Below are 72,089 nucleotides of genomic sequence, written 5' to 3' on the forward strand. Positions count from 1 at the left end.
GAAAAGAAAAGAAACTGCAGTTTGCAAAATTTTAGCATTTCCTGGGCAGTTGTGTGCCTGGTTTCAGGAAAACCTGAGTTAAAAATCTGGCTTCATAAAATTACTAGGCATATGACCCTAGACAAGCCACTTAAGTTGTCTACCTTGGTTTACTCATCAGTAGTGTCTATATCCCATGGTTGTCGAGGCAATAAAATGAGATTTATACATCACTTTGCAAACCGTAAAGTCATACAAAAGTTAGTTTTTGTGGTGGTGGTTGTTGTTACCTAAAGAGACACAATCAGGTGGCTAGAATTATATACAGAAACTCACTATCCTTTAAAATCTACCAGAAGACAAATCCTCATTGAAAACTGCAAAGCATCTTTTACAATTTAACAAGTAGATTGCAGTGCAATCAGAAATTTTTTACAGAAAGAGCTATTGTCCACAACCACCTGTATTGATCCAGAAAGATTTAAGAACAATGTGGGGTTTTTTCCAATTAAATTTCTTTTTTTTAATTAAGAAAAATTTAGTTCACCTCCCTTCTACCCCACCCCTACCAAGGGAACAGGACAGCATAGTTATGAAAAACAAATTCCCACATTGACCATGCCCCAAAATGTGTGTCTCGTTTTAACTGTTTATCCACTGCCTCTTTGCCAGGAGGTGGGCTATGTTCCTCATAATCAGTCCTCTGGAAATATGGATGACGGTTGTATTGATTCCGGTTCTTAAGTCTTTGAGAAGTGTTCTTTTTTATAATGCTATTGCTACTGTATAAAGTGAATAGCAATGTTTCTAAAATGTGTTGCTATGTTGAATATCCTTAATTTCCAAATAATGTAGAATGAAAAGTTTTCAAAATAGATACCCAATAGAAGAAATTAAGACCATGTGGGATCAGGACAAGGCACCTGTCATCACTTCCACCCTTTGTCAGTTGCTAAGGTTAACTCAAAGATTCTTTCAGTGAGTCTTCAAAAGATGAGCTTTCAACTCAATTGTCTTATTCAGTTAGAAAACAACAAAAGCCATTTTATCCACTTGCACAATCCAGAGATCAGAAAATGTAAAAGAACAATAGCAAGTTATTTACTTGTTTTCAGATAATTTCTGTCTGAAATCCATCAAAAAATAAGAAGGATAAGATTAGAAAAAAAATAATAATATGCTTTGTATTACACTTAAAGGTTTGCATACATATGTTATCTCATTTGATTATTTAAACTCGTGGGAAATAGATCCTATTTTCAGTCTATTTTGTGACTTTGTATATTCTTTTTTTTTAGGTACAAGGGAATACTTAATTTACATAAAGTGTCAATAATACTCCTCCTATTCAGCAGCAAATATTCACTGAAAGTTTCCTAAGGTGTTTGGCAGTATTTTGAGTTCTACTGGTATACAAGACATTAAGACATCCCTTGCCATCAAAGAGATGACCACTTATTAGAGAAATGGCCTACGTGAATGAAATTGTGAAAAGAGATAAAATTCTATGGTTTTATCTATGATAAATGATAAATCAGCATAACTGAGTGGAGGATGACAGAATATAATTGTAAGGATAATAGGGTGCTGATGTATACCAGGCTTAACTCAAGCTCATCTAGTAGTTTCGGTTTGGCACTAGAACGAAACTAGATGCCCATGGATCATCTAACAATTAAGAAGAAAGGGGTTTATTTAGTCACAGAAATGAAAGGATAGCCAGAAAAGATAAAGCATTGGTTCATGTAGATGTGGCCCCTCATCTATGGAACACATATGGTCAGCAGGGTACAATGGCTTGCCTAGCACTGGGACATCTATTTGTCAAGGAGAAAATGATGATCTGCTCTCTTTTGTGTCAGGGCAATGGCCAAAGACTCAGTCCCCTGGACCAGTCAAGGCTAAGGGGTAGTTTTTTTTCTTTTGAATGGGGAGGACAGGGGCAGGGCAGGGAGACTATATTATCCAGCATGGAAGACACACTGGTAGATATTGCTTCTACCATGAAGGGGTATAGACTAAAAGTGCAAAAGGAATTCAAAAAACATAGGTGCCCAGGTTATTGTAGCACTGTTCCTATGATTGCATTTCTGCATACTTCCCTAGTTATCATCCCTGAAATTCAATCTCTGCCACTATCACTACTGCCTCTGTTACCCTTATTCCCAAATAATCCTTGAAAGGAGCCCAAGTCTATTTGTAATCTATGGCACATGTGGAAGGTGAGAGATTTTTCTTCTCCCTCTTCATATTTTTCATATGGCTTCAGGGAGCTTTTTAAAGAGAGAACAAACCTTTCATAGCATGTCTGCCTTACTGTTGATCAGCAAGGTGTCAGGGAGACCCAGCCAATGAGAGTCAGCCAAACAATTAAATCAGGAACTGCCCAGGCATTCCATTCTGTGTCAACAACCCAGGGCCCACCCTGGAGATTCTTAGCATTTCAATCTGCAAGCGTAACATCTCAACAGGGCTCTTCTCTCTTTCCTTCTCTCTCTCTCTCTCTCTCTCTCTCTCTCTCTCTCTCTCTCTCTCTCTCTCTCTCTCTCTCTCTCTCTCTCTCTCTCTCTCTCTTTCTATCTCATGTAAGCTTCCATCTCTATGACCTGGGGACAAGGGGACTGTCACCATAAAAGAATGTCACCAGCATTGCTCAGGAGTCAGAGGTGCATTACTTACACACACTTCCTTTGTTCTTTCTTTTGGCTCTGACCTCCAACAGGCATTCCAGAGAGTACTGATTGGTCCCCTGGCATGCTGCCTAGTATGTGTTCAGGAGAGGCAGATAGAATTGTATATCCTTCAGTGTATTTTTTACCTCCTCACTGGTAACTATGAAGTAAGTTTCAAAAAAATACATACTACAGCTTCCCAGTGGCATCCATCATCTTTCATCCCTTCCATTTTCTAAATAACATCAACAGTAGTAGCTAGCACTAATATAGCACTTTAAGGTTGGTGAAAATTTTTATACCATATCACAATAACCCTGTAAGGTGGGTTCTATTGTTATCACCATTATATAAATAAGGAAATTGAGGCTAAGAGGTTCAGTGACTTACCCAGTGTCACACAGCTATTAAGCATCTGAGGTAAGATGAATGAAAGCATAACAGCTAAGTTAGACTACCTGATGTAAGTGGAGAGTTACCTTATTGACACATCCCTAATGCACCTCCCTTCTCACAAGATCTTCCACAGTTATTTATCATTCCTAGATCATGAAGGTTTGGTTCATGGTGTGGTCTGTCTCCTGGAGTGTTCTATGACTCTCTGTGGATGTGAACAGGTCACATGCCCTCTGCCCTCTGCTGCAATGCAATCTGCTTTCCTCTTTCCATGTGGTTTTGGCTATCTGGGGCTTCTCCGAGTCGTCCATTATTCAAAGATTTCCTATGACTATCTGCATAGAAACAGGAGGGAACTTGGGAATTCCCTACCTCATTAAGGCTTTAAGCAATTAGTCAAATTTCTAAATCATTTGATGCAGCAGAATCTTGGGCAAAGCTTCTCTGGCTCTGTTTCCTCATCTGTAAAATGAAAAGACTAGGCAAAATAGCCCCTAAGGTTCTGATCTCACCTAAAAGAAGGCTCCTATTCTTGAAGCAATCTCACCTGATAACAGAGTCATTATTATTAGATACATCAGCTGCAACCAAGATCATTACATTCTCTCCTTTGAAACATATATCTGTCACAGCTTGACTAGGGATAATTGACAATGACTCAGTCTCCTCAGTTATGGAGACTTGTATCTCAGTATCACTCTAGCATCTTTTTTGATCCCCCTCATATTTTTTTTATTCTTAAACATCTACGTATACACGTGCACACACACACACACACACATCTTTCTTCTTCAAGCAAATCCACAATAGTCCTTCAGGTGTCTCCTTCATGAGGCCCCAGAAATTTTTCTGAAACTCAAGTCCTCCAAATGGAGGCATTTATATATTCATAGAACCCAGGAGTATTAGAGCTGGAAAAGTACCTTACAGTGTCTTTATATACTCCAATCTGCTCATTATACAAATGGGTGAAATGAAACCCACTGAAATTAAGTGCTTTATTCCAAAGTTACACAGTGAGAAAAGTGACAAAATTGAGGTTCAAAACTGGTTCCCACCATTTTCTGACTCCTTCCGGTTTCCAGATAATTCACTGGCATTGTCAGTTTGTCTGAGGTTGTGTAGGATTATGCAGGGAACTCTGGATTTGGGCTCAGACGTCTTAGGTCTGAGACTGGTTCCAATATTTACGAACTATATGACTTGGGAAAATTATTTAAGCTCTGATGGTGACTTGATTTCCTCATCTGTTAAATATAGATAAAAGTACCTGCTTTGGCAAGGTTATATCTATATTATTTATACCTATCTATATCTAGATAGATATACACATATCTACGTATGTATATATGTGTATATGTATGTATATCTCCATGTTATTGTTACTAGTATTTCATTTGCATGGACATTTTGATCCCTGGGAACATTGAAGAACCAGGTAGCTACACCACGCTCCCTCACAGACACCATATCCTTACAATGTCTTTGTGAAGAAAAGCAGAAAAGAAAGCATTTTGCATCTTCCTTTCCCCCATAATGTTCTTTCTTAAATTACTCCCAAAGTTATTTCCATTTGATCCAGATGGCCCATACATAAGCCAAAGTGATTGTTTTCTTTCTCATAAAAGGAGGAAAAGACATCCATTCAGCCTGTTTGAGACACTTTCAGCGAGTGAAACACTGAGGCTGCAGGTATACTATGTTTGCAGCTTTGCATATGGGCTGGTTCTTCATGAGGACTTGGGATCTGGCTACACTGGTGAATGAACAGAATCTGACCCAAAGAATCCTGGTAATAGAGACAGTTCAGGCAGCTGCGTATGTACAGAGCAAACTTCTTGTGATCCAAGAACATTGCACAACCCATGATTTCTCATTTGGAATTTTACTATTTTTTCCTCCTAGTTGGGCAAGGAAACAACATTCCAAACGTGGGCATCCCTATAACCTAAAAGTGATGTATTTCTGAACAAAAGAATTAGGAAGTGCAAATGTAAAGGCTGTAAGAGTAACATGAACTCATCCTCTATGGATAAATGGTATGTAGTCTTTTCCATGAGGAGACAGCCTATTAAATATAATACCTTAATACATCTGGGATGAGTCATGAGGGTGAGTTAATTGGCAAAAATCTTAGCCTTCACATTTCCTGATTTAATTTTTTTCTTTTGGTCTTGCAACCTGGAATCCATGACCCTAACAATTTTTCCATTTTGCCCGAAGAAAATACTTGGAAATTTCTTAGTCTTTCAAATCTCCCCTAGAGTCAGCACAAGGTTACTCCATACTTGGAACCTTGTCTCTGGCTTTCTCCAGGATTGATTAAGAGCAACTCAACAAAGGGATATTCAGGTTAAGAGCCTCATTCAAACTCTGCAGGAGACATTGATGCCCTCTTTGAAGGTACCTATGGGAGCAAAGTCACCATTTGCTTCTCTGTGGCATGAGGACCAAGATATCTCAATTCTCTCACTAATGGGTAAATCTATATAGATCTATCTATTTGTTTCTAATCTGCAAGGTAGAGAAATCAGATAGTTGCGTTTTTAATGTTTCTGGCATACATATGATGTCATAGTGAATGTGAGATAATATTTTCCCTCTTGGAACGTGTATTCTAAAACAGAAAGATATGGAGACTTGTTCTTGTTTATTTCCCAACAAAACTGATCAAGAAGTAGATTGTAATATTTACTTTTAGCTGAGATGGGTAGCCATTTGGATCTTTAGGTCACCATCATTCTCCCTGCAGTATCCTGACACTTCACACTTCATCAGTTATGTAAGGAACAGGTTCATAGGATTTGGACCTATTGGAAGAAACCTTAAAGATCTTTCTTCACAGACAAAGAAATTGAGTGCTAGGGAGGCTAAGTAACTTGTCCAAGGGACACAAGAGGTAGCAAGTAACCTAGCCTAGAGTAAGGAACAAAGATTACAGTTTTTGTGGTTGTTTTTTAACTTCTTTTACTTCAGATTCAATGATGTTTCCATGTTGTGTCTTTCCACTTCATTTCTAAGGTTTGCTGAAGAGGTAAAAAATTTAGATAATTCATGTCTGCATCCTTGTAATATTGTACGTACCTTATTCAATCAATGTACCAAGCAACATGCATTTATTAAGTATCTAGTATATACGATAATCCACTGTGAGATGTTCTGTGGCTACAAAGACAAAAATGTAGTAGCCTCTGACCTCCAAGAACTTGTTGTCTAGGGGATAGGATATAGGGAGGAAAGGAACATGTAAGTAGAAACAAAATACATATAAAATAAATTTAAGTTACATGTTTTCCAAATGATTCTTGGTCCTATTCTTAAAACTTCCAGGATTGGAGGCGATTCCATAATTTGATTTAAGCTTATTCTTATAGACCTGCCAATACCATCCCCTTCCAAAAAAAGGCAGTGGAAAAGAAGACTTTTTTTCACAGAGATGGAGGTCACGTGACAAAGCACCAATCTGACTACATCACTCCACTATTTGACAAAGTCAATCATTGTTGCTGAGTCATTTCAGTCATGTCCAACTCTTCATGATCCATTTGGGTTTTTTATAATCTTGTTTTGTTTTGAATTTTGACAAATATTCTTGAACAGTTTGCCATTTACTTCTCATTTTACATGAAGAACTGAGGCAGACAGTGTTAAGTGACTTGCCCAGGGTCACACAGCTGAGGCTGGGTTTGAACTCAGGTCCTCCTGACTCAAGGGCTGGTGCTTCTATCTACTACCTAGGTACCCAATAAGCTCTAGTGGCTCCACATTGCCTCTGGAATAAAATACAGATTCTTCTGTTTCATTTTTAAAGCCCCTCAGAACTGTCCCTTACATATTTTTCTAGTCCCACACATCACCCCACCCCACTCACTCTAGTCTGCAATCAAATTGGCCACCTCTTTTCTTTATATGTCATCCTATCAGCTGTCTCTTACCTTAGAGTTATCAGTCTTCATCTCTACTTCATAGGATCACTCACTTCCTTCAAGATGCAGCCCAAGGGTCAACTTTTTCACAAAGCCTTTCCTAATCCTCTCAATTGTTAGTACCCTCCTTTCCAAACCATCTTGCAATTAATTATTTTTAATTTAATCACTTTAGAGTTATTCTTCATATGCTTGCAGTTCTCTGCTAGGATACAAGCTTTGTGAATAAGGAGTGTTGCATTCATCGTTTTTGTGTCCCCGGTGCCTGACACATAGTAGACTCTTAGTAACTTCGTGCTGATTGATTGAATGAATCAAACTCCTAACGTAGACAACCTTTTGGGGTCCTTTCCCTCACACTGAGATCCCAGAAACATAGCCTTTTAAGAAAAAATTCCCATAACTTCCCTCAGAAGTAAATTATGAGTACAACCAAAATAACTTTACAAATAAGAGAATGCACAAGGATGCAAGTTACATTCAGTGATCAGCAATTACACGTATAGCAAAAAGGTGAGAAGTTTCACTTTGTTCAAGGGACAAGGTCTTAATCTTGAATGACTCTGCTCCTTCTCTTACACCTAGACTTCCACTGACCCAGGTCTCCTGGTTAACAAGAAATAGGCTTTTTCTCCTTTGTTCCACCCTGTTTCTAACATCTTGCACTCGCTAAACTCTCCATAAACCCCTTGATCATTGAAGCAGTGGGTTCTCTCACTGGTTCCTTCAGTTTTCCCCCTAAGGCCAGGCCAAACCATATGTCTAACCCGCTATCTCAGCTGCTACAGAAGTCTCTCCTAATCCACCACTTTCTGTCCCACTCTTCTCTCAGGACACTTGACTTTTCATTTTGTCTTCTGCTTGGTTGAACCTAGAGGGACCTTCAGTATAATTAATTTTAGTCCTTCGAGGTGAACATTTGCATATCTAAATCATCATTTACTTGACATTCCTGGAAGGGAGAGGGACTGGAAGTAGAATGGGGGGGGGGGAGGAGGAGCAATTCCTAGAGACACCATCCCCAGACATCTGACAGCAAGTTTTCCTGGTACACAATGCTGGTCTGTTCCAGAGGCCAGAATGGTTTTCATTTTACTCAGCGTTTGGCAAAGGGAGTTGTGAGGTGGTTATGGATTGGGTGACTCTCCCTCTGCTCAACTAGGCAAGGATGATTTATTTCACAGCTTCCTAGTTTTCCACAGAGAGAAGGGAGGTGAAGGGGCTAGGGCTGGGGGTGACATGAGTGGGAGGGGGAAAGGGGAATGGCAAGATTTATATCCAGATGGGAATGCAGAAACTAGGGTGGAGATTGCCTTCAGGACTCTCTACAATGGGGGCTATTCATCAAGATGACTGTGAAATGTTCAGGGTTAGAAAATATTCCATCTGCTTAATCATTGGTAAAGGTTGAGGTCCCAGAAAAGAAGGAGCTAATGCAGGAACTGACTCCCAGCTCATATGTCTCCATAGAAAGTCTCCTCATTATTTTATGAGCTTCTAACCTCACCTTTCTCTACCCTTTATTGTCTGTGAGAGTGAAGATTCAATTTCTTTCTCCTTGCGTCCCATGGGCTTAAGTAATAGTAGCCAAGTATCTTTCCATTTGCTGTATGGCAGATTAGGATTATACCACACTGCATTGTCAAAGGTTTAGGATCTGGAATTTAAAGACCTAGGTTTAAATCCCAGCTCATGGCAATGATCTCCTATGTGATCCTCTTTAGGTCTCATTTCCTTCACTTGTAAATTGAGGGGATTAGACTAGTTGATTTCTAAGGTGCCTTGTAGCTCTAGAACCTATGATCTCTATCATTCATGACATGTCTCAGTGAGAGTAATAAGGAATGAAATTGATCTTCCCCCATCTTATAGATGATGATACCAGGGCTAGAAGAAATAAAATGATTTTCAAAGTGTTGGTCACACAGAGAAGTAGTGTCAAAAAAAGAATAAAGATCCAGGTGCTAATAGTTTCCCTCCACCTGACACAGAGAGAGAGAGAGAGAGAGAGAGAGAGAGAGAACAATAACAAAAGAAGCTACTTCCACTTAATGGACTATTTGTTTTGCAGCCATGTGTCAGAGATGTATGAGGTAAGCTGAAGATGATCTTGACCAGCCATTTTTGACCAATTACTCACAAGAGCTCTTAGAAAATATCAGCTGGTATGTATCACCACCTCCTATCTTCACAAAATGAAGCTGATCCCTTTGCTTTAGGCTTCTTAGGCCCACTGTCATCTTTGCTCCCTAGCTCTCATGTCTTTTGAACATAAGGCTGTTGTGCTTAAGTGCTCATTTCTTGCTAGGCAGTGATCAATTCCAAGAAAAACCCATTCTTGTTGAGTTATTTTCTGAATGCTATGCAAACATGTCTAAATTATGTTGCAGCCAATTCCACCCTAAGATCTGTTTTTGACCTCACTTTAATTCAGGCAAGAGGAGAGAGACAGAGGCAGAGACAGAGACTGAGACAGAGAGACAGAGAGAGACACAGAGACACAGAGACAGAGACAGAAAGACAGAGAGAGAGACAGAAAGAGAGACAGAGACACAGAGAGAGTACTCTCTTGCCTTTGATTCACAATGCTAAGATTCCATCTCCCATCAGATGAAGGATTTTTTTTTCTAAATGGTCTGTACAATGAAAAGGCATCATCTCAGCCCCATCTGATATTTCTGAATGGTAAAAATAGAACTTTTATGCAGGACATTTCAGAGCCAAGCTGTCCAGTGCCCTGGACAAGGACAAACGGAATTAATCCAGGCAGGCTTTCACTACACCGTCACATATCTGCTGTGAGATGGATAACAGGCTGCCTTCAGGCAGCAAGACAGGACTGGCCCCTTTGAAAGGCCTCCCCTAGAGAGGGCCAGAGTTTGGCTACAACTAAACAAGAGAGCTTGGCTCTGTGGGTTCAGAAAATGCCAATTAGGACTCAGGCAACGACATGAATTTGATTCTTGTTTCTAACAACGATTTTCAGTACGAGTCACCAGACCTCTCCAAGCCTTCCTTTCTTCAACTGTTAAATGAATGAAAACAATCTGTAAGAGTGATTTTCAAATCTTGTTACACAACTCCTAGATTTCATATGGTATGTCTGGATGAGGCATGTGGGTGGATATGGAGGCATCATTTCCTCCTTCTCTTCCTCCTCTCATCCTCTTTCTCTTTCTCCTCATCAAAAATGTGTATAAAGCAATTGGTAGTGCAAGGTGTTTCTAAACTGACCTCAGAAATGGATGACTAAGACAGCTTAGAGGCTTATGGTCTTAGGAAGCTCTGTTACTTACAGGCAGAGACGTAAAGGTCATGTAAGCACCGGAAAAAAAATTGTGTTAGACGAGAATAATTGATGCAGTTCAAGTCCATGATCTGGCTAATTTCCACAAAGGAGCAAGCAGTAAATGAGGAGATTGTGCTTCTGTTGACACTTCTTCTCTCCCTCTAACGACCTATTTATTCCCCTGAAGGCTGCTTTATTCATCAAAGGCATTTCATCAGCTACACCTCTGACTCCTTTCTATTTCCAAGCATGGTAGCAGCTACATGGAAGTGCCTTAAAACCTCATAGAATAAATTTTAAAAGATATTACCAGCAACAAGAACCCCTTCAATAAGCCTAAGGATCAAAAGAGGAAATGCAAACACAGTTCCTCACTGCACCAGACTCCACAGGTATCTTTTGATTTTCAACTCTAGTTTGGGCTTACTTGAAGGAGGGAGAACTGCAGATGGATTTAAAAAGAGATGAACGCTATAGGCCAACTGGGCCAAAGCACCTGCCAGAAGATGGAGGGTGATGTATGTGGGGAAACAGGAAGGAAGCCCTATGAATCCCACAGTGAGGTACATAGTATAAATACAAGGAGTTATTTGTTACTGTTCTCTTGGGTGTATATTATCATTTCAAGCATGGGTACCCAGGCTCTTTTCCTTCCAGCTCAGGATATAAAACAGCTATTTTCAAGCAATGTTAGTAGCAAGCAGGGGTATTACACAAGCTGCTGACCTAGTGCCCACCCCACAGTCACAAGCAGATCCAATTTTGCAAAGTGCTATTTTTACAGCAACATAACATTTCCACATTGCACTCCCCCACCCCCACCCCCCACTGTAGACCCATGGAAATTGTGGACAAAATAGCCAGGTTCTGGCCTATGAAAATATTTTATCTCCTGAGTCCGGCTGTTGATGTCTCCTTCCTGTGGTTATACAGTACTGGTCAAGATGAATTGTGCTGGATATAGTGAGTCACTTTGAAACGAAGAAAAGGAGGCTGTGGAGGGGAGGGGTTTGAAGGGAAGAAAGCTTAAAGTTTGTTTTATTCTCTGATGTTTCCAGAAGATTATGGAAGCAGAGAAAAGGAATTTAAAGTGTGGTTCTTGTCATAAAGACATTGAGTGGAAAACCTATTGTGGGGATCTGCTTTTATCCTTTGCTCAGTCACTTCCAGAAAAGCATGGGTTTAATTTATAAACCCCAAGAAAGATGCCACTCCCTGTCAGCTGACCAGAACTAGCCTGAATTCTCCAAACCCAGATGGCCTTATTTTCCAGCCCTTCTGCTCTAAGTAACAGAGTTAGGAATACCTATTACCCACCAGGCTCTCTCCTTCATTCTCCAGAGGTAGGTCTGTCTATACTCCTCTATACATTGCTATTGATACAAAATTTAGCCTTACATGTGTGCATCTTTGGCTTATGTGGATGCACAAAAATATGCTGCCAATGGATAGCTCTGATCTTTTCTTTACCCTGCTCAAAAGCTATTTATGGCTCTCCATTGCCCATTAAACAAAATCCCAAATCCTCAGAATAACACTTGGGAATTCCTGAGTTCTGGCTCCAGTGAGAATGGCTGCCTGAGGCAATGAAAACAACACAAGGTCTGAAGTCAGAGGACTCATGGTGATATCTGGAGTCTGCCATTGGAGATGTTTGTGGCCTAGACCAACTTAGTTAAGCTCTCTTTTTCTTGGTTTCCTCATCTATAAAAATGAAAGGACAGGGCTAGATGGGAGGAAGCTAGAGTAGAAGAACAGATAAAATACTGGGCTTAAAATCAGAAAGGCCCAAGTTAAAATCCTGCCTCAGCCTCTTGTTAGCTGAATGACAAATGCTTATTCTCTGCCTCAGTTTCCTCATCTGTTGCTTGCTGTTTGGCCTTCTTGAAGAGGACAATGACGTTAAGGAGGTGATACCATGACATGCAAGTACATTGGATTGAAGTGTAAAATGGCTAAGCAAGGAACAGGGAAGGGAAGGGGCTCAGTAGACTTTCACTCCTTTGATCTTTCAGTTTATTTCCAGCTTGGAATTTATGGATCCTGCCTTCTCATTCCTCTGTTACTGTCCCACTATTCTAATACATATTGTCTAACATTATAATTAAACTTTAAGCTCATTCAGGATGGAAAATCTGTGTTATTTACCTCTATATCTTCCCTGATGCCTTGCCCATAATGGGTACTCAATCAATATTTGTCGAATTAATGATTGATCAACTCAAAGATCATTGAAGTTACAAGAAATCTCAAAAGTTACCATATATTTTTCAAGTGAATTTTACTTTTCACTTAAAAAAAAATCAGTTTTCTTTCTTTGCTATTCCCTTCATTGAGGCAAAAGAAAATCAGATTTCTTATGATATGTATAAACATATACAAATAAATATATAAATATATATACACATATATATGGGTATGTCTATGACTATGCATGTACATATGTACATATATATTCACAAAAAAGGTACATTTATCATACCTAAAATAACGTATTAAGTTTTACTCAATATTCTATTAATAGTTTATTGAAATATTTCATTATATACTCTAAACCCATCAACTCTTGGTCCAGAAGTGGATAGTATGCTTCATCATTGATCACTGGGTTAATCAAAGTTCTTAGTCTTTCAAAGGCATATTTTTTACAGTGTTATCGTTGTTCTATAAATTGTTCTCCTGATTCTGCCCCATTAACCATGTATCAGTTCATACAATTCTTCCTAGGTTTCTATGAAACCATTCCTCTCATCATTTCTTATGATATAATAGTAGTCCATTATAGTCATATACCACAATTTGTTCAACTATTCTCCATTTGATGGGCAACCCATTAATTTCCAATTCATTGCTATTATAAAAGGAGCATAGATAGATATAAATAAAGACTGATATCTACATATCCATATCTATCTGTATTTTCATGCCTCTGTTCCCATAATTCTATCCACTGTACCATCTAGGTACTCACATGAAATTACTAAAATAATTCCAAACAGTCTAGAGGCCTCACACAACACAAAATTCATCTATTAATAGAAACTTGAGAAAATCTCTTTCCTTGTGATCCTGGGCTCCAAGCATAAAGGTATACTGATGGAGACCATCCTCATCAGCCGATCTTGTCCTTGTTTGCCTGCTGGCTGGCACTTTTCCATTACTGCCACAGCTACCTATTTTGGGAAAACTAACCCAGTAGCAAGTATTCCCTGATGAGTCGTAAATCGCAGCTGGGAGCTTATCACATTTTTGGCAGAGCTCTTTGTTCAAGCCATGCTAGCAAGTCTTCTGAAGGTCAGGAAAAGGGAAATGGTAGAAAGGGTTGGGAGAACAAAGGCCAAACAGGGCATGAAAGATCTAGAGTGTTAGATCTCCATGTCTCTTTGCCACATGTTTTAAGGCAAATCTAGGGGTTGTGTTTTTGTTTTGCTTTGTGCTTTTTTTTCTTTCTTTTCCCCTAGTTGTCCCTGGGAGAAAATTTATGTGAGAAAACAGGAAGTTGGGAAATAATGAAGTAGCAAAAAGTATTTTATTGAGGGAGCATTGGCAGGACTGTATCATCTTGCCCCATCAGTATGCCTGGTCCATTTGCGTGATGGCTGTTTCATCACTTGGCTTCTCTTTTAGCCCTGTAAATTCACACTTTTTAACTTTTTACAGAACAGTTTATGAGCTGGGAGGCAGGATGTTAGAGGCTCTGTTGTCAGGATGGTGTGTTCATCCTTCGTTGCTGAAGAAGACCAAAGCTGTTGTCAGAAAGTGCATTGGGCAATGAACTGACCATTAGGTGTTTTTCTTTCCTTTGCTCTACGTGTCTAGTAAACCAAATTTCTAGACTGACTGAGAGGTCAGAAAGAGGTCCATAGGGACAACACATAGAAGCCTTGAAGGATGGGAATGAAGTCTTCATGAAAATCTGTGTCTCTGGCCTATTCAGGTTTCAGGGAGAAGGATGCTGCAAGATCCAAAAGAGGTGATCCTGGTAGTGCATTTGGTACTTTCTAAAGAATGCTCTATCTTTCTTCACCTACCTGGCCCTCAGTTTCCTTATGAAAGGATTAGATCACACAAAAATTAAAAATCTCTTACTGCGCTAACATGCTATAATTCTATGAGTTTTTTTGTGTTAAGATGTAAATAGGAAGCCTTTGTTTTTACTGATGTTTAAAATTTAAGAGTCCATTGAATTGACATGGGTACTGTATACCAATAGTGCCAAGCTCAAAGAAACGAGGTTAGTCAATCATACATTAGGATCCCTACAGGTCACATATTGACTTATAAAACCACATATTAAACATTATCTATGTTCTATTATATATTTTTATTTATTTAGTTGTAAATATCTCCCAACTATATTTTAATCTCGTTCATGGTACACTAGGAAGCATTGGTAGCTGCATGTTTGATGTCTCTGTTCTGACCTATAGTTCTACAGTTGATATGCCAGGATAGTAAGGGGGTAGAAATCACCATCTAGGTGAAAGTTCATATAGATGATGCTTGGGAGATGCAAAGATAGAATGAATGAATGAATGAATGAATGAATGAATGAATGAATGAATACAAAAGCATATATTCAATCCTTGTGATGTATCAGTCGTTGTGTTAAATGTTGAGTATAGTCCGTACTCCCAATTGCTTACAATTCCAATAGGGGAAAGGTAACACATTGGTTGGGGTCAAGGTCCAGTGTGTCCAACTGTGACTGAGCTCAGAAGTCTCTACCACGTCAGGCACAAATAGTCCATATGAACATTTGGAATGGAGAAGGCTCTAAATTTGTGCATCTCGCATATCTTTTGTGCTATGCAATTCTGCTTTGCTCATAGAGCACAGTGCCTATAATCAGGGCATGCTGGACAGTCCTGTGCCAAGGCACTAGGGCAGCTAGAGCTGGATGAGTAGGGGCCCCAGGAGCAGGATCTGAGTTCTAGTGTTGAGAATGCCAACCAATATCATTTGAAAATGGCTACAAGTGACAAGATAATCTGATTCTGGTTAAGATAAGGTGAAATCCTACCTCTCAGAGCCCTGGGCCCCAGGAGTGGGAATCTGAGCTCTAGTGATGAGAGGAGAGTCAGACTTCATGAAAAGGAACCATGAGAACCAGGAGGAAACAGGGACCGTAAGGAGAAAAAGAAGAAAGAAACAGTAACTGTTAGAAGAAGCCTGAGTTCTGGAAGAGGAGGAGTGAGATGGAAAAGTAGTCAATAAAGTGGGAAAAGGAAGAGAAGACAGGAGAACCTGGTCTAAGATTGAGAGACTCAAGGCTTAAAGGCAAGTGAAAACAAAATATTGCTGAGTACTTCAAGCAATCGTTGATGTTTTATTAGCAATAACATTAAACGTGAACAATTACAATTCATACTTTTTCATCTCCACAAATCAATTTCATTGCATAAAATAACCCTTTTATTCAGTCCTTTGCTGTAAGTTTTCGATCAGATTCTTGGTCCAGCCTTTCTTGTTAGCTGCTTTTATGACGGAGGTGACCTGGCTGAAATCAGAAGTCATCAGGTTGATGAGATCTCCCACCTTCACGCTGTTGGGAGTTCTACATTGTCCCACCCAATGCAGACAATTTCTTCTTCCAAAGCTGTGTGTTGATGCTAGGGATGTCTAGGATATCTAGGGATGCTAGAAGAGGTTCTCAAAGGCTTTGTCAGCAAAAACACAACGACAAGCAGGTCCTACCTACCTGGAAATGCTTCCTACAAGTTGAGCATACATAAAAAATAAATACTATAAAAACAGGAGGTAATCTCAGAGGGAAGGCAATAGCAATGAGAAAGAAGGAGAAAGACTGGAAGAGACTACTAGCATTAGGTTAGATTTCAGCAGAGTCTTGATAAAAGCTGGAAAAGCCAAAAGTTTGAGGTGAGAGCAGAGAACATTTCTATGAAGAACAATAAGGTCAGTTTAGACCACAGGGTGCATGGGACCTGTGCAGAACCATGCAAGAAGACTGGAAAGGTAAACTGTGGTCAGATAAAATGAAGGGATTTAAATGCTAAAGCAGGGAGTTAATGTTGGATATGGAGGTTATAGGGAATCATCAGAATTTATTAAGGAGAGTAATTTGGTCACCTTTGTGCTTTAGGAAAATCAGTTTGTAGGATTAAAAAAAAGTCCCCATCTCATTTTTTCTACATGAAACAAGGAAAATGTGTAATTGCCCCTTACTAAATTTAAAAAAAAAATTCTAGAGTTGTCTTCTTTCTCTTTATGTATATTGTACATACTTATAATCTGCACATTTTCTCCTCCCTTAAAATGAATCTTCCTTGAAAGCACGGGGAACACAGTTCCATGAGGACAGAGACCACAGCTTTTACTTCTCTGTACTTTCCCTAGTATCTACATAGATGGTTTGAACATAATAGGTTCTATAAATCACTTCACTTGGTGAGTTACTATCTTTCTGGGGAGCCAGTACTAGTTTTTACTAGTACCAATGAATATCCACTTCCATACTTTACCAGGTAAAATGGATGAATGAATCAACTTGAGACCTTGAGAGTCTTTGCTTTCCAAAATGTTGTTGGAGGTAGATGCCCTTCCACTGCCAGTGGAGGGGAGTTCTGTAATCCAATTGGACACACCAAATTTTTATGATGGTTTAATTTTATCAAGAATTGTTAAGTGAATGGATGGATGGATGGGTAAAATTAAAAAATCAATGAGGAATAAAATACCTCTCTTGCTAACAGGTTCTGATACTCCTTTCTGATATTATTTAAATCAGCAAGATAAACCTGTAAAAATCAATTTTATAAAGATCACTAGAAAAAAGGCTGAAATGTTCTTTTTATTGCCTATATTAACCTTATTTTAACACATTATAGAAGAATGGACATTAGCCAAGTACATTATAGTCATGTACTATAGAGACAGAAATATATTTTTATAACTAAACCATTTTTCTAAATTGATACTGGTGCCTATGAAACTATAGTTCTACTAAAATATTGCAGCTGTGTGGAGCCACCCTAGTCTCTAAGCAAAATGTTTCCCAATCTTTAAATTTGTTTTTGAACAACCACCAGATCATACACTTATCTTTACAGATGTTCTTAATGTATTTCTGCCACATGGAGCAGTGGTATTGGTAAGTTCTGGTGCTCTATGAGTCAATCAAATAAAAAACAGTTTTGAGTTTGGGTGTTTGTGTGTGTGTGTGTGTGTGTGTGTGTGTGTGTTTAACAGATCATTTGATTCTTACTCTCTATAACCATGTGGGTTCACTTGGCCAAGATCCATTGCTATCTACTATTACTGGGATAAAAAATCTTCTCCATTTAATTCATATGGAAGGTCATGAACATCCTCTAAGACCAGTGATTATCAGCTCAGGGTTTGTAATACCCCAGAGAATCATCAATTATCTCAAGGACTATTGGAAAATTCTCAAATCCTCAGAAACAAATGACTATACTTGAAATTCACTTTAATGTGTACATGATGTACATACATGATGAATAAGCCCTTTAACTTGAGGGTTGGAGGTAGGGATCATGGTAAGAAATAGAAGAGAGAATGAAGTTCAAGGGATGCTGATGTTTGGTTTTATGAGCTAGAAACATAAGAGATATTTAATAAATATTTTCTATTGGGTTCATTAGCCCAGTACTTCAAAGATTTCAGACTGAATTTAAAGGGAATAAATTATCTTGCTCATAGAGCTTCCATGTAAGTTTCTCATAATATCAAACATTTGAAACAAAAGTAGAAAGTTCAGCCAAACACTTAAAGAAACATGTCAAAATCCCAGAATCTCCAAGTTAGAAGGGACCACAGAGGCCATCAAATTTGATCCAAATTGGAATATGAATCCCCTCTATAAACCTTCCTAAAGAGTGGTGATCCATACTTTAATATTTTGGGAGAGGAGAGGTTGTCCCCTTCCAACTTAGAAATTATGGGCTTTTATGAATCTCAGCTGCTGTGCTCTGCATGTTAAACCTTTCAAAATGCAGGTTATGATTTCACTAGTTCTTTTGGCTGTCACATCGCACCACTGGCATCTCCCACCTTCCAATTTGTAACTATGAAGTTGATTTTTAAAACCAAATATGAGTTAAGATCTAACCTTATTGTATTTCATCCAATCAGCTCCAGAACAATATTCTAGCCTACTAAGTTATTTTTCGATTCTGACTTAGCCATCACGCATATTAGTGACCTTTGTTTTTATTGTATTCCAGTTCAGTAAATATATCTTCTATTTCTTTAAGTCATTAATAAAAGTTCCTAGCACAGGGCCAAACACAAATCCTTGGGTTACTCTGCTGAATATGTTCTAAGTTAAAATTGAGCCATTAATGATAATTATTTGTGTCTGATCGTTCAAACATCTCATAATTTTCTCAATGAAATTATCACCCAGTCCAGTGATATCAAAATCAAACACATCCCAGAAAGCTTCATATTGACTTAGAAAACCACAAATTGATATTATCTACCTTACACTGCATTTTTGTTTATGTTGTTAAACTTTTCCCAATTACATTTTAATCTAATTCAAACCGTACCTGAATGCCATTGATGGGCATCACTTCTGACACCTCTGATCTAGCCTATATCTCTCTATATTGATCAGAAGGCTATTTTGAATGACTTTGTGAATTGTTTTGTTGAAAAATTGGGTAGACTCTGTCAACAGCACTCCTCTGAACTAAAAGTCTTATAAACCTGTCAAGAAAAAATGGGGTTAGTCTGTCATTGGCCACTCCAAAAGGGCATCTGGGTCTTGCCATCTGCCCTGCTACAGAATGCCTAGGATTTCCAGACCTTTGCTCTACAGCTAGATTCTTTTATATGTGATGCTTCTTGCAATTAGAATGCAAGTTCCTTGAATGCAGAAACTGCCTCATTTTCTTTTTCCACTTATCTACGACATTAAGCAGAGTGCCTGGTACAAAGTAAGTACTTAATAATTAATTATTATTATTCACTCATCCATCCATTCATTCATTCAAGAAGTGATTCTTGGGGGCATTTTTAATCCCTATTTCCTGTTTTAAATCATCATTACCCTTTTAATAATACATTCTAAAAAATTTTTCCAGAAAACAGCACCAACCTCAGTGGTTCTATATTTGATAGGTTCCTTTCTTTGTCCTTTTAAAAAACTAGAGCAAGAGTCTTTCAGCCTCTCTTCTTGTTTTCCATGATGAACTATGGTTCAACAATCCCATCTACCAGTTCTTTCAGGACCATGAGATTTTCTTCCTTTTTGGTAAGTAACTTGAACTCATCAACAGCAATTCTGTGCTCTCTTATTTCCTTACATATTTTGAATCCCACCTCCATATTAACCATTTTCATTCTATTCTTTCCAGTGCACAAATCATTCTCCTTGTTGGAGAAAAAAGAAGCAACAAATAAGCTGAATATTTCTGTCCTTTTTTTACAGCATCTATTATTATCATCCCATTTACCTTGAGCAGGTGCTCTAATACCCCTTTGATCCTCTTCTTTTTCTCCCTAATAAAGCTTAAAATTCTCTCTGTTATCCTTTACATTCCTTGCTTGCCTTATCTCCTTCTGAGTTTCTGAGCTCCTGGTACTATTCTTACAACATAGTGACACATTTATATTCATCCCAATGCCTGCCATCTATAAACACCTGTTATAAAATTTAAAGTCTTTGTCCTTGTACTTAAGTCTCTGTAGACACCTCTCCCTTTTCCTTCTCACTGGAATTTATTTTATTTGCTTGATTAGAATTTAATTCATGAGAGCTTCCCATTCTTTCTGAACTGACTTCTACAATTTAGGTCATTAGATCTTAGGTACCCTTTCTTTTCTCTTTGGATTGACACTTTGAAATATTTGTCCTTTGAAAACTTGATCTCCTAAAATCTAGGGTACATGGTAGACTTTCATCTTTTCCTCTAAAATGAATTCTAAGATGAAATGGTAACTTCTCTCTCTCTCCCATCACCTAGTTCCCATTATTTGAACTTCAGTATACTTATTAGTCAGACTTCAGTGACCCTTGTGAAGGATGAAATTATCTTTAAGGAAAACAAAAAATGTATTTAATGCTCAGCTTTTGCCAGAAAGAGTAAGAGAATTCTCCCAGATATCCCCATAAATTGCTCCATTCGTGCTTTATTTTGCCTCTGGGACAGGTTTGTGATGTGTTTTCTAACCACTTACATTCCCTTTTTTATTCCGGTGATCTGTAGTATATTCTCATGATAATATGACTTTGGTTTCTTTTGTTTCTCATTCTCTTGCTCACCACCCAAAGGTTCTCTACCATGCCTTCCCCAAACTGGTTCTTTGTTCCTTGTTCACATGATTGTGTCATCCCAATATCCAACGATATTCAACTTCATCTTCTTTAAGCAGTTCTTTTAATGAAATTTACCATTCCAGAGCTATGACTCTTCCAGTCAATGGCTCCCATGACACCAAGTCTCAGTGATACATGGTAAAGGTAAATTACTGGCCTCCAGCTCACCTTGCTTGTTGCCAATGTTCTGTATGTTTTTATGGAGACAAATACAGTCATGAATTTTATTCTTGGTTCTTTTCTTAGATTTTTTTCTTATAAGTCATCATCTCTATTGCTATTTTTCTCCATAAACTGTAGTTACTATCAATAATGTCTGTTCTGATAGATATCTACCTTCTTCTTGCACCCTTTTCAATTTAAAACTTTTTAAAATAGATTTGCAGAATATATGCATCTATAGATGTGTGTACATGTATATGTCTAGATAGATACATACAGATATAAAAATGTGTATGTGTTCATCCTTCATTGCTGAAGAAGACCATGTCATCAGAGAAATAATGACATGACTTGCACTTGACTTTGTTTTTGAGTGAGGGAGGGCTGATATACAATACACTTTTATACAGCTATATATGTGTGTATATGCCTGCAAAAGACACACATGTGTATGGGCAAACACATGTAAAATATGTATATGTTGTATACATATATATGCACATATCCATATGTACACATAAACACAACTACTCCTATGCACAGTCAGTCAATAAAAATCTCTTTTGTGTCAGCTTTGCGCCAGACACCATACTAAACACTGGAGATACAAAAAGAGGCAAAAGACAGTCTATCCTCAAGGAGCTCATAGTGTAATGGAGGAGATAACAGGTAAACAAATGTGTGCAAATAAGCTTTATACAGGAAAACCAGAAAATAATTCAGGGGAAAATAATAAAATTGAGTGGTTTTAAAGGGCTTCCTATAGAAAGTGGGAAAATTTTAGTTGGGAATTTAAGAAAACCTATAGGCAGAGATCAGGAGGGAGGGCATAGGAGACAGCCACAGAAAATAATCTGGAGTCAAGAGATGGTGCGTTTTGCTTATGGAACATTAAGGAATGTCATTGGATTGAAGGTGGGGAATAAGGGGTAGGAATACTGAGAAGATAGGGAGAAAAGCGGAAGGTTACAAAGGACTTGGAAGAACAAAGGATATACATACGTCTGAGTGTGGGTATGTAGGCACACATAGCTATATTTGTGTATATATGCACACTTATTTACATGGTATATATAGACAGAGAAACGTGTGTGTGTATTGTATATGTGTGCATTTTGTGTATCTGTGTGTATTATACATATACATATATACAAATACAGAACATGTACATATCTATAAGGGTGTATCACAACACACATGCACTCACATATGAGTATATATGAATGTACACATGTGTATGTTGATACATTCATGTGTGTGTATGTTCTAGATTCTGTGTTGTAGCATCATTTGTACCCAGGTGCATCATCAAAAGCTAGTAGTAGCCATCAGAGTTGACAAGCCTGTCACTTCTTGGATATATGTCTCAAAAAGACATTTATTATTTTTGGTCTATGTGTTAAATATCATGGGTACTTGAGAACGTCTAGATAATCTGCTTCAGTTTCATTTCAGTTTTCATTTCATTTTATACTTCTATTCATTCTTGTGCTGGAAACACAGTCTATCAGTTTGCGTGGTCACTGGGTGATTGAGAAAGGTACCTTATACTCAGTTGTTGCTGCTGCCTCACCCTGGATCAACAGAGACTATGTCTGAGAGGAGCTGGCCCACTCAGCTCTGAACTTCCTTGGACTATGGATCTTTCTTTATTTTCCTGGACATTTTCTGCCTTGTTGCTGTTGCTCCTGAGGCTCCATTCTCCCATGCCCTAGAGGAACTAAGTCACTCAACGCTGAACTCCCTTGAACCATTTGTCCTCATCCTCACACCAGACATTTTCCAGCCTGCTTCCATGCATCTATCGCTCTTTGCTCTACCACTTTCTTTTTGCTCTGAAAACTGTATCCAAACCAACACTACCATTGCCTCTGGAAAGGGAAGGTCAGCTTTCCCTAGAAAGACTGCTCTATTGTTGCACGCACCACTTTTATGTCTTTTCAGATGAAATCACCCTTCCTGGGCCACCATTTCCACAATTTCCCTATAGGTGTGGTTTTTCCCATTAGAATATAAGCTTCTTTATGGTAACAACTGTTCTGCTTTTGTGTTTTCCCTCCTAACAGAGTGCTTGGCACATAGTAAGCACTTTAAAAACAAATCATTTATCTTTGCCAAGAAAACCTCAAACAGGATCACAAAGAGTCAGACATGACTAAAATGACTGAACAGCAATAACTGTTCATTCATGCATGCGTTCATTGATTTTAGAAACATAAAGGGCATTCCTAGAATCCAGGACAGATTCCTGTACATTGTATGTGATTAAGAAATGTTCGATGAAGATGATGACCCAGCAATACTGTTACTAGATCTATACACACAAATAGATCAAAGAAGGAAGAGGAACGATATGTATACAAATATGCACAGTAACTCTTTTCTTGGTGGCAAGGAATTGGAAACTGGAGAAGGGGGTATCCATCAATTGTGGACTGGGTGAACAAGTTCTAGTATCTGAATGTGGTGGAAGATTATTATCTTGTAAGAAATTGTGAAGGGAAGCATTTCGGAGACATCTAGTAAGGCTTACATGAACAGATTCAAAGTGCAATGAACAGAACCAGAATAAATGATACAGGAACAATATTGTAAAGACAGACAAGTTTGAAAGACTTGGGAATTCTGATGAACAAAATGACCAACCACCATTCCAGAGGACTCAGGGTGAAACATGCTGCCCATCTCCACATGGAGTCGAAAAATCCAGAGTGTAGGCCAAAGAGCATTACATATACATATATACATAAACACACACATACATATATGCACATATGTATATATAATATACATATATAATACACTTTATAAATATTATATATTATTACAATAATATATAATAATATTAATGTGCAATATATTATAATTATATTATATATGCATACGCATGTGTACACACGTGTGTGTATACATATACATATACATACATATACATATAAGTGCATATGTATACACACAAATATATATTTGTATTGTGTGTATAGATATAATACACACACACACACACACACACACACATACATATGCATTTCCCCCAGCATCTCAGAGGTATAATGTCCCTTATACTACCTTGGTCTATGAGAAGGAAGTGGATCAGGCTCACAGGTTAGCCCAGTTTCTATATAGCATTAGTCCCATGAAGAAGTTTAAAGCTTGCTATGCCAGCTTCTCTTGAGGTGACTGCAATACTTGGTCCAAATACCTGAATTCTCAGATTCCCATGGTTCATGCCTCCAGGCCAGTTAGGGTCCTCAGTTCTCTGTACCTAAAATGGAAAAGAATGGACAAAAAGTTCAAAGACCCAAGCCCAATTCTCAGGGGGGCCAAATGACTTAAAGAGTCAAGAAATGGAGATAGCCATAAGGCATTGTCCTGCTTCCCATGTGGTATAGATGAAGGAGTTTTTCACCCTCAGACAAAACGTAGCAGAGCACCTCACATGCTGAGTCAGGTCATTTTAAAGACATCATCCTTTCTGGCTACTCAATAAACTCAAAAAGGCTGCTTTCAAGCACACAGTAGGCCAACACAGACCATCCATACGTACTTCAGTTCTCCATTATTTCAGAATCATGACCTTAGCAACTTCCACCTTAGGTGGTCTGGCATTCACTAAAACCTTTGTGAGTGACAAACAATATGTGAATGAGAGACTTCAGTACTCTAAGCAAAAAAGTCAGTTCAGAAAGAAATTAGCATGGAAGATAACCCAGCCAAGAAAACGAGACGGCTGATGATAGACTATTAACATAAACAAACCAGGGCCTATGCCTTCCGCATTCTCTCAGCTCCAATGCCATCCTGAAAAGTAGGATCTCAGAGGAACAGTACCCAAAAACCATGTGAGTGAGGCAAACAGCCTGACATCACAAGACATAAAACCCAGGCAATTTTATAGAGCTCAGGATGTTTAAAAAAGAAAAAAAAATGGTCAAGGGGAGATGAATCCTGGACCATTAATGAAAGTTTATTTTAAAATATTTTACATTTTTTATTAAAGCAGAATGGGCAGGATATAAGCAGTATAAACTTTCTATGCAGAGGATGTTGCTGGCATTCCAGTCCTGAGAATTATTGCCTTGTGCAAGGATCCATTCTGGCCAGCTTCACTTTACAAGGGAAAGCTTACACTGGGTGTTTTTCTTATGTAACCAAAGAAAAAGTGGATGGGCTTTTGCAAAGAGTGGCCAGACTTTCCTTCTCTCCTTCATGCCTCACACTTCACTCTCTCACCTCTGTTACCTTGTACTGGTTGTACCCTGCGGTGCCATCCCTAGATTTATACTCCAAGATCTCTAGGATAAATAAATAAGATTTATTTCCTGGGTACCGCCTTATTCTGGCAAAGACAGAAGGTTCAAAATAAGAACCAGCTTCTCTAGGGTTCCCCTTATTTTCTCCGCCTCTGCACCTAATGAGACGATCAATATTAATTCCTTTAACTGAGAGAAATGATTATTAAATAACTAATTGTTAATACTGAGGAGAGACAGGATTTATTATTCTTTGAAATCTTATTCTGTACTAGACCAAACAGGATCTGAAAGACACTGCTGATAATGAGATTGGATTAATTTTCCTCAATCTTGCCCGTTGTGTTCTACTCAATTTTGGATGAGGATAAATTCTTTAAATTAGTTTGCACAAGGTTGGGAGTGGTTTGGAAGGGAAGTGTGAGTCAAGGAGGAGGGAAGGAAAGCCTGACTACTCTTTTCAAAAACCTATCAAAAAAAAATGCCTATCTGCTTTTTCTTGGGTTACTTAAGAAAAATACTCAGTGCATGGGCGAAATAAGGTGCCCCAGACCCTCATTAGAATAGGCCCGCCTCTCATTATAATATTCATTATTTGTTAGCCAATCAGAGTTTACTGCCTTTCTCAGGAACACTCACTTTACAAAGGGTTTATAAGTGTTGAGTGGATTCTATGAGGGATCTTTGGCATTTGAGAGTGTCACTGGCCCCTTTTATTATTAATTATATGCTAGTATGATTAATAAAATGATTAATTCAGAAATCACATCTCTTGAACTTTTTATATGTCACAACACTCAAGAGGCATCTGGGTATGATGAAAAGAGCAGTAGACCTATAGTCAGAAAAAATGAGACCAAAATTCAGGTCTGCCACCTATGACCTGTGTGACCTTGAAAAGGGAGGGGAATAAGGATTTATTAAACACCTACTATGCGCCAGGCACTTTACAAATATGATCTCATTTGATCCTCACAACAACCCAGTGAGAAAGGTGCTATTATGATCCCCATTATACAGCTGAAGAAACTGAGGCATCCAGAAGTTAAGGTCACAGCTAGTAAGTATCTGAAGGCATATTTGAATTCACACCTAAGTTCTACCTACTATACTACCTAACTTCTTTGGCCAAATAATCTAATTTTTCTGTGCCTTACTTTCTTAAGACGAAGGGGTTGAACCAAATGGCTCTAAAGTCCCTTCTAGCTCTATTGTTATTTTCTCAGAGAGGACGCTACAATCCCTTCCCCCACCATTCAGGGCTGCCTAGGCAAGATCCCATCCCTTTATTAAAAAAAAAAAATTCCCTTTGGCCTCCTTTTGTCTGAGCATAGTTGAGACAAAAGACCCACGTATATCTATCAGAATGGGAGAGGTAGACAAGAATCTGGTATAGACTAGGCTCCAATGCAGGAGGAAAAAGATCCTTCTTCCTACTACAGCCTGGGTCATCTCATTCAAGGACCAAACTTCTCTCCACTGACTGAGTCATAGGTATATACTGAGTCATAGGTATATACTGTCTCCTTGGGAGATTTAAGTTGTACACTGGCTCTTCCATTGGCTACAAGCTGGTTTCACCCTTGCTTCCTCTTCCCTTGACCCTAGCTGTCTCAGGTTTAACCACAAATCTTTCCTTGTATGAATGAGACCTGTTGAATAAAGGTTTAATGCATTTGGCATCAATGATTAGCCTGCTTCTTCTGTGGAAATCTCTAAGTCCCTGAAAGCAACTGCCACAGACTGGGGCAGGCCTATTCAAGTTCAGGTAGGTTTGTCCTTGGAAAGCAGATGCTAGTTCAGTCCATGAGCCTGTATCAGAACCTTTATAGGTTAGTAGGATCACAAGATTTAGAGCTACAAGGGCCTTAGACATAATCTAGTCTAGGAATCCCTAACCTTTTCTGTGATATGAACCCTTTGACAGTGTGGTGAAGCCTATGGACTTCTACTCAAAGTGGCATTTTTAAATGAAGGGGGAGAAAATAGGATCACCAAAAAAAAGTATTAAAATATCCATTTTTTTAAGTTTGTAGACCTCAGTTTAAGAATCCATAATTTAAAGAGAAATCTCTCATTTTACAGATGAGAAAACTGAGACCCAGTGAAGTTAATTGACTTTTTATTCACTGCCATAGCCTTCAAGCACCCAAGGCAATGTCCATGTTGTCATGATCTCGGTGAGATAATATTTGTAGAGTGCTTAACACAATGCTTGGCACGTAGTACATACTTAATAAAAGCTTGCTCCTTTCTCCCACTTTCTCATGTAACAGTAAGCCATTTATCAGAGGACTCAATTAAAAGAAAAATTCCTAATGTTCATCAGATTTCTGCTTTTTTGACATTTCGATTCTACTTCAAGAAATATTACTTGAATTCCAACTCACAACCTGTGGGGGGAAAATGACAGAGAGAGAGAAAGAGAGAGAGAGAGAGAGAGAGAGAGAGAGGAAAAGGGAGAGAGAAAGAGAGAGGCAGAGACACACAGAGACATACAGAGAGAAATGACACAAAGAATACAGTACTGTTTTGTAGTCTTCTTATATAGACAGAACAAAAATATATAGAGTAAAGTGTCTGGGGCTACTATCCTAAAACCCAAGTCACACTAGGAGTTCTGATCTCCAAATGGTATGATAAACCCTAAGGGCAATCATGAGCATTTAGGGGGTTTTCTCTAGTAATATAGCTCACAAGCCCCCATGAGTATGTTTTCCAAAATGATGGTCATCGATATCAAGTAGTCAGATAAACTTCATGAGATTTTAGAAACAGATATTTATTAAGGTGGTAAAGTCAGAACAGTTGGTACAAAATATTTCCCCCAAAAGTCTGAGACATACTATCTCACATATACATAGAATTAGCAGAAAGTAGACTCAAGCTTAGAGAAAACATATGGTAAAGAGTCAACGTGCATCTCTTGGTTGGATGAAAGTTCTTTTCTTCCTTAGTGAAGTCTTCATGAAGTTCCCCTTGGCCAAAGTGGAGATTTCTCCTGGTCTTCTTGTAAATCCTAAATAGCAACTATTGCTATTCTGAGGATATTGCTAGAACACAAAGAAGATGTCCATATCTTCTGGAACTTTTGAAGTTGCCAAGATGTTTCTTTACAAGAAGAAGAAGATGGGAAGGACAGTGAAAAAGAAAGATTTTTTTTCTCCTCCCTTCCTCCGCAAGTGATTCCCTCCCAGGGGATCAGTCCACACTTCTTTGTTTCCTAGGGCAGTACCTCTGGGTTCTGAACTGGTCTGTTACTTTATCCAGATCCCAAGGGATCTGACTGAGTCTCCTTATCTAATTCCTCCCTTCCAATTTGATTAAGAACTTCACCCATTTAATTTAATGTCTTTGATTATTTGATTGATTACAACATAGCAGCTCTAGCCTGATAAAATTATCCACATGTTAGTTACTTTAGATGGGCTGAGGTTAGTTGAGATATTTAGAGGGAAGGCTGAGTCAGCTCTTGTCACCATCATGCCAATCAGTGATGATTTTTGTGGGTTTCTTCATCTGATGCTGATGAGAAAATCAGTCAACCAGTGACAAGAGATAGGAAACATGGAAGAATGATAAGTGGATGCTCCTCTTTCCTCACCCCTTTTATTGACTTAAGAAAGTCCTGGTTCTCCAAATGCACAGGGATAACCAGTGGCAGTACTGATTAGCCAACTGGTCAGTCTCTTCTATGCTTCCTCTCTAGAAACTAGTATGTTTGGAAAACACAAGAGTAATAAGAATCAATGAATATGGCAGGTCCCACATGCTATAGATGCTGTTACTATGACTTTAAAGGGGCCTAGAACTTTGCGAGAGTAGATTGTAAGTTCTCAGGGCTGGCAAGTGTGTGTGCGGTATAGAGAAAAAGAACTAAGAAAATTTATTTTCCAAAAGACTGAATAAGTTAATTGAAATACTTGAAAAAAACTGAAGAGATATTCTCTGAGGAAATTAAGTTTAAATCTCTGTCCAGAGAATTCCTGAGAAATGTTGACTGTTATGTTGAGAGCTAAGTAGCGAGATAGCATGTCCAGAACTGAGGAGTTGGCAACTATTGTTGATGGTTGAGGAGACTGGCTGTGATCTGTCTCATTATGACATGTTGATGAAATATTTTAATTTGTCTTTGCATTCTTTATATGATACTGATTGATAAACTATATTGCCAGGGATGTTAATGTTTATTTAAACTTGTGAGGATTTGAGAAGTTAGAGCAAAAGTTTGAGCTTTGAGAGCTACTAGATTAATTGCTGAGAGATGTGCATTTCTATTAACTTAAGATAAATTAGCAGTCATTTATCATAAGTTAATATTAAAGATAAAATTATTATTAATTCATCATAAGTTAATAGAAATGCACATCTCTCATTAGAGTATATCTCTTGATTGCCTTAGAATCTTATATCAGAATTAATATTTTTGACTAGTATAATATACCTCATAGCGCACCGATATTGACGTAGGCTGAAGGTTTTTATCTCTAAAGACTTCTATACCTTCAAATGTTGTAGTGAGGTTATAGCTACAGGAAGAGTAGTATTTATTGTAGAAGAGAAGAGTCTTTGAAGGCTTCCTGGGGGAAATCATATGATGTATATGTTCTGAAGCTAGAAAGGATCTTGGAAATCAGAAGATCCTAGGGCCATGGGACCATAGATTTAGAAATGGAAGAAAAATTAGAGATCATCTGATCTAACCTCCTCATTTTTCAGATGGGAAAAAATGAGACCCAGAGAAGCAAATTAACTTGGTCAAGGTTTGAACTTGCATCATCAGCTCAAAATTTGAGCCCAACACCAAATTCCCAAGGGCAGAGTCCTTTCCATTTCACCATGCTAATCCTGTAAAGCAGACTGTTAAAGGAGACTAAGGCACCAGTGGAGGAGGAGAAGGGTTAGGTAAGCTATAAAATATTTGAAACCTCTAAATCTTCAGTGAATTCTCAAGGAGAAAGAAAACTGCCTTCTTTGCTTCTGCCCTGTCAACAGAAACAGTGACCAATAGACACACACAGAAGCTTACTTTAAATCACTAGTACTTTTTTATCTATAATGACTCAAAATTCATAGTTTAGGTGGAGTTTTGATGAATGACCAAAATTCATCTTCTTCTCCTTAGATCAAGCCTGAGATTTCTCTGGGAACTCTGAGTCAGAGTTTAATAATTTCCTTAGCTGCAGGAAACTTCATTGATATCCCTTAAATCTCTTCTCCCAGGAAGTCTATTTTCAGTTACCATAAGTTGTTTAAAAATGACTGAGCAGATTCCAACTCATGAGATCCGACAGACCTCTCACATTCTGTCGGTTGGTTCTGATTCTATTTTCTGAACATTTTTGTTAGGAGACAGCCCCAGCCCTCTATCCTACGAAATGTGAATTGTTCATTTTTGTGTAATTCATCTGTCACCTAACATATGTGTAGATAGATAGATAGATAGATAGATAGATAGATAGATAGATAGATAGATAGACGATGTTATACAGTCAAAGCTAAGGTATATGGAATCCTTATGGCTAATCTTTGTATTTCTTGTACCAGATATGGACCTACACACAGTAGACACTTGATAAATGTTTTTTTGATTGAAATGACTGGAATAGAATTAATGGAAGACATTAATTAATTAATTAAAGGCAGCATTGCCTTGTTCTATACCCTCCATATTTCTCTCTCCCAAAGTGTTTACCAAGCTTTTTTAAAGTTTCACCATTTTTAATGGAAATCTTTCTAAAATGTATTACATGTTTTCTTGTTTTTAAATAGAGACTATGAAACATAATTCAACCTTTTTTTAATGACTTTAGTGATTTTATTGTGGTGAAATGAAGTAATGCCATGAAAACTGGCCAAGGTGGGTAGGACTAAATGACTCTAGCTTTGTATGCTTTTTGAGTTCTGTCTTCTTCCTTGCCACCAGAATAAGAATTACCATTTTCCATTTCTCTCAGCACCTGCCTACTAGCATCCCTTCCTTCCCTTTTCATTTCTTGCTTTCCATGGACTGCTGGCTTGAAAATTCCATACCCAGGCCTTTAAAAACTACAGATAAATTAAGAGTAGTTAGGATCTGAGTGAGGGCCAGAGATGCTCTCTAGGGAACTTTACACTTTCTAATTTCAGTGCTCAAAAGTCTTATTTAGGTTTTTTGATATCTCCTCACCAAATTTCCCAAAGTTAAGTAATCCACTTCAAAAAGTGACAGGGTTCATTGACCAACCACAATAACAGAGGAGTAATGAAGAAAATTGCTAACCACCTCCCAAAACCAAAGCACTGATTGAGATATTTTTCTGGACCTGGCCAATGAAAAATTTTTTTTGCTTGATTATACATGCTTGTAACAGAAGGGATTATTTTTCTTGCTTTTTTCAATGATGAGGAAAGGATGGAGTTGGGAAGGAGAAAAGACAGATCTTCATTTGAAAATAAAATTTAATTTAAAAGAGAGTAGTGGGTTTTCCCTCCATGGAAGCCTTTAAGAAGAAACTGAATGACCACTTGTTGGAAATATCATGGAGGTGATTTCTTTCATGTATAGACTATACTGATGTCCATCCAACTCTCCAGTTACGTAATTGAAACCAAGTCCCACCCACATCTTATGTTTCCAGGCATCCCTAGTACCTAACATATAATGCCCTACTCATAACAGCTGCTCAGTAAGTGTTTATTATTGCTGAAGGAAAGCTCCCATAAGAGATAAGAATGCAAGCCTCCTCAGCCTGGCACAACCCTTCCAGATATCACCTCATCCATCCATCCCCTTGCCTCCATTTGTGATGGTCCATTCCCCAGTCTAGACATTTGTGGGTCATTTGTTCATTCCACAAGCATTTGATAACCCTCATTCCACATGTCTAACACTGTGCTAGGCACCATGGGAGATACAGAAGGAGCTGATGACATAATCCTTATCATTAGGAGTTTATAAATCTCTTTGAAGAGATGAGGCTTATGGAATAAAACTATGAGAGAATGTTAACAAATAAAAGATAACAGACCTAACTGTATAAAAATAATGAATGTTTCACCCTTTCTTCAAGATCTCCAAGGAGAAAATTCCACAGTCTCTCCCTATGTCTTCTATGACAATCTATTCTACATCCAGCACCTTAAAGAAGTTGAGCCTTGATGTTCACTTTATACCAAGCTGTGGTCATGAGTTTGGTTAGTGGCATGGATCCTGTGGGAGGAGATGGCAAACAGAGAGAATGTGTCTGTCCTGGAGCTCTTGCCAATCCTGGACAGCTGATGCTTTCCGAAAACCATGCCAAAGGATATGAAACACTATTGATGATGAGGCTGCTCATTTTTGAAAGGCTGTAACCAAATAGTCTAGGAAAAACAGACTTGTTTCCAAGAGTGTAACTCTAGGTTTGAAGTAGCTCATGCAAGAGATGCTATAGTGTGGCTCCTTTGTAGATCTGTTGTTGATTGGGAGATGACCCCAAAGGAATCAAAATATTACACTAATCTCTCTCTCTCTCTCTCTCTCTCTCTCTCTCTCTCTCTCTCTCTCTCTCTCTCTCCTTCTATCCATCCCTCACTCTCCTCTTCCCCAAGAAGCCGATAAAAGTTGTAGGAAATCATAAACCTAGTAAATACAGAAGTAACTTCTCCTTCCTGGAGTCCATTACTAATTGATGACTACAAAACCAAATCTGAATTTCCACTGGGGCCTTGGTAAGAGTGACAAGTTTGTGTGTGTGTATGTGTGTATGTGCGTGTGTGTGTGTGTGTGTGTGTGTGTGTGTGTTTAAAGTGGGATGGGGTGGGGAAACTAACACAGGGATTACATGAAATCCTTTCCAGGCATGGAGGACAATGTAAAATTATTTGGACCTAAAAGGAGATTGTAGAGCCAATAAAGATAAAGCTTCAGGAGAGCAACATCTTCTGGCTTCAGTCCTGATACAGACTTCCAGCCAGCTGAATTTTTCTATGTTTTTAAACATATAAATATTTTAGGAGTGCATTGGGACAGTTATTCAATACCCCTCTCCTAATCTTCCCTCAAACTCCTTGCCCAATAAGTCCTTGTTTCACTTAGACAATTCCATTTTGGAAGCATTTAAAGGAGCTATAATAGCTCATCTGTACTAGACTTCTAGAAATCTTCTTCTCCAGCTCACCTCTATCAGTTCTTTTACTGATTTTTCTCAGTATTAGGTGGGATGCTATAAAGCCTCAGAATTACAATCAAAATCATCATCTCTATCTCCCAAATGGAGTTTAGAATGACCCTGCTCCAGGGCTGGGCAAGTGAGGACATCTTCTTTTAAGGAAAGTATCTCTAGAGAAAAAACTCCCATTACCAGTATCTTAGGACTTAGAGCCAGAAGCGACCTTAGAAATCACCTCATCCAACACTTTCATTCAGCGTAAAGGAAACTGAAGCCCAGAGAAATTATTTATCCAAAGCCACACAGCTAGAAAGTGGAAGAGCTGAGATTACACCCATATACTCTGATCTGATGCCAAATTTATTCTTTTTCCCATTTCACCTTCTTGTCTTTTAATGTACTCTGCCACCTTGAAAGTTTCAGAGGTAAAACACCCTTCCTATAATTCCTTAAAGCTCTACTTTGTCCTTTCTGAGGACAATCTTTCAAAGAATAATCAAATATCATTCATTTATTTAACATTTTGGACCTATTATGTGCCAATCAGTGCTGGGGACTGAGGATGGAAAAACACCCCCAAATAAGTCCCCCCTCTACAAGAAGATTGCTTTTTATCTGCTGGTTGTTAAACATTTACCAATGAACTCAACAAAGCAGCATCTATTTGATTAAAGACCTTTTGCGTTCAAGGCACTATGCTATTGCCCTGAGTGAGACAAAACATTGAACTAAAACATGGTTCCTGCTTTCAATACAGAGAAAGGAGAAAAGACACCGATAGAGAAAGCTAAAATGCACATTATTAAATGATGATAACAATAATGATGATACTGACAGCTAACATTGAGTAACACTTTACAATTATCTCATTTGATTCTCACAGCCACCTTGGGAAGGAGGTGCAGTTATTATCCCCATTTTATAGATGAGGAAACTGAGGCAAACAGTGGTTAAGTGACTTAAGGGTTCAACAGCTAATAAGTGCTCAGGCCACACTCGAACTCAAGTCTTCCTGATTCCAAGCCCAACATTGTTCTCTCTGCTGTTCTACCTTCTTACTGAACTAAATTCTATGGGAAATAGACAGTCATCAGTCCTACAAAACCATATTTGGGCACTGGTGCTTTATCCTAAAGTGACAGGGAAAGAGGTATGCAGTTATTCTTGTTTCTTTAAACACCCGTCTATTAAAGAATATAACCTAAGGAGAGAAGGTGATGCTAGTGGTTACTTTTTTTTTTTACAGATTCACTGCCACTGTAGTGTTCAGTGCAGTTACAAATTTTAGGAACATAGAATGTGAGAGTCCCTACTTAGTGTTGTGACCATGGAGTCTCTGAGTTTCAGTTCCCTCTTTTCTAGAAGGAAAGTATAATAATACTTTCATTACAAACCTCAGAGGGTTTTTATGAGGAAGTACTTTGAAAAACTTAAAGCAGATGTGACATATATTAGTACTGTTGTCACTATTGTTATGAGACAACCTGTAATATTTATGCTTTTATAGGCCAGACCCACTGTATATAGTCTTATTTCACTCTTGCCTTTTCTGGGTGAACTTCTTGAAAAGGCCATGTACAATAGGTATCTCTGTTTCCTTTCCTTTCATTCTCTTCTTAACTCTTTGCAAGTAGGCTTCTACCCTCATCATTCTACTACAACTGTTACCTCTAAAAATACTAATAATCTCAGAAGCCAAAATTACTGGCTTTTTGTCTTGTATTTTTAATTTTTTTCCAGCCTTTGATGCCTCTTCTCCTCGATAGTCTCTTCTCTCTAGATAATTTTGATACCGTTCCCTCCTGTTTCTCCTCTTAGCTATCTAATATGTCCTTCTCTGTCTCCTTTGCTGCATCTTCTCCCATGACTCACCTGCTTAGACTGGGAGTCATCCAAAGTTCTGTCCTTGATCTTCTCCTCTTCTCTCTCTATGTTATTTTACTTGGTCATCTCATCAGTCAGTAAGTCAATAATTATTAAGTACCTACCATATCACAAGCTTTTGGGATACAAAGAAAGGTAAAAGACAGTCCTTGCTTTCTAGGTACTCAACATTTCAATGGGGGGAAACAATTATGTACAAATAAAATACATACAGAATAAACTGGAAATAATTCTCAGAACAAAAGGAGTAGAATTAAAAGGCACTGGGAAAGTCCTCCCGAAGAGGGTAGGATTTTACCTGAGACTTGAAGTAAGCCACAAAACCCAGAAGTCAGAAAGAGAATTCCATGCATGGGGGACAGCTAGTGAAAATGCCTGTAGTCAGGAGATGGAATGTCATATTCAAGGAACAGCAACAAGGTCAGTTTCACTGTATGGAAGAGCAATTGATGCTGTATAAGATTTAAGGAGACTGGAAAGGAGTTGGGGTTGAGGTGAGGGACAGGTTTCCATTATCTCTATGCAGATGACTCTCTGTTCTACTTATTTGGCCCTAACCTCACTTCCCTACCTCTAGCCTCCCATCTCCAACTGCCTTTAACACATCTTGAGCCAGATATCCCATAGACATCAAAACTCAACATGTCCAAAACTGAACTCATGATGTTTTTCTCTAACTTCCTTACTACTATCAAGTTCACCACCTCATCTACTCAGTCACCAGATGTGAAAGCTTAGGGTCATACCAAACTCCTTATTCTCTCTCGTTTCATCCCCTATATCTAATCAGTTGCCAAGACTTGTTGATTTTTTACCTTCCTAATATCTCTCACATATGTCTCTTTCTTTCCTTTCACATTGCTGCCACCTCTGAGTAAAACCTCATCATCTCACACCATAATTATTGCAAGTCTACTGATCTCTCTGCCTGAAGAATCTCCCCATTCCAATCAATCCTCCAATCAGCCACCAAAGGGATCTTCCTAAAATAGAGTTCTGAACATATCACTCCATCCCCATTCAACAAACTCCCGTGGTTTCCTATTAATTCCAGGATCACACAGGATTATACAATTTCTTTTGTTTCACTTTCATAGCCCTTCAAAATTTTGCTCCTTCCTAACTTTCTGGTTCTCTAACACCTTTCTCCTTTCTTTGGGCTTTGTGATTCATTGACAATATCTGACTTCCTTGCTGTTCCTCAGACAAGACACTCCTCCATCTCCTGAATTAGATGGATAGATAGAAAGACAGAAAGATAGGATGGTCAGACGGACAGATAGATAGATTGACAGACAGACAGACAGATAGACAGACAGATAGACACACAGGTAGGTAGGGAGGTAGGGAGGTAGAAAGAATAGGAAGTTAAGATACACAGACAGACAGACTGACAGATAGCTAGGCTAAACTATACAAATGCTAGCTATTATTATTCTTTATCTTCTTTTTCTCTTCATAATTATGGAATCACAAGATCATAAAATATTGAAATATTAGAGCTAGAAAAAAACTTGAAAAATTTTCTAGTCTAGTCCTTTCATTTTACGGGTGTAGATTCTGAGATAGAGGAAGGGACTTCTCTGAGGCCATACAATAAATCAATGACAAGAAATGAGGATCTTTGGTGCCCATCCCAGTAGGCTCTCTGATACACCATGTCAGTTCTAGCAAAACTTTCATTAATATCTATCTTTCTCTGCATACCATACTGTGCTGTATTCCACACACAGTAAGTTCCTTAGTCAGAATCTTTACCCTCTAGGAGTTGACAAGAAACCGATGTAATATTATACAATACAACATGTAGTTAACAACTACATCAGTAAAACTAACAAGAATATAACTATATATGTAATAGCTAATAAAAAAACATTATATTTCAGTTTATGGAAACTGGGATTTTGGTCTTGCTTTAAAATTTATACAGTACTTTGTTCACAGCAACCAGTCAGATAACCCAAAAGTTGCTCTCCTTGTTTCGCTGACGAGCAAACTGAGGCTCAGGGGGATTTAAGCAATGTGATTCATCCCGCTTACCTTCTCAATGGGTGGGAGAGGGGCTAGAGGAAAGGAGAGAATTTGGTAGAGAAATTTTTTTAAATGAATGTTAAAAAAATAAGTAACCCAAGCTCATACAATTATATTTGCACTATCTCACAAGGTCATTGTAAGGATAAAATGAGAAAAAGGACTTTTTACCAAGTAAAACACTTAATATGGGTCTGGACTCTGAATCTAGTGTTATTTCCTATTATACTATACCATTACAACAATTAACAAAGGCAATAAAAAGTTTTTACCTAATGCAGGTAATTGCTAAAGTCTTAAATTTCTAATCTATCCTGAAAATAGAGAACTATTATTAGCAAATCCATGCATTAGGATCATGTCTATACTAATTAATGATTTCATTATTGGCTTGTTTATGCTGTATGTCTATAATTTATTACTAGTATTAGTAAGAAATACAATGAACAAATTTCATGAGTACATGGAAGTAACAGTCTTCCTAGCAGAGCTCAGTATTTTTACCTAATGAAAGTAAAAGTATGGTTTTCTTTATCCCAACAAATGATTGTCCTCAACAGCACCCCCAAAAGGAACCTAAGTCCTTATTTATAACACACATACCTTTCAAAGTTTAAGCATTTGAGGACCAGGGACCAGGGCAGCATTCTGTGGCTATCCCAGGGAGGTCAAGAAAATTATCATCTCTTTTTTTCCTTTTGGTCTTTTCTTTCTAGAAAACATATTAATTGACTGTAGAGGGGAAAGAGGGTCAGAAATCCCAGACTTCTTTCCCCTACCTCCTGTCTCTTTGGCCTTGGATATTTAGTTCAAAAGTGCAGTTGACTGTCTCCTGTACTCTGTGAAGTCTGTACTTCACCTGAGCCTGAACTACCATATGATAATAGTAACAGCTAATATTTATACTGTGACTTTTATGTGCCAAGAACTATGCAAATCACCTTATAAGTATTATCTCATTTGATCCTCATAACAAAGCTATCATTATCTCCATTGTGTAGTAGAGGAAACTGAAGTAAACAGGGTCAAGTGACTTGCCCAAGGTCATACCGCTAGCAAGTATCTGAGGCTAGATTTGAATTCAAACTTTCCTGACTCCAAGCTCAGAGCTCTATTCTCTATACCACCTAGAAGCCTCATATTATTGCAACTACCTTGCTACCCACCCCTATCATCGTCAGTGTCATCATTACTCACATTTGTCTAATATTTAAGGACAATTTCCTCCCAACAACCCTGTGAGGTACGTAGTACAATTATTATTATCATCTCCATTTTTGAGGTGAAGAAACCGGGTGGGGGGGGTGTTAAATAACATAATCATGGAGCTAGTAGGTAGTAGCACTGGAATTGGAACCCAGGTCTCCTGTACCCAGTAAAAGGGCTCTTTCCATTATGTCCACACTTTATATAATTAGGTGAGAGGAAGGGAGGGAGAGGATTGAAAGGGGGAAAGGAAACCCCAAACCCGCCCCAATTGCAAAAGTTAATTTCCTTTCAGGTGGATTCCAAATCCTTGGTGAGTTTTATTCAGGGCCTTGAAGGGCCTTATGCCATCCATTCCAGGTTCATAGTGTTTACTCTTCAGTCTCCAGAAACAGAAGTCTTCTATATTCCATGGGGCTAAGTTCATCAGCATTTTCAGGGTGATGGGAGGAGAACCTGAAAAAGAGAATTATTGGGTGACTTGAAACTCCTCATCTGGTTTCTCCCCACCATCACCCCCTCTTTTCTTCACCCTTATTGGCCACATTCTTCATAGAGAATGTCAAAGAGCTGACTTCAGAGTGCCAGGGGCTAAGAACACTGGCCCTAATGAGCTCTAAATGCTTTTTTGCCTAAGAGCCTAAGCCCTGGAACCTGTAGCCAAGAGGAAAAATAGCTCCTGACCTTAGCAAGGCCAGCAAAGCAAGACCCGTTCTTGCTGCCATCAAGTTACCTCTGTCTGGGCTTTGTGTGGGATAAATGGGCAAAGAATTTAACTCAAAAAAGAGGTCTTCAGAAGGTCGTGTAATTCAGCCTCTGTCCTCTGGAAAAGTCCACCATTGCCAAAACCACCAGGCAGATCTGACCAATCCAATTCTCCACTCTTTCCATGGACACATTCCTCAATGAAACTTCAGTCACCTACCTTAGCATTCCATTATATTGCCAGTTGAGGCTCTTTGTAAGGACAATATTATATTCTATTATTTCAACATCATTCTGGAAAAGTTAGCAATCCACTCTAATGTAGTTTTGTGGATGACTAACTTTTCTCCTATGACCTGGGTAAATGACTTTGTATGTTTTTTCATTAAAATTCTCTATAATCACTGAAATAAAGAACTTTCCACCAGTTCATATTTTGTCCTCAGCTGTAACATCTCTCAGGGCTAATTTGTGAAATGGGATACCTATGGAGACACAAGTCCTCCTGGGTTCATAACATATTATGAAAATAGATGAATAAAATAAAGCATTCTGGTCTTTTTTAAAAAAGTAATAAAAACAACTTTGTTCCAATTTCTTTTAAAACGTGCAATCAATCAGTCAACAACCTTTTATTGTCTACTCTGCGGCAGGCACTGATCAGTAAAGGCTTAACCTCTTTAAGATATAAGGTTGGAAGTAGCTGGGAGCTTGCCGGATAATTCATCCTGTGCAAACCCCTTTTATACTAAAGCTAGGTTCAAAGGACAGGGAATTGGGCCAGAAAAGCCTCGGATTTTTATACGGAGACAATCACAGGAGTTTATGCAGATCCAGAGACAGTACCTGATATTCTCCTGCCTACAAGCATATATGAGCTCAGCAGTATGTTTACTAGGTGAAACCAAGCCATGGCAAAAAGAGCTGACATTTATGTAATGTATTAAGGTTTGCAAAATAATTTACATACATCACCTTGTTGGACTTTCACCACAGGTCTGGGAGAGATAAAATATAGAGAATATGTAGAAACTGATACTTATAAAAATGAAGTCACCCATGATCACCCAGAAGTGAGATTTGAACTCTGGTCCCTATCTGATTCCAAGCCCCTCTTGTATAGCTGAGGAGCAGATGAAACATTTCTGCCTATGCAAATAAAATGTAGAGAAAGTTGGAATGAAAAAGGAATATTTGGAAGATAAATAGTGGCTTCTCTCTGTAAGCTGTGAGGTTTCTTTTGAAACAAAAAAAGGATCCCTGTTGTAACTCTGGGTAATAGCACCATATCTGTGAAATCTTTTTGACACATAAGAGAAGGACAATGCCTGTCCCGAGATCTATGGTCATAAACTTATAATTATTGTATTAAAATCCTACCTATTTGTTTTGGGCACTGGTGCTGATACTTTTGTCTGACCTTTATTTCCAATAGACCCTTGAACCTGATGTCATGCCCATGAACTTGGACCCTATTCCTATTTGTGTCCTATATTGCTGCTTAGTTAAAGCTTCTGTATGTTAACTTCTGACCTCTTCACCCTGAAAACTGAACTTCTGAAAACTGAACGTTTTCCTTTCCAGTGAACCTTGCAAAATAGCCTCTAAATTGCCCTAAGACCTCGAATTTGCCATAGGGATTCAGAGTAACTATGCACTCCTTTCCTAAGGAAACTCTTTAACATTATCTCTAACCTGCACATTATCCTAAATTCTGACATTTACTTACTGACCATATTTTGTTACCACCCACAACCCAGAATAACAACCGATTTTTAAACATCAGAGTAAAATCACTAAAGTGGACCACCTGATGCCCACAAAGTACTGGCCAAACCTGAAGCTGTGTAAAAGTCTTAAAAAGTGTTTGACTGTCTATAATTAGTAAGAATACATGAACTACTCAATCTATAAGGCAGAAACTGAGTCAAATTAAACAAGGATTAATAGAAATTTAAGTTTAGTCATAAGGTCCCAAATTGTACTTAGATGTCTTTATTTCTTGATTTCTTATTCAAAACTATATCTTTCCTTTAGAGTTCTTAAATTATAATGAATAATTATTATTCATGATTGTTACTGTAATGGATGAGTACTAAAGATCTAAAAATTATAGCTAGCATTTATGTAGTATCTATTTGTCAGACTCTGTGTTAGGTACTTTACAAATATTTCATTTGATCTAGCATTTCCTTAATGTGGAAAATGCCTTCCACCAACAGAGATCACAGACTTCCTAAAGGGCTCATTTCTCAAGCCTCTGAATGATTAATTAATTTGTCCAAAGTTACACAGTAAGTGTCAAAAGGCAAGACTGAACCCATCTTCATAATTCCAAGTCTAGCACTGATCCTTAAAAGGTAATAGTTTATTTTATAAATAATAATTACAATAATAACAACAAATAACATTTAAGGTTTACTTATCATTTTACATATATTATTTCATTTCTTTCTTCCAACAGCCCTATGAAAATGGTGACATTATTATCCTTATTTTACAGATGAGGAAACTGAGCTGGAGAGAATTTGAAGGGATTTGCCCAGGGTCACATAACTAGCAAATGTCTGACGCAGGATTTCAACCCAGTTCTTATTGATTCCAACTCCAGCACTCCATCCATTATAACACGCTGTCTCTTTTACTACAAGGAGTTATTTGGTAAAGAAAAAACTTAGAGTGGAAAAAGATTCTAGGAGACTCAGTTGCCCATGCCCAAGGAAAACCTCCATGGTTAGTCCACACAGCCTTATCTAAAAACCAAAAGTTAACTTGGTGGCAGCTGCATGAATTATAAGAGTAGTAACTAGGAAGAAATGATCAGTCTGTACAGGGTGGGTTTGAAAACTATAAAGTGACAGCAAACATCCAGTCTACCTGAACTCCTTGTTGCTGCAATTTGAACCCATTTTCTGTTCTCTGGAGATAGAAAACAATTGACCAACATCCTTGGGCATCAGGCCACAGATTTCAAGACTGGTATTTTATGTTCTCCAGCACACTACCTACTCTCATTTCCTCATCTCCAGGCTAAATTCTAATTCCCTTTGCCTCTCCTCATAGATTCTCTGTTCTTCTGTTTCATAATTAGCTTCTGCTTAGCTCTAAGGCAGATATCTCCTTAACTACATATTTTTTTTAACACACAGATACACGAAGTAAAAGAGGTCAGCCTTGGTGAAAGGGTGAAGGTAATGAAAGTTATCCTAGAGTTTAAGTACACCTACTAAAGACTCAGTAAATGTGAGCTGATTGACTTCCCAGTATCTTATAAAAGAATGAAAATTGGTTAGTACTAGGACTTTATTTAGACCTGAAGTCAGGAAGACTTACTCACACATACACAGCCATATATTTGTGTAACTACATGTGTGCATATGCATATGACTGCATGTTTGCAAATGCACATGTACATACATACATGGGTGCATGGTAAATGTATGTAAAATGGGTATATACATATATACATTTTGCAGAAGACAACTTTTGAGTTGAGTCATGAAGGGAGAGAGGGATTCTAAGGGGCTGAGGTGAGGAAGGAGAGCATTTCAGACACAACCTGTGAATGTCAGGAAATTGGAGATGGAGCTTTTTGTGCAAGAAACAGCATGGAGACCACCAATATGGCTGGTGCTGTACAACGTAATGATAGAATAGCGCAGAACATTTTATGGGACTTCACAGCTGGCACCAGGGAGTAACCACAGCCAGCAGGGAGGGAATGTAGCACAGATAGGATGGCCTCTTCTCCAACTTGCTCTAGCAAGCAGCGAGACCCTCCTAACATTCCTCCAACCTCTGGCAAGGCAGATCTTGACTTTGTTCATTTAACAGCCTAGAAGAAAGGTGAACAGTACCCTCCCGAACATTTCGCATATTTTGTTAGCTGCTTAAGAAGGGCTTTATAACAAATCTTCCTCTTCCCTCTTGCCTCTGAGTTCGAATCTAAATGTATAATTCTAGGATCTCCTTTTCTTCTATCACAGGAGAAACATATGAAGCAGATAAAGCCACTCTTGTTTCTGCAGTCACACACTTCTTACATTGGCTGCTACTACCTCTGACACCCAGGACCTTTGTACCCTTTCCCCTTTCCCTTCCATGGAATTGTATACTTCATTCCCTTTTATGTGTGTGTGTGAATATATATTTATTTATATATATTTTTTCATATACATATGAAGGCTATATATATGCATATGTGTATAATATATGCATATACATATATACATACATATATGTGTGTATATGTACATATATATTATATATATAAAATACTGGTGATGAGAGTTAACACTGAGTGAAGCAAATGAAAGGAATCTCTCAATCTACGGATATCTTCACTCACCAATAAGCTTCTGCTGAAAGGGTAGGGAGGTCTAGGAAAGGATCTCAAGTGTACAACAGTAAAGGGTTCCAGAAAGGCATTCCTTTCTTTCCTTCTACATCTTGGGCAGGCTCACAAGAGATGTCTTCTCCTAATATCACAAGTTTTCTCATTAATCTACTTTAAGTTAGAAATCTCTACTTTCAGCATCTCCTGATTATCATCTTGAACTACCTATAGAATGCTATAGAAGAGCCACTCCACTAGGTTTAGGATTTTCCAGGGGAGAACTGTGCTGTCTTATCCTCTGCCTTCATCCAGATTGCCTGTTACCCAGACCTCTATGGTTAAAATCAAACAAGAAAGAGTGGTTAGCAGCTTCTAATTCCTTTTACATAAAAGGGAATGAAGCATACAATCCCATGGAAGGGGAAGGGGAAAGGATAGGAAGATCCCATGTGTTGGAAGTAACAGCAGCCAATGTAAGAAGTGTTTGACTGCAGAAACAGGAGTGGTTTTACCTGCTAAGTATATTCCTCATGTGATAGAAGACAATGTGACACTAGAATTGTACAGCTAGATCCCAATTCAGAGGCAAGAAGGAAGAAGAGAATTGGGTGTCTCTAATCATTACTCACTCAATCTGCATCAGTCTTTCACCTTAGCAAAAACCTCACCTGTTTCTCCAACAGAAAAATGCCCAGTAGCCACTAAACAACCATGCCAGAGTCTTTGTAGTGACAGGCAGGAAGTACAAGTAATTAACTCTGGAGAGTCCATCTGGTATCAAGATAGAAGACAAATTTTGAACTCTCTGCCTCTTGACGCAACTACTTCTCCTTCTTTCTCCTAGTATTCTCCACAGTCCTAGAATCTCAATCCCAAAGCACCAGTGACTTTGGAAAAGTATCTTCATCTCCAGGGTAATTAAGGCACAGTGTTACTTTTAAACTATATTTCAAGGTAAATAACAAATTACATCAATCAGCAAGTACTCACGCTACCCATTTCCCAAAGCTACCACATCCTCACAAGTTTGTTCTGGTGGGGAGCTCTGGTCTCGGCTCCTGACTCACTACTCTGGGCTTCTCTTGTAACTCCCACCATACAGCAGGAGCATAATACATGATCATCCTCAACAGGATATTAGTTAACTGTCTGTAACAACAGTAGGAACAGTGTGGAGCCTCATAGCATGGCATTACAGGTTATAGGTACTCATGGCAGTTTGCCAGCATAGAAACCAGGGGGTCTGTAGGAAGCATTGTTGCTTCCTGGCACAGCAATGAGATAAACAAGATGTCAGAGCCAGTTCCTAGCCACTACTCCTTCCTTGTCTTCTTTTCCAGAACTACTGCCCAGACTCAGGCCTGACTTGTTTTCCTACTGTGAGACATCCTCCCTTCAAACTGAGTATGCCAAAAGTTGCTAAGCTCCATGCGCAGGTTTCTGGGAGATGTAGTTCCCAAAGACAGTATGTGGCAAATGGCCTTTGCCATATTTCCTTACATCATAAATCAGAAAATATCACAATAATAATATAAATGAATCAAAGGTTTGAGAGTCAAAAAAGATGTTGAATCCTCAGTTATAGAAACATTAAGACTATACTCATTGGTGAGCATGGCTTCCCAGTCATGAGGGGGGTCATAGCCACATATCCAAATGCCTCAACTAGATGTCCGCCAGAATATGAATGATTCCTCAAGGATTAAATTGTTCTAATAACACATCATCTGACTAATGTTAGGATTAGTTTCTCAATCCAATTCTTTGCCAAGACTCCAAGAGAATGGGAGAAAAACCACAAACGTAAGGTAAAAGAGAAGGGAATGGAGAGGGGAGGAGAGATTAGGGTGGAGAAATGAAGAGATCCAAAACTCTGGGGGACTGTCCAAGCTTGGGTTGTTGTAGCCCTTGGAAAAAGAGACATATTATTACAGGGGAAAGAACCATTGAACATTTATTTTTGACTTCCTAGGCTTTTTTTTTTTCTCCTAAGGACCACTCCTCGAGTAGAATCAAACAAGACTCGCCACTTTAAGTCACTTTGGGCAAGATTCAAACTCCCAGTCATTTGTTGTCACTATGTATGGCCATGAAAGTTAGAACTAATTGGTGTTAGGAAGTCATCTCCTCACTTAGACCAGAATAAATTATAGGGACTTTTCAGAGTTTTCTTATGGTTCAGAGTTAGTCCTCAAAGGGATGTATATAAAACAGAACTTTTTTTAAAATGATGAAAGTCAGAGGGCGGGCAGAAGGGTTGCAATGTTCAACCCAAGTGTACTTGGATTGTCATATTAATTATGCTTTTCTCTTCCCCTGTAGAGGAATTCACAATCTCACAGAATTTCAGAGTCGGAAGAGGCCTCAACAGTCATTCAAGCTAATCCATTTTTAGAAAAAAAAAATCCTTTTGTAACACACCTGGCAAACAGTCACCTAGATTTTCCTTGAAGACTTTCAATAAAAGAGAACCCTCCACCTTCCAAGGTAGCCCATTCCAAACTATTGGAAAATCTGTTTTGACATATATCAAGCCTTTTTAGGCATTGTTTCTAATTCTTCCCTCTGAGACTAACCACAGTCAAATCCTCTTTCCCCCATCATTCTTCAAAAACTCAAAATCATAGCTACCAACTCAACACTAGCTTTCCTGTGAGGGGCTCCACCAAATCATTAATGTTCCCCTACAATAAGGCTTTCCCTAGAATGAGCCAGTATTGACAGAACCTCACCTGACTTTGGTCTTCTCATCAGATTCGGTGTTACAAGGTTCTGCAAGGCTGTACAAGGGGAGGAAGGGGCACCTCTGTGGAACAATCTGTAGCCCATGACAATTCCTGAGGGGGTCAACTCAAGAGCATGGAAGGGTTTTTCAGTCATTTGAAAGGGATGTTTCCAGGATTGTATGACAACAGTCACACTTTATGTGTCCCCTTTCTGCCACTTTTGTCTTTAAAATGAAGCATGCTCGCGTGTATGAGTAACCATTTAGTTCTTCTGTTCTCTGAAAAGTAGACTAGTCTTCAGTCAATCCGAGCTTCACACACCATTTTGTGTGTGATGGACTCCTCTGGCACTCTGATGAAGCCCATGGACCCCTTTTCAAAATAATGCCTTTAAAGGCATAAAATAAAATATACAGGAGTATAATAAGAAAGCCAATTCTATCCCAATAGTTACATTTTTAAATAAAAGCTCATGTTTCTCTATTTAGAAACTACTTTGTAAAAAAATAAGATTAAATAAAACTAAACCCTGGCAGAGGAAGAGCAGGAGAGAGAAGGAAAGTAGCACATCTTGAATGGGAAAAGCAAAGCTGTTAAATTATAATATGGAGTAGAAGTCCTTTCTAGCCTAATTAAACAGCTCTGTATTTGTTAAGGGGAAGAAAGGATTCATAAGGAGTTCTCTTATTTTCAGAAGCTAACAACCAAGGCAACCTTGGATTCTTCCATTTAATAATAACTCACATTGATATGTTGCTCTAAGGTTTACAAAGCACTTTGATACTTAGAACAACCCTGTGAGGTAACAGGAATAATATCTTACATTTAAATACTGCTTTAAGATTTGCAAAGTATGAAAGCTTTATCCTGTTTGATGCTTAAATCTCAGTGAGGTAGATGCCATTCTTATCCTTATTTTAAAAGTGGAAACTGAGTCTCAGAGATGTTTAATGGCTTGTCCAGGGTCTCACAACTGATAAGGATCTGAGGCATCCACTACCTCATGCTGCCTCATTGGAAATCATAGCAACCACTTGAAATTAGAAGAAGGCATGCTATTCTCTAACACACAAACAACCTTTTTATCATCATTGAATTATACAGTCACTGTCAAGATCACTGTGGACTAGCCTGATCTAGAAAGTTTTTGTGGTGGACATGAGTGGTGGACTGTTGGGCCAAGAGGAAAACCTGAAAAATAGAGAAAAAGAAGAGATTAGAAAGAGGTGGGAAGAATATAAAAGAACTATACAAGAAAAATCTTAACCTCACAAAAAATCACAATGGTGATCTAGAGCCAGCCATCCCAGAGAATGAAGTCAAGTGGGCCTTAGGAACATGGCTAACAATAAGGCTAGTGGAAGAGATGAAATTTCAGCTGAGTTATTTAAAATCCTAAAACTCCTATTAAACTCCTGAACTCAATATGTCAGCAAATTCAGAAAACTCAACAGTGGCCACTGGGCTGGAAAAGATCAGTTTACATCTCAATCCTGAAGGACAATGCCAAGGAATGTTCAAATTACTGAGCAATTGTGACTATTTCACATGCCAACAAACTTATGCTTAACATACTGCAAGTAATGCTTTAGCAATATGTGAACTGAGAATTAGCACAAAAGCAGGCTGGTTTTCAAAGAGGCAGTGGAACTAAAGACCAAATTGCCAACATTCACTGGATTATGGAGAAAGCAAGGGAGTTTCAGAAAAAAACATCTACTTATGCTTCATTGCCTACACTAAAACCTTTGACCGTATGGATCACAACAAAATGTAGCAAGTCCTCAAAGAGTTGAGTGTCAGATGATCTTACTTGTTTTCTGAGGAATCCATACATGGGACAAGAAATAAGAGTTAGAACCAAACTTGGAACAACTTATTGGTTTAAAATTGGAAAGGGGGTATGACAAGACTGTATATTGTCACCTTTTTAAATTTAAATTATATGCAGAGTATATCATGAAAAATGCCAGGCTGGATAAAACAGAAGCCAGAATTAAATATCCAACAATAGCAAAAGAGAAAAAGAGAAGATGATGGTAGAATGAGTTGGGTGTTAGAAAGTTGAAGAATGATAACATCTTTAAAAAAGGTAAAAAAACAAGAAAAATTTAAAAAGATAACATTCAAGAGTCAGTGAGAGACTAACTTGAAATTAAAAAGAGTAAAAGAAAATAAGTTGGAATCAGACTATTGAAAGGGAGAGAGGGGGAGCTGTGCATAAAACAGAATGTTTTAAAAAAAGAAAGGTGTCAAGCTAACAGATGTGAACTTTATTATACAGGCAAGTTATACAGAAGTTAGGCATCTAACTTCTCTAAACTCTAGCTCTCCTATCTATAAAATGGGATTGATATTGGCCATGTTAATCTCATGAAGGCAGTTATAAAGATCAAATGAGAAGGAATGTGAAATGGCTTTGAAATCCTATGTCCTTTTTTGACTGTAGTATATCTTCATCTGCTTTGTATAAGCTGTCATCACCATCATTATAACAGCATTGTTATTGGAGTTATATCTAGATGTCCATGTCAGTGTCCACCCAAAGGACCTGAATATCTATGTGTTGAGGAAATTTTGTCTGCTTCCTTTCAAATGCAAATTCAGAGGTTGAATCTACTGAAGAATCCCCATCACATATTCTGGGGTCTCTGGTTGTCTCTCCTGCCATGAGGAAGCCCAGTTCCCTGTGATTACGATGCCTCAAGACAGATAACTCTGGCCCCTAGGGAAGAATCAGGACGATGACAGAGAGGCCCTGTTTACAGAAGGCAGGGGTCGAATGCTGCTCAAGGACTTTGTTTAAAATTCTTTTTGTAACCACATAGTTCTGTGTTTGGGTTTGCTGTTCTCATTAAATAAACAGCTGGAGAGTCCTCATGGATCATCCCAGATGTGAGTAAGTAGCATTTGGGGGGATAATTAACATCATGCTCTAGCCAAACCAGCAGATTCCCAAGGATGATACTGTGAGGACATATATGGATAGCCAAGGAGGATGAAAGGTCAATCAACCACAGTGTCAAAAATTCACAGGCAGGACCCAGAAGCAGGGACCCTTCATATCTTCCCTTCTTGCAGGATTATCTTCACTGTGCACAAATTTCCACACATTTCTTATGAAAGGGGTCTAGGTCAGTGAGAGAAGTTAGATCCAAAGAAAAAGAGAAAGGAGGGAGATCAAGAGGTTCTAATGTGGAGGAAAGAGTTGGGTATGGAAAGAGAATAAGAACATGTTATCTTAAATTTGTCTGAGAATAAGTCAGGTTATGACAATTATGTGTAGACACCTGTATCTTCTTTCATTTCTTTCAGATATCTAAACATGGCACTAAAGGGAAATAAAGCCTGGGAAACCAAGGGGAAAATGGTCTGCGCTCATAGGAACATCTGTGAAAACCCCATGAAGACACTGATGGATCTGCTGAGTAACAGCAAAGAAAGGAGAGAATAATGATGGAGAAGAGGCAGAATTCAGACTAAATCACTGTTTGACTACCGGCTTTATTGAGACAGCCAGCTGGCTGGATGTTTGCGCAAAGTTGGGATACTGAAATGTGGGATGGGACAAAGAGACCCATGGAAGAGGAATGTGCAAGATGAAAACAGCAAGATTAATGGGGTGGATAGGAAAAGCCTAAAGCAACCTGGTTTAACCTGTTCAAATTACAAGAGAAGTAATTGGGGTTAGACCCACTAAAGAATTTGTTGATGATTGAGTATTAAAATGTCCATATAGCTCCTTAATCTTCTCAGCTCCAATGACCCTTTCCCCCTTCTCTACCCCATTTCAGCTATACACCAGAATGATTATACAACTTTGACCTGGCCAATTCACAAAGGTATACCTGTTCCAAGATCTTGAACTTCCAACTTTCTCTCTGACTCTAGCCTCCTATCCCTCCACTTCTTCCACTCTCTCCCTCTCAACCCTGGTCATAACCTTTGGCTCAGTAACCTATTCCTGCTCTCCCAGAAAACCTCCCTTCTAGCTTCATTTTGGTGTTTCATTAGCTCTTCTAGAATCCACCATTTTCCAGTGACCTACCAGTCCTCTCCTCTTCTTAGACCATTACTTCTTCCACTGGAAGTTGTTTCTGTTTCTGAGTCTCCAAGCCTCACTGGGACTCCCACCTTTCTCTTCCATTGGCTTCCTTATAACTTTCTTCTGTACTTCTGCTGTTAGCTTCTTGAGAATAGAAGCTGTGTTCATCTTTCATTTGGCATCCCCAGGCCCTAATGCCAAGAACACAGCAGGGTTTAAAAAATACTTGTTGAATTGAACTGAATCCCACCTTCTCCATCTTCCCCAAGATTGCATGCTCCTTGTGGATGTCTTACTTGTCTTTGTAACTCCCTCTGGTCCTGGCACAATGCTTTGGATATGGCCATTCAACTTAGTTAATCCGAACAAATGAGGAAGCCAAGTTTTGTTGAATAAACTGAATGGTGTGTTTCAATACAGCTTGAGCCGATACTTTTGTGCCACTAACACTCTTAAATTTAGAACTAAAAGATCTATGTCTTCTGACCTGTCAGCTTCTGTTCACCTTGATGAAAAGACCATGAACTTGATTCAATAACTGGAATTATGTAAGGTGTGTGTGTGTGTGTGTGTGTGTGTGTGTGTGAGAGAGAGAGAGAGAGAGAGAGAGAGAGGATGTATGGGGAGGTGGAGTATCTACATGAAGGAGATAGAGAGAAGACACACCTTTCCCTGATCAGGACACAAGTATGCCTATGATTCCATGATGTTCTTTCTTTGACTGGGGTTGTTTTAGTCTCTGGGAAGAGAGACATGACCTCTGACAATCCTCTAGGACCCTGTTATCTGGTCACTGACTGGATTGGAAAGGAGTTTGGCCTAATAGAATTCTAGTTCCATACTGTGTGACCTTGTCAACCTCTCCATACTTCCTCTTTCCTCATTTACAAAATAAGGGGATCAGGCTCCATCAGAAGTGTCAAACACACAGCTGGGTGATGGTCTGCCATTCTTCTGAGTATGGCCCAACCAGATTAAAATGCAATTGGGAAAGATTTAATGAAATAAATAAAAATACAATAGAACATAGATAACATTAATATGTAGTTTTCTAAGTCAAGATGCAGCTCTCAGAAATTCTAATCTAAAGTTTATTGGCCCCCATTTCTATTTGAGTTTGATATCACTTTTCTAGAGGATACCACTTGTCTAAAGATTTCTTCCAACTCTAAAATGCTCTGATCTTATATAAGTAGGTGGGTAGAAGCTGCTAATTGATCTCCCTGACATAAAGTCTCTCTCCATTTCAATCCATCTTCCCCTCAGCTGTCAAATTGATTTTCCTAAAATGTAGTCTGATCTTGCCTATTCAATGGCTATTGAATTCCGTACTCAATCCAGTGGTCCTCTGTTACTTCCAAGATCAAACATAAAGTCCAGTTTGACTTTTAAAAGTTTTTCATAAACTGTCCCCTTTCTACCTTTCCAGACTTCTTATACCTTACTGCCCTCTATGGATCCAATGACACTAACCTCCTTACTATTTCTTGAACATGACATCCCATCTATTGTGCTTCATTATCTCCCATACATAGAACTCTCTCTCTTCTCATTTGCCTCCTCTCCCACCTTTTTCAAGAAGCTTTTTCCATCCTCCTTAATTTGATGTGTTTCCTCTGAGACTACCCTCAATATATTACCTATGTGCCTAGATAATATATTTACATAATATACATATAGGTATATGGATGTATATATACATGTATACATGTCTATCTGCATGTATGTGCATATGTATGCTTGTGTATATATCTATATCTTATTTGCATATAGTTTTTGGCATATTCTCTCTCCTATTAGATTGTGAGTTCCTTGAGGCTAGAGAGTCTTTTGCCTTTCTTTATATTGCCAGCACTTGGCAACTCTGCTTTATCCCATAATAGTTACTTAATGGTATTCTTCAAAGGCAACCAAGGACATCACAGGGTGATGTCTTGACTTGCTCCTGAACTGAATTTCGGGGAGGCAGAGTTGCACAAAGTCATCAGCCTCATTTTTTCTTCCAGATTTATCAGTCCAGTAGCAAGGCAAAAGTCAAGATGACTGGCTATGGCCCAGGATGCAGTGGATGACCTTGGTGTCTTCAATGTCTAAACAAGTTCCAAGCACTCCACAGCACCTGCTTCAGCCACCTTCATAATCATTGAAACAAATTGTTCTTATCTGTTCATTCCACCAGAGGGGAAGTCTTCACCTTTTTAGGTAGACATTCCCCAACTCACTGAGACATCCCCCTAACTCATCAACAGGTTTGAGGTCTATTGGTTATTCTTAGCTGGGTTTAGCCCATCTGCCAAGATGGTTTTACCAGAGTGTGGCTGCTGCTCATGCTATAGCTTCTTGGAGCCACTGGTGAGAGTTGGTGCCAGGTGGACACCAAGGGTGGATGAGCAGTTCTGAAAGGGACTCAGCAAGCCCTCACACTAGAGGTGTTAGTCCTCCCCCCTTTATAAATACTAGATGAGTGTCCTACAGAACAAAGTGGTAGAACTGTTGAATGGAGGGCAGGGCCTACTAGTTGCCAATATCAAACCACCCCCTGGACATCTAACCTTTATAACTAAATTCCTTGCATTTTCAAAGCATCCTCTGTCCTACCCTCACCCTAACTTTTAAAATTTAAATATGCTGGGAGAGATCCCACTTTAAATCCTTTTCACCTAAAGACTTAAAATCAACTGAGTACTCTCTTTAGGATTAGTTGATGATCAGCTGGGGGCACAGGTGCCCTAGGTGAAGGACAAGGGAGAAATGTTAAAATATCACCTACTTTAGAATTTGGGGTCTGCTATCTAGCCTTAGATCTAATTACAGTGAAACAAAGTCTTTCTGCACCCCACCCATCCCACCCCCAACCAGTCTCCTAAAGATTCTAATTTTTAAAGCCCCCACCCATCTACTGCAATATTAAAGCTATTTCTAGAAAATAAAAACAGATCCAGATTTCAGATCCAAATCCCAGGTGGCATGGAGCCAAAATGTTCTTGTGGTTTGGGGGAAGGGGGGAGGAAGAAAGAGAAAGGTTTTATTTCAAAACAGCCACTACCCCCTACCATCTCCCCATTCAGAAAAGAGGACACAGAGAGGGCAGCCAGGCTGGGTCAGAAACTGAAATGTCTCTGGGGCCCCTGAAAGCAAAGGATCAGCTCATGAGTGCCCCAGAGAAAGACCTTGGGGACAAAGTGGGTGGGGACAGAGGTGGGGAGAGGGAGCAGGGTGAAGAGGGGGTACTGAGCTCCCTTCAGCCCCTGGGCTCCGGGCACACACAGCGTGTGTCACTGCAAACAAACAAAGACCCGGAGTCATGCCAGGGGAATGAATGGCTCAGGGAAATGACAAGGGTTATTTGTTGGTTTTGGAGGCCTGATGAGGCTCGCCTCCGAGCCAGACAGAGCCATTGACACAGCACGTTCCCCCACCTTTGGGATGGCGCCCTTGGAGAAGAGTGAACAATGACCCAGTCGCAGTCTGAGGGTGCGCAGGCTCCATCTTACCTGGGTTTCCAAGCTAATTACCCAAAAGCTTAACTAAGTAACAGCAGGCTGGGGAACTGCCCCACCTCTCCCTCCCTGGATGCTGAGACGACACCCTGGTGCCTTCATTTGCTTTACAATCTCCTTCCTGGTTGCACTCTAAAGAGATAAATTAATGTCATTATCATTCCTGTGTTCAGGATCAGGAAACGGAGAAAGAAACAGGGCCTGTGGTTCTCTTGAGGACACCAGCCAGTTCCAGGCAGAGATGGGTTTAAAACCCAGCTTTCTCGTTTTGCTTACTCTCTCTCCCTCTCCTTCCCTTCCCTTGATTCCATTTCCTCTCCCATTCTCACTCTCCCTCCCTTGCAGGTCTCTTTCAGACTCTGAGACCAATGGCTTCCTTACAGACTCTTGAAAGCCCTCTTATCTCTACAACACACAATATTCTCCTACAGAGAGGAACTTATTCCACCTGAAAAGTTGGATGCAGGAAAAAAAAAGATGCATCTTCATTTTCACTAATATCAACTGAAATTTATTGTCTCCTTTAATTATGAATATAGGCAACAGATCATTCTGAGAAGGGCTTCGTAAGCTTCACCAGATCACCAAAGCTCCATGTCACAAAAATGATTAAGACTCTTTGTACCTAAGATCTTTTCTAGGTTATCTGGGATGAGAGAAGGTTTAAAAATGGAACTGAGACCCAGTAACACAGCATCCAAGAACTGGCTTGGTAAAGTCAAGCACATTTAGACTTTTTAATCATTCAGTTTTGCCTGGACCAAATTGCCTTTACAAGATCTAAGAAGAGTATTAATGAAAATAAGGTGGTTGAGGGAAGGGTGGCATTCAGCCTAATGAAAAGCAACAACCATTTTTTTTCAAGGACCTCAGTAGATTGTAGGCAATGTTAATTATAAATGAATCTTCTACTAATGGATTTGAAAGCAGTTTTGTCTATATGCTGAAACCTGTCTACACAACTTAAAAATAATAAAAGTTGGTTTCTTTAAAGTTGTTTTGTAGTTCTAACTTAACTGTACTTCACTCACTCTCCTTTGGTACACAATTAGGGAGGCTGGTCTGTACCTGGCTTGGGGAAGCAGTGGAACACTTAGTTACACACCTATTAGTATGCCTGCCCTTAGCCACCTTTGAACTCAGCCTTATTTCCCTGAAAAGCCCGAAACTGAATAGTAAAGAGGAGGGCCCAGAGCTAATGAATGAACCACAAAATGAGCAAACCACTTGGGGGTTATAGTGTTGACAATACCTGACTCGATAAATTAATTGCTCCACATGTTTGGGATTTTATTGGTTAATCTATTTTGTGCTATTATGTGCTCAGAGACCTAGCAAATAGACACATACTCAGACACATTTTTATAGATTTGAAGAGGAAATGAGAAATATAAAATGAATTCCTCCATTGGGCGTGCTCCTACAGAAATCTAATTTAATTCTATGAGACTTATGTATGGGGTACACTGAGGTCTTTAAATATATTTAATTAGCCAACTCCAAAGACAACCATATAACCTGAAATAGAAACAGCCTTTAAAGTAGAGAGCATTCATTGACCAAAAGCAAGCAACCTGCTGGGCAGATTCCTATATTCAGGATATAAACATTTCAAATGGCCCATTGTGTTTATGTTGGTCCCAGACCAGTTCCATATTTACCCAAGTCATGGATGTTGGGTCTGTCCAGATATTCCTGGAAGGAACTAAGAATTTAAAGTGAAAGGACTTGAGTTCAAATCCTGACTTGGACATTTCATATCTGCGTTGTGACCTTAGGCAAATCACTTAACTTGTTTATTTCATTAGAAAGTAAGGGGATTGGATTAAAGGATCTCTCTGGTCCCTTCCAACTCTAAACTATGATCCTGTGAAATGTAAACACAGATGTGTGTGTGTATGTGTGTGTGTGTGTGTGTGTGTATGTGTGTGTGTTAGAGGTGAAGCTTCTAACATGTGTCAGAATTCCCATGCCTGGCTTTGCATACTTCTATTGCCTGATCCTTTCAAGCCCCAACCCATATAGCTGAACTAAGCCTGGAGTTGTGCTTAGTCATGAGTTTATGACTGCAAACTTTCTCTGTTTTTAAATAAAACCAATACCATCATCACTCAGACAGGCTGTGTTCCAAATTGTGAGATCAGTAAATTTCATCTTCAGCACCCCTGACCGTCTTTCTCTGGGTCATTTTTTTCCCCAAGTGGTTCCTCTTTTGGTCTTTGCCTCTAGGTGGTTAGTTCTACTTCTCATCCTTCATCTAGGCACCAAGTACCAGCTTGTTCCCTCCCTCTTTGACTCAGCGTGGCACTGTGGATAGAGTGATGGATTTGGAGACAGTGAACTAGGTTGGCATACTGGGCTCAAACAGGTGTCCAACAATGTGGCGTGAACTTGATTAAAATGTAATTGGGAAATAATTTTATAATTAAATAAAAATACAATAAAACATAGAAAACCTTAATTTATGGTTTTCCAAATCAATAGGCAACCTGCAGGGATCTATCTCTATTTGAATTTGATTGGTTCTTGACCTTCATTCTTAAAGAGACCAGCATGATGTCACTGTGTTGGAGTATCTATTGGCATGGTGGGTCTGACTGTGACTAATCAGACTGATACAAGCTGGGAAGGCTTTCTGATAGATTGGGAGAAATAATCTACACAAGCATTTGGAGTGAAGATGTCTCCAAATTTGTAGGCTAATGCCTTCCGAGGCCAGAGCAAGGAGGGTCTGCCTGGCCCACTGGCCTGGGAGTCTCCCCTGGGACACAAGCAGGATGCATTTGGGGGGTAGTGGGGGAAGAGCAGGGTCTATACTAGATGACCATTTAAATATCTTCTAACTCTAAATCTAGGATCTTACATCTGGTTTCCAGGAAAAGGATTAAACAAATGTATTCATACTACTTGGTAAACAACTACATGGTTCAATATGTTTTCTTCCCTGTAACGGTCAGCATTTAAGCTGGAGAAGGAAATGGCAAACCATACCAATATGTTTAGTAAGATATTATATTATGTTATGTCATGCTATGTCATTTTATGTCATGTCATGTCATATGTTATGTTGTGTTGTGTTACATTGTATTGTATCATATCACATCATAATATAACATATTACATCCTGTCATATAATATCATATCATACCATATTATATTGTTATAACAGGGGTCAATGCATTCTTGAAGTGGTGAATGAGGGAAAAGATCACAGAATCCCCAGGTTCAAGTGGAAATTGAGGGAGTTTTGGGAGGGAATGGGACAGTACAGAGTAAGACTGTGTCTAGCCTATGCTTCATCATGGTAGGCTACATGGAAGAGGTAACCTTCCAAGAAGGTTGGAAAGCTTCAAAGAGCCACATTTCCTGCCTATGAGCCAGAAGAGGAGCAGAATTTTAATGGGGTTTACATAGCCCATAAGCAAACTCCCATCATCAAGGAATATGCCTACCGTATATAATGTTCTCTTGGATCTGCTCATTTCACTCTTTATTTTATGCAAGTCTTTTCATGTTTTTCTAAGATCATCAAGCTCATCATAAGTATTCCATCACAATTATATACTACAGTTTGTTCAACTATTCCCCAATTAATGGGCATCCCTGCAACTTCCAGTTCTTTGCCACCACAAAGACAGCTGCTGTAAACATTTTAGAACATACAGGTTCTTTTCTTTTTTGCCTAATAATCTTTGGAAATAAATGTAGTCGTATTGCTGGGTCAAACAACATATGCAGTTCAATAACTCTTTGGGCATAATTCCGTGTTGCTCTCCAAAATGGTTGGATCAGTTCACAGTTCTGTCAGGGAACAAGAAAACATGACAAGGTATTTCAAAGGAAGTCTTGGCTGAACAGAATTAGTGCAAAGATGGTCCTAGTTCCTTCCTGTGAGTCTACTTCAGCCACTTCATTTACTAGCAGGGGAAAATGATGTATAAGAAAGTTAAGTGACATGCTAAATTGATACTGACAGTGTCACTCAGGGGGATTAGAACACAGGTTCTCTGGCTCTAGAACTAATGCTCTTTCCACTGTGCCATAAGATGAATTAATTGATTGATTAAAAAGAATTTAATAAGCAGTTACTATATGCCAGGGCTAAGCAATCAAGTTACAAAGTGAAAGAAAACAAGATAGTGTTTACCCACAGTGAGCTTAGATTCTAGTGGAAGAAGACAGCTCATAGAGAGAAATGGTTGGAGTCAAGTTGGCTGATGTTACCAGTAGAGAAGGGTTGTGGTGGCCTCAGCACAACTGTAATAAAATGAAAATTCTCACCTATCAAAACTGAGAGAAATGGAAGAAGCGTAGAGTATCTGAAGTATGGCTTAGAGTTGTCAGGGGGAAAAAATGTTTGAGAAAAATAAATCAGGGCCCATGGAGGTAGGGCACTAGCTACCATTTAACTGGGCTCTCTTCTAGGGGTTTTCAATGAGCACCTCATCTTCCATTATTCTCTAGGTGTTTAGCAGGACCACCCTAGCTAAATGATCTCAAGGTCTTATCCTGGAGGACAGTCCAAGGACCTACCCATAAGTTGACTCATTATCATTCTGTGTGTGTGTGTGTGTATGTTTGTGTTCATGTGTGTGTGTTTCATAGATTGTTTATATGGGCAGTATCTCTGACTTACAAGTTTCTCTTCCCCCTTAGCCAGCCGTGTTTGTTAATTCATAGACATAGCACTGAAGCTTATGACTGAGGCCACCAATGTTTGAGCAACATTGTTTACTGGGCCTCCATCCTCACACACTGCCAAGTTTAAATAGAAGAAACTGAATGAGGGGTCTTACGCTAGGCTTTCAAAAAGAGTTGCTTTGCGTGTATATGTGACCCAGGTGCTGAGTATGTTGCGTGCTAAATGCATTCAATAAACCCATTTGTTAATCAGCAGATTCCCGCTAGGACCTGGCTTCCCATGCATCTTTTGTTATCTCACATGCCATTAAACTTTCCATAGACTTTATAAGGAGCAGCTGATGTGCTGAAGAGGGAAAATGTCCATCACGGTAGACCCCTCCTCCAGCACCCTCTGAGTATTTGACTTAAGAAGCATTGTATTTCAAAGTACCTGTCAGATGGACATTTACAGAGCACCTGTGGCTGGGTGCCAAGCTAGTTACCCTGTGGGTGGATAAATGTACCTCATACCCCAGAAATGGAAGGCATTATGGTATACTTAGAATCAGGAAATCTAATTTCTAGTCCTAATTTTGTCACTATTTAGCTGGATAAACGCAGTTAAAAAGTCATTTAACTTCTCAGTGACCCAGATTCCCCATATTCACACCAACAAGGTTGAAGAAGTAACATGGGATTTTTGAAAGATGGCTTCTTGGTTTGGCATCAGAGAACATGGGCTCAAATCCCATTTATGCTACTTGCTACCTACGGGGGCAAGCCACTTAAGCAATTAAGCAAGCACTTGCTAGATTCTAGACACTGTGCTAAGTAATAGAGCTACCAGGACAAAAATTAAGTAGTCTTTGCCTCAAGAATCTTGTGTTCTAATAAAGGACAAGATATATGAAAAAGAAATGAATAATTCTGCCAGTCAGCCTGGCAGAATAAGGTCAGAATTGAGAATTAGAACACCTGGGCTTAAGTCCTTGCTTTGCTTAGTGAGTCCTTGGACTTACTAAGTTCTGCTCAAACAATATGCCCTCTCTGAATGTCACATTACCCCACTTACCCACAACTTCCCAGAAAAATCATAATTGTTTCTTCTTCCATCACAGACTTTCAGAAGACTCTATTACACTAATGTCAAGGAACAGTTTCTGAGAAAGTATGCTTGAGAGCTTTTATTCAGATCTCATATGCCTGGTTAGTTTGGATTATTTGACCAGCCCAAATATGATCAAGGTTATAACTTAACCTTATTAATTACAGAGAAATTACAGTTGTTGTCATTCAATCATTTCAGTCATATTCAACTCTTTGTGACCTCATTTGGGGTTTTTTTGGCAAAGATGCTGGATTGCTTTACCCTCTCCTTTTTCAGCTCATTTTACAGATGAGGAAACTGAGGCAAAAGAGTTAAATGACTTGTCCAGAGTAACACAGTTAGTAAGTGTATGAGGGATGCATAAGGAGTTGAGGGAGGACTAGCACCTCTTGTATGAGGTCTTGCTGAACCCTTTTCAGGGCTGCTTATCCACCTTTGTCCATTTGTCTCTCATCTGTGACTCCAAGAAGCTGTAGCATGCGCAACAGCCACACCCAGGAAAACCATCTTGGTAGACAGGGTAACCAATAAGCCTCAAACCCATCAGTGGGTTAAGGAAACATCTACCCCCAGCATGTAAAGATTTCCCCTGGCGGAATGAGCAGATGAGAATAATTTGTTCCAATAGCCATGAAGGAGGCTCAAGTGCTGTGGAATGCTGTGGAGTGCTTAGAGCTTAGGTAGGCATCAAGGACACCAAGGTCATCCAGTGCATCCCAGGCCATCACCAATCATCTTGACTTTTGTCCTGCCACCGGGTCTATGACTCTGGAAGAGTCATAGTGAGGAAGAGACAGTGAGGCTGATGACTTTGTGCAACTCTGCCTCAGTTAAATCCAATTCATGAGCTGTCTAGGGAAGGGAGTAGGGGAGGGAGGCACAAAAAATTAAAAACTCAAAAGTTTATGAAAGTGAATGTTGACAACTAAAATTAAATTAATTAATTTAAAAAATAATGTAAAACAATTCAATTCATGAGCAAGTCTTCTTTGAAATGAAGGACAAACAACAAGTGTCTGTGACCAAATTTGAACTCAGGTCTTCCTGATTCCAGGCCAGACACTCTATCTACTGTGCCACCTAGCTACATATATTTATATATATATGCCGGTGGCACAGATCTAAAAGTCGTCCTCAGCTAGAGCACTTTGGCTAATCCCTATTAATGAGTTATCATCTTAATTTGAATAATTTTCTAATATTTTAAAGTATACAATTTATTTTAATATTTTAACATTTATAATTATTCCTAACAGTAGCTAGCATTCATATGGCACTTAGAATTTTTAAGGTGCTTTATATACATATACATATACATACATACATACATATATACATACATATTTTCACAATGGAAAGAGAGGTGGCAGAGTGGATAGAGCACTGGGTTTAGAATCAGGAAGATTTTCTGAGTTCAAATCTAGCCTCTGTCATTTTCTAAATGTGTGAACCTGGGCAAGTCACTTAACCCTACGTGTCTTAATTTCTTAATCTGGAAATTGAACTGGAAAAGAAAACGGGACACCACTCCAGTATCTTTGCCAGCCAAAGCCCAAAGTGGGGTCATGGAGCATCAGACACAACTGAACAACACAAATTATCACAACAGCCCTGAGATGTAGGGGCTATTACTATGCCCACTTTACAGATGAGGAAACTGAGGAAGACCAAAGCCAAATTTTTTACCCAGGGTCTCACCAGCCAGTAAGTATCTGAGGCAAATTTAGAACTCAGGCCTTCCTGACTCCAGATCCAGCACTACTCTATCCACTTTACCACATGGCTGCCTAGATTGGGTACATACACATACTTCTTTGAGCACTATACTAAACTGGCAGCCACCACATGGTACCTGCCCTTGGAAGAGTTACCGTCATGCAGTATGACTTCTCACTCAGGAGTGGCACGATGAAGTAATAGATAGGCTAGGAGACTATATTTTTTTCCTCCAGGCTTCTTCATCGAAATGCAATATGTTGCCAGTGAATGAGAGGCTCTTTAAACATTGATTCTCTTGTGTTGTGGTAGATTGGGCATTGGGTTTGGAGATGGAGAACCTGGATCAAATCCTGCTTCCACTGTTTCCTACCTGTGAGAATTTAGAAAGATATAAATAAGGGGGTTGGACTTCAAGGCTCCTAAGGTTTCTTCCAGCTTGAAATCTGCTGTCCGGTTTCCTCAATGCTCTCCAGGATACCTCCCAATCTTACCTTAACAGAATTCCCTGTGAACTCAGTGGCAGAATGCCTTTATCTTGGTTCATAGTAGAGATCACGGACTTGCTTAGTAGGGCTTGGGGGCCCAGTCCTACATAAATACTACAGTGTAATTGCAGAGCGATTACTCTGGGCCAATTAACAAGATCCAATTTGATTTACAACAGTCTTTTCTCTGTTGGTGTGAAGGTGAGGGGTTGTTTCACCTGAGAAACCATAGCTTGATTATTTTTTTAAAAATGTAAAGACACATTGGGGAGGTCCAGAGGCATTATCTCAGCCCCAATTATCTACATATAAACCACAGGTGCATACATAGATGCAGAGAATTTATTGCATGATACCCACAATTCCATTAGGGAAAATGACAGCAACACAAAGAGATTATAGTGCATTGAGGACAATGTATGATAAAGACTGCTTCACACATACATACAGAGAAAGCTTTTGCAAGCTTAGACTCAAAGCCCAAGGGGGTGCTGAAGAAATCAGTTATTTGGAAAAGGGCTGGGGGCAGCCTGGAGGGCAAAGACTTGTGGGGGTGGGTCTAAAGAAGGCTGCTGCCTCCATCTCCTTTGAGTCACTATCAATTATGAATGAATGCCAGTGTCTGTAAAAGAGCACATGGGGCGGGGGGGGGGGGGGGGGGGGTCTCTGTTAAGGTGTGGCTGTGTGCTTGGAAGACAATGAAGCTTCTACTTTCCCAGTCCTCATGAGCCCAAGCTCATGGACCATATCAGGTACAACAGGCACTGGGACAACAAGTAAGGCAGGGGGGACAAGCAGGGAAATGATTTCCTAGCCCCTCTACCACATCATTGCATGCAATGCAATTAAATTCACTAGTGCTATGTCCGACTATGTGCTGGCTGCTGAGATTGAATTCGCTAGGCATCTATTAAGTGCCTACTATGTGTCAGGCACTGTTCTAGGTACTGAGTACACAAAGATAAATACAAAGTGGTTCCTGTCCTCAGGAAGTTTTATTCTACCAGAAATCAGGAGATCCTTATGACTTCCTTTTCACTCACCTCACCACCCCAGTCTACCAACCATGCCCTATATGTATCTGCCCAGGTCAAATGCAGAAAGTAAATGTGTTTTCTAAATATTCATTTTTTCCAGTGTTTAGATTTTCTATTTTTTTCCATATTCTCTATCTGTCCATCTGTAGCAATATACTTTCCATTACACACTTTTCCATTATAGACCTAGAGATGGAAAGGACCCAGGTGGCTTATCTAAACCACTCATTTGCAGATAAGGAAAGTGAGGCCTAAAGAGATGAAGTTACCTGCCTGAGGTATTGCAGTTCACAAATGGCAGAAGTGATATTTGCATCCGAATCTTCTGATTGCTGAGCCAGTATGCTTTTGACTTTACCGTTATGTCTGTCTTGAGCGTCAGCAGATTTTTAACTGAGAGTACAAATGGTAGTAATTCCATAAGAGCAACTATAACCTGGTCTTTGGGAGAAAACCCATCAAAGGCTATGTTTGGCTTATTTAGCTGAGGGGGTGTGAGGTTGAGAGTATGATGAAAATTACTCAGATTCTCCAGCAATTAGGTGAATAGAACTTATGGAGGAAAAACAAAAGAAAGAAAGAGGAAACACCAGTTTCAGCGACCCTAAAATATCTAATTGGAAATTCAGTAGTTGCCACTGCCACCGGAAGGTCTTCATTTTCATCATCAAGGAAAAGGTGAGTTGGCTCCTCCTTTCCAAATGTCTATTTCAAGGTCCACTGGAGTGATCCCCAACTCCAGCCTGATCTAGTCTGCATTTCGGAAGCTAGAACTGTGGCCTGGCACATTTCCCATTTGTGTACATGGGTATCAGAGAGAGAAAGAGGAAGGAGTGGTTTGAATCAGATAACCTTTTCTGATATCTTCTAGCCAGAGAAGGCTACCCTGTCATCATTGTCCTCTTTACCATATCCAAGAGACATGGCAATTAGCAACAACCAATTGGTTGCCACTAGGTATATGTGCATGTATGTGTAAACATGTCTATATATATATACACATAAATGTATGCATGTATGTGTATATGTATCCATGTACATATACTAGGTTTATATGTATACATGTGTCTATGTATATGTACACACATAGATACATACATACATTACTATGCTGAGTAGGCATGTTAACCTTAGGCATAGTTGTTTCAACCCAATCTATTCCCATTTCCATCTTGTAGGAAATTCCTAAGACTTACTTCAAGAATCAGCTCAATTGCCATCTACCACAGGAGTTTTTTTCCCTTGAAATCATCTTTCATCTATTGTATGTATGTATGTATGTATATGCATATATATACATATATTATGTGTATATACGCATATATACATTTATGTGGATAGATGGATGGATAGATAATTGATGATAGATAGACAGATAAAGAGGTACAGATTAAAAGAAAAGACTATATATATGTGTGTGTGTGTGTGTGTGTGTGTGTGTGTGTGTGTGTGTGTGTGTGTGTACCAGATGAAAAATCCACTCATTATCTCCTTCTCTCCCTGTCCTTCAATCCACTCCCCTCCTACAAATTTTTTCAAAATGGAGATGAAACAGAGGCACCAAGTCTAAATGTCTAATTAGAAGTAGACATCATATTTGAAAAAGGGTAAAACAATAGATCAGGAGGCTCTCTGCCTGAAGAGACTGATAAAGAATCAACTATACGTGCCCAGTGGCCATAAATGAAACCAGATCAGAGAATGAAATAGGCATAATATTTTTTATTGGAAAGAGGGGGGAGGGTGACGTGCTATCACCCTACTTCATGTTGAGAGCCATGATTTCTACAGAATTAAAAACATGTCAGCCTTGCTTGGTAAGCCCAGTTGCATGTGTAGGGCATTTTGAACAGTCTGTTTCTAATTCACTCACACTTAAGGTATCACAAACACTGTTTTTCTCGGAGGTACTTGGTGCTGTAAAGCTTCTTCCATGAGCCATTTTTGTTTGACTGGGCTTATTGGAAAAAAAAGGCACCCTTCCCCCCCTTTTTTTTTCTTTTCTTGGAAGAAGTTGAACTTCTACCAAGAGTAAATGAAACTCTGACTCCAAGTTTGGTTTAAAATTGACAAGCTGATAAACTGAATGTGGAGCTCAGAGGGTAAAGTGGGAGGGGAGTGGAGGAGGTGGAGAAGGGAGTCAGGAGACTTTCATTTGGGGTGCAAGTTCAAACTTTGCATCCAAAGCTATTAAAATGTCTGATCTGTGCTGAGTCACAGAGACAGCACAACCCAGGAAGGAGGGGGAGGGTATTGGCCACCTGCCAACTACATGTGCTCCCCAGGTTGATAAATGAACCTCCTATGGAATTACAACAAGATTATAATTTCACCAGCATTTTAAACATCAAATTAGAAGCCACGTGCATGGTATTGGGAGTGCCATAGGCAAGGTCCTTATATGTACATCTGACAGATACCTGATTCCTTTGCAGGATATATGATATAATTTCTATATCTAGTATATATGCACATATATGTGTGTATGTGTGTATATACATATATGTCTACAGGTAAGTATGTATTTATATGTGTGTGCATATGTGTATATGTATAGATATGCATACACATACATAATACACGCATGCATGCATGCATACACGCAATATGATAAAGGATTTGAAGTTGTAAGGAATCTTAGAAGTCATCTAGCCCAATTCTTTGCCGGGTGAATAAAATCTCCTACAACATCCCTGACAAACGGCTGTACCCTCAAGGAGTTTATATTTTAATAGAGGGGATTAAACGTATACATAAATCATTTTCCATGTCTTGGGTGAGGAGAGAGATACACAGTGTTGTGAACGTACAGCAGAGACAAAAATAGCGTCTGGTTGGAGAGATCAGGAAAGCTATTGTGAGTAAAATGGCGTTTGAAATGGGCCTTAAAAGATAATTTATGCAGGTAAAGATGCATTAGGGGAAGGGGGAAGAGATATTCAAGACAGAAGGGATAAGATGGACAAAGAAGGGAAAGGGAGAAAATATTGAGCTTCGGGGAGTGTGAGGCAATGAGTCATCTACTTTACCTGGCATGTAAGGTAGAGGAATTAGATTCAATCCATTTAATGCTGTGCCATTTAACATTGTGCCCAGTTCTAAGGAAAATACGAAGATTTATGGCATAGTTTCTGAATCTGAAGAGTTTATGATGTAGTAAGAGAGATAAAAGATATACAAAAATAGCTATGTTATATGTGATAACATGATAAATGTTCTATATATTATATATGTTATGATAGGATATATGATATATATGTTATATATATGGTAACCATGATAAATACACAGTAAGTATAAAATGAGAGCTCAAGAAATCAGTTACCCAAGTGGAACTTGAAGAAGTCATGGCTAGAAAATTCACCGGAAAAATATCTGGGTGTTCCATTTGTTTGTTTTGTCTTGTTCTGAGGATTGCCAGCTCAATATGAGTCAAATTGAAGCCACAAAAAAAGCAAAACCTGTACTGGGCTATATTAACAGTGGCATTCGGATCTGGAACAATGAAAGTGAGAGTCTCACTGTACATACCCCCTTTCCCCTCCACTCAGGCCATATCTAAGCATCATGGCAGTTTTAGGAAGGACATTGATCAGGCTAGGGGCATCCAGAGGAGGGCTATCAAAATCGTCAAGGGTCCCAAATTGTGCCAAGTAGTGATCATTGGAAGGAAATAAAAAATTTATCCTGGGAAAAAAGATTTGAAGGGGATTGGTGTTTAAGTACAATAACTATCTTTGTTGAGTATTTGAAGGGTTGTTTTGTGGAAGGAGGATTAGACTTGTTCTTTTAGGTCACTGAAAACAGGAAGGAGAATAATAGGTGGAAGTGACAAGGATATCGCAAGGATTCTTCATCAGGTATGGAATGAACCAAACGACCTTGGAGGTCCATTCTAATTCTAGCTAATCAGCTATTCTGCATTCGACTTACGACAGCAGGGAATAGAGAAGGCTCCATGGATTAAGTAGCCTCAGAGGAGGTCCTTGAAAGATGGGGATGTTTTCAGATGTTGGAAATAGGAAGAAGTCCATTTCAAGTATATGAGATTAGAAAGCATGGGACATGCTCACACAACAACAATTAGTCTTCATTTATTTCACTTGTGTCTAACTCTTTGTGATCTCATTTAGGGTTCTCTTGGCAAAGATGTTGGAGTAGTTTGCCATTTCCTTCTCCAGCCCATTTTATAGATGAGAAAACTGAGGAAAGCAGGGTTAAGTGACTTGCCCAGGGTCACACAGCTAGGAAGTATCTGAGGCCAGATTTGGACTCATGAAGATGAGTCTTCCTGACTTCCAGCCCAATGCTCTATCCACCATGCCATCTAGCTGCTCCTATAACTAGTCTACTTTGGCAAAAAGTGTAAAGTATGGGACAAGGAACAATGTGATACAAACCTGAAAAAGCTGATTGGAACCAAAAACTTATACCTGGCCTTGAATAGCAGGCTAAGGAGTTTAGACTCTATCTGATACTATTTGGACATTGGTTACCATGGTGCTGGACTCTGATTACATACGATCTTTAGAGAGAATAATCTGGAATCTCTATGTAAGTTAGATTGAAATGGAAGGAATGGAGATGAGGAGAGTTATTAGGAAGCTACTGTAATAATTGAGGTGATTAGTAATGGGAGTCTAGGATGGTAATAGAAGGGAATGAAAAGAAAGACATGGATATGAAGGATCTCAAAAGCAGACATGATAAAACATGGTCACGGTATATGCATATGTACTCAGTGATGAAAGATGACACTGTGTTTTCAACCCTGGACAGCTGAGAAAACGATGATGCTATTTTTTCTTTCACCAGATAAGAGAGTTGAGAAAGAACAGCTTTGGGGAGTTTAAATTCAAATTCAGAAATATTGAGCTCGAGGAATGTTGGCAAGACATTCAAGTTTACATATCCAATAGGGAGTTGGAAATTTGGGGCTAAAGCTTTGGGGAGAGATCCAAGCTGAAGATATGGATCTGGGAATCATCTACGTAGACATGAAGTGGCCGTAGTTGGAGACTGGGGAGAAGATAAGATCAATAAGGGAGTAGAATATGCAGGGCATGGGGAGGACAGAGCCTTTGGGTAGACTTAAAAACAAAAGGCAGAAAGAGGAAAAAGAGTCAGCAAAGGAAACTGGAAAAAGAATTAAAAGGGAGACAAATGGAGAAACAAAATAGCTTAGAAATTAAGGGGAAAGAGACCATAGAAAAGGAGAGAGTTAAAAACTACCAAAAGTTTCAGGAATATCAAAGAACTGAGAAAATAGTAATAATTTTCATGTAATGTTTAATATGTGCTAAGAGCTTTACAATTATTATTTCCTTTGACCCACACAACAACCCTATAACAATAGTTACTACTATCATTATTTTACTATTGCTATCTTCATTTTACAGATGAGGAAACTGAGGTAAATAGGAGTTATGTGACTTGTCCAAGGTAAGTGAGTGTCTGAGGCCAGATTTGAACACATGAAGATAAGTCTTTCTGACTCCAGGTCCAGTCTTCTATGCACTGCATCAGCTAGCTATTGGCCTTGGCAATTAGGCAGCTCTTGGTAATCTTCTGTAGAATAATTTCAGTAGGGTGTCAGTGGAGAGGTAAATTTCAAGGGTTCCAGGATGCAGTGGATACTGATATGGAGATAGGCTGTAGATACTACTCTTTCAAGAAGTTTGTCAGTAAAGAGAAGGGAAGAGACAAAACAGTACCAGTTTTTGTGATCATTTCTTTGCTTAAAGGTAGTCTCTGCCTTAGCCATCTTTTCTTCACCCTTAACAAGTCAATCTTGAAAAGTTCATCCACTCTCATGATTTCTGGAATTTGAAAAAACTTCCAAATTTCTATCCATCATCCTGACCTCTCTTTGACTCCAGTTCTGAGTTTCCAATGACCTGTTGGCCACGATAGAGCAAGAGAGGATCACCAAAAATGAGATCCAGTAGCCAAACCAGTAGCCATGGAAGAAGTCATAACTATAGTACTCTGCTCCTGGATTAGATGTTGTTTGTAGAATGAACAGCAGCTCCATACCCAGAGACTAAGAGGGCTCCAGCATAAGAGCACCAGGTCTTTTCATACTATACTCATATAATGATCATCATTTGTTTTAAATATCCTTTAAGCCAATCTATCAATCCATCAATCCATAAAGAAGCATTTATGTGCTGTGCTAAGCACTCGGAACACAGAGAAAGGTAAAATGATTCCTTGCTCTTAAGATGCTTACATTTCCTACCAGGCTGGTGTAAGGGCAGGGGAAGCACCACATATAAGTCTTCTTTGGGAGATGGGAGGTGGTGGTATCTTGGGCTCACCATACTCTTAGTGGTCTTCCTTCCTAGGCTGCAGGAAGCCTGTTTTAGGGCCAGAGGTACGACTACTGTGGGGCCTTGGGATGCCTAGAAAGGACTGGGTTTCACCTTGGTGCCAGAATAGCCTCAGTTGTTTTTAAAGTCAATCTTATGGGAAGAGGTGACAGTTTAAGGCCTACATCTGATCTTATTGAAAGACTCAATATCAATATGGTGGAAGACAGACTTGTAGGTCCTCTTGGTCAGAAAATATACTCTGCTCGTCCATATTTGTTCCTTTGGAGGAAGACAGAGTTCTTAAATGACTGGGCTACCACCCTGGGCTCCGGTAGCTTCTCCCTAGGGATCAGAGTCTGGACTGGGCTAAAAACTGAACTGAGAGTGGTATATTGGTAATATATTTTTTGTTTTAGTATAATCAAGTTCCTCTGATTGAATAATGTGATAAAAGATCTTTCCCACCTATTAGTGAGTCTGGGAAGATTTGTAGGAAGGCCCACAACATTTGTTAACGAGGCACTGGTTCTCAAGGGTTGTGATGCCCTCTGGCTCTAAAAAGTATATAAAGACTCTGAGGTGAGGCTTTCCTTTGGGGCTTACTCATTTGAAGTGTTTGTTTGGCCAGATGAGATTCTGGGGAGCTGCTAAGGAGCCCTGGGCTTTGACAACCAAGATGTCGGTGTTTCTCTCTCTGGTAACTGTATGTATAGTCAGACAGTTGTCTATTGATTTGTTATGTATGTATTGCTTACTGTCAGGCAACTGGAAGCACTGTCTGCTGATTTTGATTTCTCTGTATTTTCTCTGAAGTTCAGGTTGCTGACTTATCCCCCTGAACTAAGTGAATGATATGTGTGCTTGATTAAAGTGATGGTTGACCCCTCAAAAATTGCCTTTCCTTTTAGAAAAGCAGATCAAAGAACCAGTAAAGCAGGCCCTCAATATGTATGTTGAGGTCCTTGCTTTTACAGGTGGTATGGGCTCATATGACCATAGTTCCCCTTGCCCAGTTATGATAAGAGTTTTAACTCTGAAGTTAGGGTCTATTAATTTGGCCAATGAATTTTTTTTAAAGATTCTATCTGTCCTCACACTCCAAAACACAGAAATATGAAGAGCTATAATCATGTCAATAGGCATTTATTAAGTACTTACTATGTGCCAAGCAGTAGGCTAAGGCTATGGATATAAAGAAAGGCAAGGGGGAATCCCATAGTCTAAATGGGGATACAATGTCCAAACAACTATGTATTAACAAGATGGATACAGGATAAATAGAAACTAAGCAACAAAGGGAAGGTGTTAAGATTAAGGAATGGTTTCTTGTAGAGAGTAGGACATTCTTTAACTGAGACTTCAAAGAAGCCAGGAAGTGGTGATGAGAAGGGAGAGCATTCCAGAACAGCAAGGAGGTCAAAGTCACAGTATCATGGAATAAATGGAAGAGAGTATAGTGTAAGAAGAGTGGGAAGGTGAGAAGGGATGACATTATGGAGGACTTTAAAAACTAAACAGAAGACACAGGGGTGGAGCCAAGATGGCAGAGCAAAAGCAGGGACTTGCTAGAGCTCTCCCACCAAATAACTGTAAAAAATGACTCTAAACAAATTCTGGAGCTGAAGAATCCACAGAGGGATGGAGTGAAGCAACTCTCCAACCCAAGACAGCTTGGAAGATCAACAGCAAGTGTCTATCCCTCTGGGTTAGAAGCAGAGCACAGTCCAATATGGGCCATGCTGGCACAGACAGGACCTCAGCAGGTTTGGAGGTGGAACTGAATCACTGGCACCTGTGGTGGTTTCCAGACTTCTCTATCTCAAAATGTCGAGGACAAGTCAAGGACAAATTGGAAGGTCAGTGGAAAAAAACTTGTCTGACCTGTGTGAGAGAACAGAGGGATCTGGCCCCAGCCCCGGGGTGTGGAGGGAGTAAAGGAGCCTGTGGCAGCAGCAGAACCAGGGGCAACAGTACCAGGGGCAATGGCAGTGGCTGATTTTAGAGCTCTTGGCCCACAGATTGTGGGAGGATTGAGTGGCTGACAGTCCACCCTTCCAATTACACTGGAAGAAGAGAAATACCTTGAAAAAGAACTCAAAAGTCAAGTAAATGACTGGAGAAATGCAAAAAAAGGAAAAATCATCAGACTATCGAATTTTACTTTGGTGACAAAAAAAGATCAAAACGTACAACCAGAAGGAAACAACAAAGTCAAAGCTCCTACATCCAAAGCCTCCAAGAAAATATGAATTGACCTCAGGTCATGGAAGAGCTCAAAAAGGATTTTGAAAATCAAGTGAGAGAAAAGAGTAGAGGAAAAATTGGGAAGAAACATGAGAGTGGTGCTAGAAAACCATGAAAAATAAGTCAACTGCTTGCTAAAGAAGACCCAAAAAATGCTGAAGAAAATAATACCTTAAAAAATAGACTAACCCAAATGTAAAAAAGATCCAGAAAGCCAATGAGGAGAAGAATGCCCTAAAAAGCTGAACTGGTCAAATAGAAAAGAAGATCCAAAAGCTCACTGAAGAAAATAATTCCTTCAAAATTAGAATGGAGCAAATGCAAACTGATGACTTTATGAAAAATCAATAAATTATAACACAAAACCAAAAGAAAGAAAAAATAGAAGACAATGTGAAATATCTTGTTGGAAAAACAGCTGACCTGAAAAATAGGTCCAGGAAAGATGATTTAAAAATTATTGGACTACCTCACAACCATGATCAGAAAAAGAGCCTAGACATCATCTTTCAAGAAATTATTAAAGAAAATTGCCCTGATATTCTGGAACCAAAGGGTAAAATAGATATTGAAAGAATCCACTGATCATCTCCTGAAAGAGATCCAAAAAGGAAAATTCCTAGGAATATTGTAGCCAAATTCCAGAACTCCCAGGTTAATGAGAAAATATTGCAAGCAGCCAGAAAGAGACAATTCTAGTACTGTGGAAACACAATCACAATAACATAAGATCTAGCAGCTTCTACATCAAAGTATCAGAGGGCTTGGAATATGATATTCCAGAGGTCAAAGGAGCTAGGATTAAAACCACGAATCACCTACCCAGCAAAACTGAGTATAATACTTCAGGGGAAAAATGGTCTTTCATGAAATGCAGGACTTTCAAGCATTCTTGATGAAAAGACCAGAGCTGAATAGAAAATTTCACTTTTAAATACAAGAATCAAGGGAAGCATGAAAAAAAGTAAACAGGAAAGAGAAATCATAAGGGACTTACTAAAGTTGAGCTGT

The sequence above is a fragment of the Notamacropus eugenii genome, chromosome 6, assembly GCF_028372415.1.
Source record: "Notamacropus eugenii isolate mMacEug1 chromosome 6, mMacEug1.pri_v2, whole genome shotgun sequence".
Classification (NCBI taxonomy): Eukaryota; Metazoa; Chordata; class Mammalia; order Diprotodontia; family Macropodidae; genus Notamacropus; species Notamacropus eugenii.